We start from the raw sequence: 72,089 nt of genomic DNA on the forward strand, positions 1-72,089 counted from the left end.
TCACCTCTCTCGTGTTCCCATCTGTCGGTCCTTCCCTCTGTTGGTCTATGTCTCTGAAGGGCTGTGACTACTATTTAACATGATTATCTAGAAAGAGTCTTGGCTCAAGTGAGAGCCCCCGCTCCACTCTTCAGCCCTTGAGACCCCGGGCAAGTCCCGGAACCCCTCTCAGCTTTGATTTCACCAAGTGTCTTCCGCACAACAAGTCAGGGGCACAAGGACTAATCAGACCCAGGCCTGCCCCTGGGGAAGGCACAGCCTTCTGCCTCATCTCTGCTCCCTTCTCCCAGCAGTGACAGTCACAAACACAACGCCGTGTTGGTGCCGGGCAGCCCCACGCCGAGGTGCTCCTGGACAGTGCTGCATCCTCCTTGCCAGGGGTGGGGGTGGGGCTGGGGCTGCTACCTTCTGATTGGCTCTTCTTGACCTTGCCTTGCTCTGTACCCATTGCTTTCTCTGAGTCATTGACGCCGTCCTTCAACCTTGAAGTCTGAGCACAGCATTCCTGTGCTTAAAGCCATGCGTGGCCTCTCCTCAGTCACAGAGATGCAATCAGAACCGGCAGAGAGGCCCGCGAGGCTCGGGGGACCCTGCGGGGGACAGCTGCCTGTAGACGCTTCTCTGTTCAAGGGACTACCTGTGGGCAGGTGGCCCCTGCTCCCCAGCTTCCTTACAAAACCGGATGCTCACTTCTTAAAAAAAAAACAAAAAAACAAAAAAACAAACTAGAATTCTGTTCGGTTTTGTATTTAGGAAATCGTGCGCTCCATGTTTGTGCAGATTCTGAATCATGGCCATGAAACCCGTGGGCCTGCCGCCCAGCTTGGCCAGTGATGTGGCCAGCACCTGCCCGCCCCGCTGGCTGCTCCCACACCTGCTACCACCTTCAGCTTCAGCTGCATTCACTCCCTTGCAGGACTCTCCCCGCTCCTATCCGTCTCCTGAATCCCAGCGCTCCCCCCGCAGAGCCCAGTCCAGGTCAAATGTCCCATTCCCTAGTCTGAGAAAATTTGCTTCTGCCCCATGAGGGACCGGTTTCCAGGCTGCCCGGGCTATGCGCGTTCCCCTCTGCAGTCACCCTGCTCTGGCTGTTTGCAGGCCCTTTCCCCGGTCGGTCCTCCCACCACCTTCTCCGAAGCTGATGTCTTCCGTTGCTTCCTCTGTCTCCAAATAAAGGAACTGAGAGCTGCCAAGTTTCTCACAATGCACCTGCTGGCCTCCTGCCCCTGAGCTCCATGGAAGGGCCTCTCTGCTCCTTTCCATGCTGCTCCCTAGACCCCAACCCTCCTGCTTGGGTGAGGCCTGCCTCCCTCCTCTCCCACACCACCAAATTCTCCTTCTCATATGTAGGCAGAATCACAGAGAGAGGTGAGAGGAGAAAGGAGAGGAGAGAGAGGAGAGAGGAGAGAGAGAGAGGGGAGAGGGAAGAGAGACAGAGGGGAGAGGGGAGAGGGGAGAGGGGAGAGAGAGAGAGAGAGAGAGAGAGAGAGAGAGAGAGAGAGATTTCTGTCTACTGGTTCACTCCCGCAATATGGGCTAGGCCAAAGCAACCCCATGCAGGTCTCCCATGTGGGTGCAGGGATGCAGGCATTTGGCCATCTTTCGCTGCTTTCCCAGGTGCATTAGCAGGGAGTCGGGTTGGAAGTGGAGCAGCTGAGACTCAGACTGGCACTCACACGGGATCTTGATGTCATGGGCAGTAGCTTAATCTGCTGTGCCACAACACCAGCCCCTTCCTTACTGTTGTAAAATCTCTGCTCTGTCTGTAGCTCTGCCCCTTTATCAGTCCTGATGCTATTGATACGTCCTCTTTTATTTTTATTCTCAAATATGCTTTCCAGAAAATTGCTATTCCAAAGATTAAAAACTGGCTTTTAAAAAATATTCTGTTTCCGGATAAGCACCTGGCTCCTGCCTTCGGATCAGCACGGTGCGCCGGCCACAGTGTGCCGGCCGCGGCGGCCATTGGAGGGTGAACCAACGGCAAAGGAAGACCTTTCTTTCTGTCCCTCTCTCTTTCAATGTCCACTCCGCCTGTCAAAAAATATTCTGTTTCCTCATTATTTTCTATTAAATAATCTCTACGCCTATTACTCTTACTTTCTTTTTTCCTCTTTGCCGTTTTTCTAACATCTGTGATTGGACATTTGGCTCCTTACATTGATAGCTATTATTAATTGTGTATAAATGGCAACATACTGAATGCATCCCCCCTCCACTTTTATTTTTAGAAGCCAGAGTTATTGAAGTATACTTTCCAAGCAGTAAAATTCATTTTTTTCCCAAGCTCACAATGCACTGAGCTTCGACAAGTCCGTGGCCCTGGAGCCACAACCCTGGCAAGACCTGGAGCACTTCTGTCACCCACAAAGCTCCCTCATTGTCCTCTGGAGCCATGCCTTCCCCTACCCCCACCCCGGCACCCGCTGATCGATTTTCCCCCTGAACTTTGCCTTTCCCAGGATGCCATATAAATGCAGACTGAGAGTGTCGTCATTTGGTGTCTGATTCCTTCATTTACTGTATTGGTGACCCTTGGCCACATTCTGGTAAGTCCAGTGGTTCCTTCACACTGTGGGGAGTATTCCACGCGTGGCCTGCACCACCCATGTCCATTGCGTCATCTCTGATGGGCATTCGTGTTCTCTTACCTTCTGGCTGCTTGAGTATCATGCAGGCTGTGGGGAGCAATCCGGACTAGACTGAGTTACTGGAATTAAGACTTATTCTATGCATCTGCTCTCCCACAATATGGCGCTGGGAGAGGAGAAAACAGCTTCTACGCAGCTGCCTCCAGTTCAACCAATAAACTGTAGGACCTACTCCTGATTGGAGGAGAGCAGCGTACTCGGCGTGTGGGCAGCCGTTAGGATTGGCGGAGGAGGACTATAAAGGAGGAGAGAGACGGCATTCACCAGGAACATCTAAGGGGAACATCTAAGGGGAACACCTGTGCAGCCCCCGAGAGAGCCGGCCGGCGGTGTGCCGCTCCCCTGCGGAAGTGGGGAATGTGGCCAGGGGGAACTGCCCTTCCACGGAGGTGGAAGGGATGGTGGCCAACCCGGGAAGAACCAGCAGCAAGCCCGGGGAGGGCCGAGCAGACGAAGGAACAGCGCAGGGTCCTGTGTCGTTCCTCCACGAAGAGGGGGAGCGACATAATGGTGCCGTGACTCGGATATGAAGCCTAGGCAGGGTTTAGTGTCGTTCCTCCACGAAGAGGGGGAGCGACAGCAGGCATGTTTTTTCCCATTATCTTGGGTAAGTTTGCGGGAGTGGAACAGCTGTTGTCTGTTAAGTGTATGTTTAACTCTATAAGTAGCCGTCAAACTCTTCCCAAGTGGCCATGCCATTTGGCATTCCCCCCAGTAGAGAAGTGCCAGTTCCTTTGCCTTCTGGCCAGCATGTGGTATGGTCACTCTTTGACACTTCAGCCATTCTGCTGCGTGTCCCTTGGTATTTCATTGTCATTTTGTTTCATTTCTCTAACGACCAATGACATTGTGTGCTGTTGTGTACTCTGGACTTGTGTACTGTTCATACATCTTTTTTGGTAAAGTGTTTAAATCTTTTGTAAAATGGCATTGTTAGTCTTGCAGAGTGATAAATATTCTTTAAATATTCTAGAGGGGTCCTTCATCACATGCATGTTTTGAAAAGGTTTTCTCACAGTGTGTGGTTTGATTTTTCATTTTCTAAAACAGTCTTTCAAAATATGGAAGCTTTTAATTGGAAAAAAATTTACTGATTTATTTGAGAGGCAGTGATAAACACACACACACACACACACGCACATAGACACATTCAAAGAGAGGGAGAAAGAGATCCCACCCATTGGTTAACTACCCAAATGCCCACAATGGCTTGTGACTGGAGCCAAAGCCAGGAGCCTGGAACTTGATCCATATCCTTGTCTCTCATGTGGATGGTAGGAGCCCAACGACTTTTTTGAGCCATCACTGCCTCCCAGGGTTCGCATTAGCAGGAAGCTGAAGTCAGGAGTTGTTTTAAGCCACTAAGTTTGTGGCCATTTGGTACAGATGCCAAAGGCAACTAGTAGGGTTTCATTCCCATTTAGGCAGAATTTTGATTTTAATGGGAAGGAGACAGGGATTTGTGAATTAACAAGGAAGGAAGGCCATGGCCAATCCCCAGGAGGCAGCCTTGTCCTGATGGCTGGGAGCTATCCTCAGAGCACCCTGTGTCCAACTGCTACCGCACTTTAGTAAATAATAAGATGAAACCCACACACTAGCTGCTGGGTGTAGGATGATGAATCACTCCTGAGCCAGCCTGGCTGCTGCATATTTGGGGTTAGGACAATAGGGCTCCAGTGGGGGAGGTTCCTTTTTCCTTAGTCCCACACCTGGGGCTGTAAGGCCTTCCTGACCACAACCACAATGGAAAAGCAGCTCTGGTGTGTCCTAGCCAGAGGCCCTTGTCAACTCACTGTGCCTCCCAGGTCTTAATTTCCTCCCAGGAAAGGAAGCTGGGGTGGTGGCACCGCTTACTCATGGGGCGCGAGCATGTGTCAGTACCCAGTTACCTGATGGGGGCTGCAGATCCGTAGGCTCGTACCCAGCTTTCTCCCAGTCTTGGTGCAGGAACCACTATGATCTGGGCTTTAACACCCTGCCTGGTGTTAAACCCTCTGATGGCCAGAGTGGGTGGTGCTAGATTTGGCCAATGGCCCACCCTCGGCTCTCTACCCCTTTCCCCCACATTCATCCTCTTGGGACCAAGCTCCTAATGTCCCTAAGGAAAAGCAAGCCCCTGCACCTCACCTGTCTTCCTTAGCGCCAGATGTCCTTGCCTGCCCTTTATGAGTAAATAGCCAAAGGAGTTCACCAAATTGAGGCAGTGGTGTGGCTGGCCCTGCAAGGTGCTAACCACCATCATTTGCTTCTCCAGTAGATGAATCCTTGAAGGCCAGTCTTGTCCAGAGAGGTGTGTGTAGGGGGATTCCAGGTCTGGGGCATTTAACTCCCCACTACAACTGAAACCAATCTGCCCACCATAAAAATTCTCTAAAGGGCCGGTGCCGTGGCTCAATAGGCTAATCCTCCACCTGCGGCGCCGGCACCCCGGGTTCTAGTCCCGGTTGGGGTGCCAGATTCTGTCCGGTTGCTCCTCTTCCAGTCCAGCTCTCTGCTGTGGCCCAGGAGTGCAGTGGAGGATGGCCCAAGTGCTTGGGCCCTGCACCCGCATGGGAGACCAGGAGGAAGCACCTGGCTCCTGGCTTCGGATTGGCGCAGTGCATTGGTCGTAGTGGTCACTTGGAGGATGAACCAACGGAAAGAAGACCTTTCTCTCTGTCTCTCTTTCTCACTGTCTAACTCTGCCTGTCAAAAAACAAGTTCTCTAAAGAAGAATATGGGTGCTGGTTCAAGTCTTGGCTGCTCTACTTGCAATCCAGCTCCCTGCTGATACATCTGGGAAGGCAGTAGAGGATGGCCCAGTGCTTAGGTCCCTGCATCCCATGTGGGAAACCCAGATGGGGCTCGGGGCTCCTGGCTCCTGGCTTAAGTCTGGCCCAGCCCTGACAGTTGCTGCCATTTGGGGAATGAATCAGGGAATGGAAGATCTCTGTCTCTGTCTCTTCCTCTCTTTCTTTCTAACTCTGCCTTTCAAATAAATAAAATAAATCTTAAAAAAAAAAAAGAGCATGACATTGCTGACCAATCAAAAGAAGTCCCGAGCACCACTGACCCCGCCAGAAACTTGCTGATGAGCTGAACATGCACTTTTCAGCTGCAATTTCTTTCCTCCCTCTCCCTCTCTCCCTCCCTCTCTCTCTCCTTTCTTCCTTCCTTCCTTCCTTCTTGATTTATTTATTTATTTATTTATTTATTTTATTTTATTTTATTTTATTTGGAAGCCAGAGTTACACACACACACACACACACGCACACACACACACACAGGGAGAGAGAGAGAGAGAAAGAGAGAGAGATCTCTTCCATCTGCTGGTTTACTACCAAGATGGCCGCAATGGCCAGAGCTGTGCGAACTGAAGCCAGGAGCCAGAAACTTATTCCAGATCTCCCACGTGGGTGCAGCGGCCCAAGACTTGGGCCATCTTCTACTGCTTTCCCAGGCCATAGCAGAGAACTGGATTGGAAGTGGAGCAGCCTGAACTTGAACCGATGCCCATATGGGATGCCGGCACCGCAGGTGCTGGCTTTACCCACTACGCCACAGCGCCGGCCCCAGCACAATTTCAATCCATAAAAACCTTCCCGCCTAACTTCTTAGGGCACCCAGGAATTAGGCAGTAACTGCCCAGCTCCTTGCTCTCTGGTCAGCAATAAACACCTACCGTCTTCACCACCCCGATGTCAGTGATCTGCTTTCCATGCATTCCATAAATGGACCCAGCTCATCAGAGTCATGGCCTCTACTGAAAGGTTAGACAGAACTGCGTCCAGCATACACTGAAGTGCTAACCGCCGATGTGACTGTATTTGGAAATAGGGACTTTAAAGAGGGAATTAAGGTTAATGCAGTCCTAGCGTGGGGTCCTAATCCATGCTGACTGGTGTCCTTAGAAGAAGAGGAAGCGCTGTGGCATATCAAGTAGAGCTGCCACCTGCGGTGCCGGCATCCCATATGGGTGCCGGTTCAAGTCTTGGATGCTCCACTTCCCATCCAGCTCCTGGCTTCGGATTGGTGCAGCTCCGGCTGATGCGGCCAATTGGGGAGTGAACCAGCGGATGGAAGATCTCTCTCTCTCTCTCCTTCTCTCTCTGTAACTCTGACTTTCAAATAAATAAATTAATTAAAAAAAAAAAAAAGAAGAAGAGGAAGAGATACCAGGGAAAACCCCAGGCGAGGACACAGCAAGAAATGGCCATCTACAAGCCAGAGACCCTACCAGACACCAACCTTACTGGCACCTGCAGCTTGAGCTTCCAACATCCAAAATTGAAGTAAGTAAAAAATCAGCATTCGTGGACTAAACTGCCTGGTCTTTGGTTCTGTGATGGCACTCAAGGCTGAAAGGTTGTGCAGTAAGCCTGGACCCCAAGGGACCCCAGGCCTGGACTTTCTCGAGCGGCAGGGAGTTTAAATCCCCTGGGAACTTTCCAAGCCACAGATTGACAGATTTTTTTCCCCCAGACTTGCTGAGATCCCTGGAGGAAGCCATGAAAGGTGTCCACGCTGGGTCAGAAGGACACGGCAAAGTCTGGTTTCAGAAGGAGCATCCTGGACAGAGTGTGAGCCTAACCCAGGGACAGGGATGACTGCCAGGAGCTCAGTTCCCCCTATCCAGGTCCATCTGGGTGTAGCCCAAGCTGGAACTGGGGTTGTCACAGAGGGCATTGGTGGGAGGGGCTATTCTGAGGGAGAGGCACTGAGCTTGGGGTACAACTTCACCTCTGCTGCTTAATTCTTGCAGGAACTTGTGCGATGTCCTAAATTTTACAGGTGACCTCGCTTGTAAAAAGAGGATTAAAATGTCTCTTCAATGCGATTGTCAGGAGCGTTGATTGAAGGAATATATTTATTTTATTTGAAAAATTTTAATTTACTTCTTTTATTTATTGGACACACACACACACACACGTCTCATCTGCTTGTTCACTTCCCGAATGCCCTCAGTGGCCAGGGCTGGGCCAGGCTGAAGCTGGGAGCCAGGAACTCAATCCAGGTCTCCCACGTGGGTGGCAGGGACCCACGTGCTACAGCCATCACCTGCTTCCCCCGGGGGGTGCTGGGAATGAAGTTGGAACTGAAACGCAGGCACTCTGATATGGACTGTGGGCATCCCACGCAGTATTTTACCACTGAAATTGTACTTGAGCGAGTGCTAACAGAGGAGCGCCATTGCCGGCGGTGGAGAGCAGGCTCATGCCCTAAAGAACTCTTGACCCCGAAGCCCAAAGCAACAGGGTTTCTAAAGGCAGAAACCACAAAATCGGGAGGGGGAATACATACTTGCTAGGATCAGAGGAGAAAATATGGTTACTGGGGTCAAGCTAACCTAAAGCCTGTGCAAAACTAATATCAATTATAATCATAACAATACCAGTTACAATCTTAACAATCTCAATTATAATCTTGACATTAATCCAGGTATTGGCCTAAATCATATGGAGGACACGGACAAGTTACAGTCTTATTATTAACCCGGGTGCAGCCCATCTGTTTTTAAGCTTGAGCGATCATGCTGGGGAGTTTCTATGCTTTGCCAAGTGTGATGTAGGGGACTGCTATTGTCTGAGTGCTTTAGATCATAGTTTCAGAACGGAATCTCACAGTGGTGTGTGGGGGGGGATGCTTTCTCAAGATGGAGTCTCAGGTACTCCAAAATGGAGTCCCTACCATCAAGGTGGTACTTCAAAATGCCAGCCCCAAAGAAAGTCTATTTAAAGGGTGCACTGCAGTGCCTGTCTGGAAGCTACCACCCCCATGAAACACTTTTATGTGGAATCATGTAGATACCATGAGGGCCTGTATCTTTTTTTTTTTTTTTTTTTTTTTTTGCATCTAGGAATAGTGAGCCCAGGCACCAGAGTGGAGATGACACAGACAGACAAAGTACATACATTGCCCCTCTGCACTGTCGCCTTCCAGTTGCTGCAAACCACTTAGCACCGCCACCTTTTCTAGGGAGCCTGGGGCTGGGACTGAACCCTTCTCGCTGCAGCATTTTGGAAAGCCATTGCTACGCAATCAGAAGAGAGTTGGGGTCAGCAGCCAACCCAGAGCTAGACTGGCTGTGCTGATGTCCAGTGTCTTGCTTCCAGGTCCTTCTGTGTCACAGGGTGGCAAAAAGCCTGGAACCTCCATTGTCCCCCACATTTACTTCTCAGCTACCTTCCAGTTTAGTCTTACCGGTGGGAAGCCCTAGCAGGAGACAGGCAGACAGGGCGAATAGAGACTCCACCTTTTTTTTTTTGAACCTGCTGTTGCTGTCACTGTAACTGGACTCCTGTGCTTCTCCCAGGCTGTAGGTTCCAGTGACATCTCATTGCTCCCAGGGTGTCCAGGGGATGGAGGGCACCTTGTTTTTTTGTTTTTTGTTTGTTTGTTTGTTTGTTTTTTGACAGGCAGAGTGGACAGTGAGAGAGAGAGAGAGAGAAAGGTCTTCCTTTTGCTGTTGGTTCACCCTCCAATGGCCGCCGTGGCCTGTGCTGATCCCATGGCAGGGGCCAGGTACTTATCCTGGTCTCCCTTGGGGTGCAGGGCCCAAGCACTTGGGCCATCCTCCACTGCACTCCCTGGCGATAGCAGAGAGCTGGCCTGGAAGAGGGGCTACCAGGACAGAATCCGGCGCCCTGACCGGGACTAGAACCCGGTGTGCCGGCGCCGTAAGGTGGAGGATTAGCCTACTGAGCCTCGGCGCCGGCGGGCACCTTGTTTGTTGTGGGGTCAGAGGTTCCTGCAGTAGCAGCAGAAGCAGTCTCTGCCCCACCTGTGGGCTCTGGGACTCACCATTGCTGGTTTGCTTTTCCAGTTCTCAGGGGCTTTACAACTTCCCATGGTCTCTGAATAACTTCAGCATCTCCTTTTCTTTTTTTTTTTTTTAAGATTTTATTTATTATTTGAAAGTCATAAATAAAGAGAGAGACAGGGATGGAAAGGGAGGAAGAGAGAGGGAGGGAGATCTTCCATCCACTGGTTCACTCCTCAACTGGCCACAATGGCCAGGGCTGGGCCAGGCCAAAGTCAGGAGCCAGGAGCTTCTTCCAGGTCTCCCACGCAGGTGCAGGGGCCCAAGGACTTGGGCCATCCTCCACTGCTTTCCCAGGCCATAGCAGAGAGCTAGATCGGAAGTAGAACAGCCAGAACTCGAACTGGCACCCATACGGGATGCCTGTGTTTCAGGTGGAGACTTAACCTTCTACGCCACAGTGCCAGCCCCAGCCTCTCCTTTCCTAATTCCCCAGCTTGCCAATGAACTTGCTGCTGTTTCCATTATTGAGTTCCCATTGTTTGGAATACCTAGTGTCTGTTACGTGAGTGGACACTCAGTGATGTAAGCAGTGTAACCATGGACTTGGCGGGTAGGCAGAATCGCGTGTAGCCATGGCCTCTGCCACGCACCTGCAGTAACAACGGTGCCCGCAAGGCAAAGGCTCAGATGAGACAGAGTCTATTTGTCTTCCGTATTCCTGTCTGAGTTCCCTCCGTTTCCACAAGCTAATCCGAGAGCCAGGTTCCTTCTGCTTTGCTTCTTCCCTATCTCCTTAGGCACTGTTCTCAGTTGTGTGGTCCAATCTGGATGCCAGCCCCGTGGTGGGGATGGTGGTGGTGGGGGGTGAGAGAGGACCCAGATCCCTCTGCAAGGGTGGCCTCCCTCCCTCCCTCCCTCCCTCCCTCCTTCCCTCTGACAGCCACAAGTCCAGCACTCAGAGTGAGCAAAGAGACAGTGTCTGCTTCAGTGTGCTGACTCATCAGCCCTCCGTAGCCACCTTGCTGGTGCAGTTACGGGCTGCTTGCAAGTGGGAGTGCAGGACAGGGAAATCGTACCCTGTGAGCAGTGGATGGCTTTCCCCATCCATCACTGTGGACCAGATCCTGAAAGGGGAACCTGTCACTGCGTTCAGAGGCCTCCCGTTCCTGTGTGGCCTGGAAACCGGGGAGGGGGGAATCTGGCCTCTGGGGTGACTTACAGTAAGCTGTCACAGCCAGCAGGGATGGCGGGGCCGGGGCGGCGGGGGGAGTGTTGGGGGGACACTGGTTGCCATGGCGGTCGATTTGGGCTCCTTTCTTGCTTTCAAAGGAAGCTGGGGCTGCCCAGGAAAATGAAGGGGCCTCCTTCCTGGAAGGTTGGGGGCCTTTGTTCCCTGCCCCGCCCCCTCTAACCGCCCTCCCCAGGCCCCTCAAAGAAAGCACAGGACCTCATTATGCGGCTTCTGTCTTTCAGGTTGTAATTTGGATAACAAAGGAGAGGCCCCAGATGGATGGGAGCCATCGCATCTCTTGGGATCCTGGCCCGAGCATGAACTTGTGTCTCTGCTATGCTTGGTTTGAAGAAGAGTAAGCTCCCAAGGTCAAGGCTGAGTCCACCCCTGGGGGCCACGCAGCTCTCTCTGGTGGGACTCACTTTAGCAAACAACTACCTAATTTTCTCTTTCTCTCTCTCTCACCCTCCCTACCCCCTCCTCCCTTCCCTCTAATCCTTTCTCTCCCTCCCCCTCCAGCTCCCTCCCTATCTCCTTCTTCCTCTCCCTCCCTCCTTCCTCCCAGCCTCCCTAAACATCCCCTAAGCAGTTCTGCCTCCAAGCTGAACCCTGCTCTGGCTGTGGTTACAGAAGTATTTAAATAGGACAGGGCCCAGACAAACTGCTCATGGCCTGGACCGCAGGAGGCAGCTGTGAGTGCTCTGAATGACACAGTCATTTCGCTGGCTGCTGGGAGAGTTCTGAGTGTGAAGGGCCAAGCGTAGCTGGGGTCCGGTCCCAGGAGCCCATGAATCTCTGGGTCTGGACAGGAGGGTCTCTGGGGGCGAGTGCAGGGTTCCCAGGAAGTAGAGTGAGAGCTCTAGGAGGTTCTGGTAAAGGAGGGTTTGGAATGAGGCTGGGATGTGGCAAGCTCCAGCTCCTAGACGCTGCTGGCTCCGCAGAAGGCCTCATGGTTCTAGGGAGCCACTGATGACTTTTGAGCAGAGGAGGAGAGCCGTGGTCAGGTTGGTGGCCACATGGATGAGGGAGTGAGAAGATCAGACTGGGAGTCCAGGGGCCAGCTGGACGGGCTGACGAAGGGTGCTTGGGTGCCAGGAGGGACGGAGTGTGTTCCCGCTCTGTTTGCACCCAGAAAGAAACACCCATTTCTACACCTTTGTCACTTCAATAATTTTACAGAGGCGAAATTGTAGTATGTGGTTTTGGGATTGGGGGCTGAGGGTCCCCCACGTGTGGCACACGTCAGTACTTTGCTCCTTTTGACTATGGCTTAGAGTCTCACGGTCTGGGTGGAGCGCTTTGTTTAACTTTTACCCACTGAACAACAACTGGGTTGCTTCTAGTTGTTGCCTATGATGAATGAAGCTGATGAACGTTTGTGGGCAGGTTTTTGAGTGAATGTAAGCTTCCATTTCTGACACCTGAGTGTGCAATCATCACACTGCTTGCTCGGGTTGCTTTCTCATGACACTCCCACCTGCAGTGCACCTATGATTTGGCCTCTTCCCTGTAACCGGTGTTCTGATAGGCTTAGAGTGATATCTCTTTGTAGTTTTAACTGGCGTTTTCCAACAGTTAGGGATACCGAACATCTTTCCACATGCTGGTTGGTCATCTCTAAACCCTCGTTAGTGAAATCTTTGTTCAGGTCCTTGCCTATGTTCTAAATGGATTGTTTGATTTTGTACTGTTGAGTTCTGTGAATTCTTTGTAGATTCTGAATCTTAGTCCTTGTCAGATAGGTGTGCTGAAATATTTTCTACCAGCGTGTAACTTATTTGTTTTATCTCAATACGCTTTTTTTTTTTTTTTTTTTTTTTACAGGCAGAGTGGACAGTGAGAGAGAGAGACAGAGAGAAAGGTCTTCCTTTGCCACTGGTTCACCCTCCAATGGCTGCAGCGGCCAGTGCACCGTGCTGATCCGATGGCAGGATCCAGGTACTTCTCCTGGTCTCCCATGGGGTGTAGGGCCCAAGCACTTGGGCCATCCTCCACTGCACTCCCTGGCCACAGCAGAGAGCTGGCCTGGAAGAGGGGCAACCGGGACAGAATCTGGCACCCCAACTGGGACTAGAACCCGGTGTGCCAGCGCTGCAAGGCGGAGGATTAGCCTAGTGAGCCGCGGTGCCAGCCCAAATAGGCTCTTTCTTACAGCAAGCATTTTTAATTTTAATGAGATGCAATTTGTCAATTTTTTATTTTGTGGGTCAAGCTTTTTGGTGTCAAGTTTGAGATTGTTTTCTGCATCCCTGGATCCCAAAGATTTTCTTCTTCTTCTTTTTTTTTTAAATATTTTATTTATTTATTTGAGGGGTAGAGTTATAGACAAAGAGATGGAGAGACAGACAGAAAGATCTTGCATCCTCTGGTTCACTCCCCAAATGGCCATAATGGCCAGAGCTGAGTCTATGCAAAGCCAGGAACCAGTAGCTTCTTCCTGGTCTCCCACATGGGTGCAGGGGCCCAAGGACTTGGGCATCTTTTGCTTTCCCAGATCATAGCAGAGAGCTGCAGCAGAAGTGGAGCAGCTGGTACTGGAACTGGTGCCTATATGGGATGCCGGTGCCGCCGGTGGAGGCTTAGCCTACTATGCCACAGCACTGGCCCCGATTTTCTTCTATTTTTTTTTAAAGTTCTATAGTTTTATATTTTGCATGCAAAACTCCCCATTCCAATTTGAGTTAACTTTTGTGGCAGGTTTACAATTTGAGTGGAGCCTTTCAATTTTTAAATTTTGCTTCTGCATGACTAATTGTTTCTTAAAATTTTCCTTGATTGACTGGCTTTTGCACCTTTGTAAAAACTCAATTGGGCATACTTGCGTGGGTTTATTTTGGGGTTCGCTATTGCATTCAACTGTCCTGTGTCTATTCCTGCAACAACACTGCATGGTCCTGGTTGTTGGGATTAGACAGTAAGTTCTGCAATGAGATACATGGATTCCTTGCACTTTATTCTTTTTTTCAAAGCGCTTTATTTTTTATTTCCACTTTTACATAATGAAGTTGCTACAAAGATCTGTAAAAATCTTGCTGGTATTTTGATAGGAATTGCATGACACCTGCATGTCAGTTTTGGAAGAAGAACATGTGTATCATACTGAGACATCAGCACAGGAAAGTAGTATGGCTCGCTGTTGATTCAGATCTTTAATTTCTTTCATCAGCACTTCGCATTTTTCAGCACAAAGCAGCTCTATGTGTTTTGTTAGGTTCATATGATTTTCTTCTTTAGTCTGTTAAAGCAATGGGCTATTTGGATTGATTTTTTTTTAAAAAGATGTATTTATTTGTTTATTTGAAAATCAGAGTTAGAGAGAGAGAGAGAGAGAGAGAGAGGTCTTCCATCCACTGGTTCACTCCCCAGTTGGCTGCAATGGCTGGAGCTGTGCTGATCTGAAGCCAGGAATCAGGAGTTTCTTCAGGGTGCAGAGGCCCAAGGACTTGGGCCATCTTCCACTGCTTTCCTAGGCCATAGCAGAGAAGTGGAGATCAGAAGTGGAGCAGCTGGGACTAGAACCGGCACCCATATGGGATGCTGGCGCTTTAGGCCAGGGCGTTAACCCGCTATGCCACAGCACTGGCCCCTGGATTGATTTTAAAGCTGAATTCATTTTGCATCCTTGGAATACACCTCACTTGTGTCATGTTATGTAAATGGATATATTTTTGGCTCCCATATATAAGGGAGTAGGCCAGAGTTTTTTCACGTCATTGAATTCCATTTGCTAATATTTTGTTAGACTTTTATGCCTATATTTATGAAGGATATCAGCCTGTAGTTTCCTTCCTTCCTTCCTTCCTTCCTTCCTTCCTTCCTTCCTTCCTTTCTTTCTTTCTTTCTTTCGATGCTATCTTTACCTGGTGTTATTACTAAGGTAATATCAATTTCATAAATGAATTAAAACATATTTCCTTTTTTTTCCAGAAAACATGCAGAATTGTTATTCTTTTAGTATTTAGTAGACAATGGTTAAGAATGTTGTATTACCATAGTTTTAATGATCTGTGATTACTTTTTTTTTAAAGATTTTTATTTATTTATTTGAAAGCCATAGTTACACAGAGAGAGAAGGTGAGGCAGAGAGAGAGAGAGAGAGAGAGAGAGAGAGAGAGAGGTCTTCCATCTGCTGGTTCACTCCCCAAATGGCCGCAATGGCTGGAGCTACGCTGATCCGAAGCCAGGAGCCTGGAGCTTCCTCTGGGTCTCCCATGCAAGTGCAGGGGCCCAAGGACTTGGGCCATCTTCTACTGCTTTCCCAGGCCACAGCAGAGAGCTGGATTGGAAGAGGAGCAGCCAGGACTAGAACTGGTGCCCATATGGGATGCCAGCGCGGCAGGCAGAGGATCAACCTACTGTGCCACAGCGCCAGCCTCGATCTGTGATTACTTTAACATTTACTGTATTTGGGTGAATTGTTCATTTTTCTGTTCAATTATTGTTGATAGCTGTTATCTAAATTCCCACTGAACTAAGGTCTTTCTGTTTTTGCTTGTTAAACTTCTCATTTGGTGCAGTATTAAGCCTTTTTTACTGTAATGTAAATTAAAATGTCATTATTATTATTTCAAAACCTGAAAAGAGATGGAAAGAAAGGGAGAAGGTAGGAGGGAGGGAGGGTACCGGGGTGGGGGGGAGGGAGGGAAAAGGGGAATATCATTATATTCTTAGAATTGTGTCGACATGAACCATATTGAATCTGTTAAAAACTAATTAAAAATTAAAATTGAAAAAAGATTTTGAAAAACATTAAAAAAATTGTCAAAATTCTCCAGTAAAAATCTATGGGTCTGAAGATTTCTTAGGGGTATTAAAAAATTATGAATTCAACTTCCTTAAAGGTTAGTGGCCTCTCAAATGATCTTCAGCTTGTGTGAGTTACAGTAGTTTGTACCTTTTGAGGGATTTACCTATTGCCTCTAAGCTGCCACATGTAAGTGGATCGAGTTCTTTGTGATATTCTCCTACCTTGCTGTCTTCCAGATCTTTAGCGATGGCTCCTGTTCCTTTCTTAATATGAGTAATTTGTGTCTTCTCTGTTTTTTCTTACTAGAAGATGGTCAATTTTACTGAATTTTTTTTCGTAGAGCCAGGTTTTGTTTCTCTATTGGTTTTCTGTTTTCAGCTTCACTGGGTTCTGCGCATGTCTTTACTATTTGCTGCCCTTGTTATTCTGATGATATTGTAGTCAGAGAAGACACAGGATTTCAGTCCTCAGAATTTATTCAGGTTTCTTTTATGATCCAAGAGATGGTCTATAGCAGAACATGCTAATGGATGTTTGAAAAGAGCATATATCCTGGTGTGGTTCACTGGGTGTCTCTACATATTTGGGTCAGATCTTTCTGATTGATATGTTGCTCTATTCCTTGTTCTGTTAAACGCTGGGAGATGGTGTTGAAGTCTCTAACTTGTTTAACTTTCCATTTAGTTTGTCATTTTTTACTTCACGTATTTTGCAACTGGTATCATTTGATATAGAGGATTCTTTCATCTTCTTTGTTGATTGACCGCTTAATCGTTCAGTTCTGGGCTGGCGCTGTGGCACAGTAGGCTGAAGCCTCTGTCTGTGGCATCCACATCCCAGCTGTTTCTTTTCTGATCCAGCTCTCTGCTATGACCTGGGAAAGCAGTAGAAGATGGCCCAAGTGTTTGGGCCCCTGCACCCATGTGGGAGACCTGGAAGAAGCTCCTGGCTCCTGGCTTCTGGCTTCGGATCGGCCCACCTCCGGCCATTGTTGCCATTTGGGGAGTGAACCAAGGGATGGAAGACCTTTCTCTCTGTCTCTCCCTCTCTCTCTCTGTAGCTCTACCTCTCAAATAAATAAATACAATCTTTAAAAAATATAGTCATGCAAAATCCTTCTGAGTCTCTGCTAATTCTCTTTACTATGAAGTTTACTTAACCTTATTGAGATTGTTATTCATGCTTTCTTTTGTGTACTGCTTGCATTTTTAATATTTTTATTATTTTATTTTATTTTATTTTTTTTTTTTTTTTGACAGGCAGAGTGGACAGTGAGAGAGAGAGACAGAGAGAAAGGTCTTCCTTTGCCGTTGGATCACCCTCCAATGGCCGCCGCTGCAGCCGGCGCACCACGCTGATCCGAAGCCAGGAGCCAGGATCCAGGTGCTTTTCCTGGTCTCCCATGGGGTGCAGGGCCCAAGCACCTGGGCCATCCTCCACTGCACTCCCTGGCCATAGCAGAGAGCTGGCCTGGAAGAGGGGCAACCGGGACAGAATCCGGTGCCCCAACCGGGACTAGAACCCGGTGTGCCGGCGCCGCAAGGTGGAGGATTAGCCTATTGAGCCACGGCGCCGGCTCAATATTTTTATTATTTTAATATCAACTACTTTATATCATTATAATTGAAAATGCATATTAAAAACTATGCATGGATTTCTAGTAGTTTTTGCACAATGTAAGCTTGTCTTTTATTTCCATTTCTCTATGAATTTTTGAAGTACCCTCATAGGTTAGGATGTAATTCCAAATTTTAGTTTTTGTTTTATTTGTTATCTCTATTTTTTTCATGTCTTTATTTTCTTTTTCCTTGTGGATGCTGGAACAGGTTTTAGAATTTCAATCTGACTCATCTGTAATGTGTTTGAGTACATATCTTTGGGTGTTTTTTTTAGTGGTTCCTCTGTGTGCTACATTCTCTATACACAATGTATCACACACCACTATTTTCCAAATTTTATCAGTTTCAATAAAGCGTAGGCAACTACTTCCTTAGATCCTTTTACCTTTCCAGGTTTGTAGCACAATGGTCTGATATTTTGGTGACAAAATCTTATTCTTTCATCTGAGAGGGTCTGAATTTCCCCTTCATCTGAAAGGTACTTTCTCTAGAGGTAGGATTGTTTTTTTCTTTCCTTTCAGCACTTGAAAAATGTGCTACTTCCGCCACAGTTTCTGATGAGAAATCTGTTTTTGCCTTTCAGGTGAGGTTTAATTCTTTTCTGGCTGCATTCGTGAGGTTGTCTCCACCTCCATCCTTCAGTGGTTTTACTACACTATGTTTTGAGGTTGAGTTTAATCCGAAGGGAATTCTCTCAACTCCTTAGATCCCTCTTTTGCCTAATTTGGGAAAATTTCAGCCATTGTTTCTTCAAATATCTCTTCAGTCTCATTCTCCTTCTTCTTTTGGAATTCCAAACACATGAATGTTAGATCATGTGGCTATTTTTTTTTTTTTAAAGTTTGTGTTTTCTCCATTGTTCTGATTGAGCACTTGCTATTATTATTGTACCCTCAGGGTCACTAACTGTTTTTTTTTTTTTTTTAATTTTGTTGAAGATTTATTTATTTATTTGAAAGTCAGAGTTACACAGAGAGAGAGGGAGAGAGAGAGAGAGAGAGAGAGAGAGAGTGACCTTCTATCTGCTGGTTCACTACCAAGATGGCCTCAATGGCTGGAGTTGTGCTGATCTGAAGCCAGGAGCCAGGAACTTCCACTGGGTCTTCCACGTGGGTACAGGGGCCCAAGGACTTGGGCCATCTTCTACTGCTTTCCCAGGCCATAGCAGAGAGCTGGATTGGAAGTGAAGCAGCCGGGTCTCGAACCTGCACCCATATGGGATGCCGGCACTTCAGGCCAGGGCGTTAACCCGCTGCGCCACAGTGACGGCCCCGGGTTCACTAACTCTTTTTCTGAATGATGCCATGGTGCCCAGGTACTGAGTTTTCTGTTTGGGGCATTATATTTTTCAGTTTCAGATCTTTTCTTTCTTTTATTTCTTTTCTTTATTTCTTTTCTTTCTTTTATTATAATTAAAATTACTTAATAATTTTTAGCATTTTGCCACATTCACTTCATATACAGATACTGCATTACATATACATATATACTATATTTCTTAGTAAACAGGGATATAATATCACAAAATGTTGGATTCATGACAGTGATCATAGCATGGGAAAAAGTATATTGTCATGTACATGGTATAAAAAGAATTATTTATTTGAAAGGCAGAGTCACACACACACACACACACAGAAATCTTTTTTTTTAGTTTTTTGTTTTTTTTGACAGGCAGAGTGGACAGTGAGAGAGAGAGAGACAGAGAGAAAGGTCTTCCTTTTGCCGTTGGTTCACCCTCCAATGGCCGCTGCGGTTGGTGCGCTGTGGCCGGTGCACCGTGCTGATCCGATGGCAAGAGCCAGGTGCTTATCCTGGTCTCCCATGGGGTGCAGAGCCCAAGTACTTGGGCCATCCTCCACTGCACTCCCTGGCCACAGCAGAGAGCTGGCCTGGAAGAGGGGCAACAGGGACAGAATCCGGCGCCCCGACTGGGACTAGAACCCGGTGTGCCGGCACCGCAAGGCAGAGGATTAGCCTAGTGAGCCACGGCGCCGGCCCACACAGAAATCTTTCATTCACTTGTTCACTCCCCAAATGGCTGCAGCATCTGGGGCCTGACCAGATTGAAGACAGGAACCACAGTGATCCCTGTTAAATATAACAGTAGGAACAAGAGACTTGTAGGAACAAGCTGACTTGCCCCAAATGGTGGAGTTAGAAACATACTAGAGGATTCCAATTCAATCCCATCAAGTTTGCATGTACCAATGCCATCTCACTAGTCCAAGTGATCAATTTCTGTTCACAATTGATCACAATGATAGGTCTAAGAGTCAAAGGGATCACACAAACAAGACTAGTGTCTGCGAATACTAACTGATAGAATAAAAAAGGGAGCGAACAATCCAACATGGGAAGCAAGATACACAGCAGACCCATAGAATGGCAGATGTCCTAAACAGCACTCTGGCCTCAGAATCGGCCCTTAAAGCACTTGGATCTGGCTGAAGAGCCCATGAGAGTATTTCAGGCATGGAAAGCCAAGACACTCTGGAAAAAAAAAAAAAAAAAAAAAAAAAACCACACACACCTAAATGAAAGATCTCTGCGAGTGAGATCCCAGTGGAAAGAATGGGGCCATCAAAGAAGGAGGTACCTTTCTCTGAAGGGAGGAGAGAACTTCCACTTTGACTATGACCTTGTCCAAATAAGATCGAAGTCAGCGACCTCAAGAGGCTTCCATAGCCTTGGAAACTGATGACTAGAGCCTACGGAGATTTCTGACGCCATAAACAAGAGTGTCAAATTGTTAAGTCAACAATAGAAGTCACTGTGTACTTACTCCTTATGTGGGATCTCTGTCCTTAATGTGTTGTCCAGTGTGAATTAATGCTATAACTAGCACTGAAACAGTATTTTACACTTTATGTTCTGTGTGGGTGCAAACTGTTGAAATCTTTACTTAATATATACTAAACTGATCTTCTGTATATAAAGATAATTGAAAATGAATCTTGATGTGAATGGAATGGGAGAGGGAGCGGGAGATGGGAGGGTTGTGGGTGGGAGGGAAGTTATTGGGGGGAAAGCCATTGTAATCCATAAGCTGTACTTTGGAAAATTATATTTACTAAATAAAAGTTAAAAAAAAAAGGCAAGAACCAGGAACTCTTTCCACATCTCCCATGTGAGTGGCAGGGGCTCAAGCATCTGGGCCCTCTACTGTTGCCTCCCCAGGTTATTATCAGGAGCTGGATGGGATTCCAACATGGGATGCCAGTATCCCAAGTGGTGGCTTACCCTGTGTCATGACATCGGCCCTTGGAAAATACTTGACCATTATTTCTTCAAATATTTTTTTTTCTGCCCTACAGCTGTGGGGTACTCAGAGTTTTTCTCTTTCTACTTTTTCCTTTTGTATTTGTTTGTTTCATTTATATTGGCCTATCTTCAAGTTACTGAGGTTTTTTTTTTACTCATCTTCATGGATACTATTTATTGAATCCACTAAGCTGATTTTCAACGTTGCCGTCATGTTTTTCAGTCCTATTTGGTTCTTATCATTTACATATCTCTGCTGAAGTTCCCCCTTTGACCAGACAAGCAGTCAAATTTCATTACTGTTGCTCAATGCCCAAGGCAGCCTAACTGTACAAAGAAAAGAAGTCTCTGGCTCACGGTTGCAGAAGCTGATGGTTCAAGATCAGCCGGGTCTCGAACCTGCGCCCATATGGGATGCCAGCACTTCAGGGCAGGGCGTTAAGGTCAGGAAGGCTGTTGGTTTGGCCTCCGGTTCTTGCTGGCAGAATCTCCAGATGGTGCACAGCATCACGTGGTGGAGGACAGAGCTTGTGTGTCTGTGTCTCCCCTGTAAAGCCACCAGGATTGATCATGGGGATTCACCCTTAGGACCTAACCCAATCTAATCACCCCTGAAGGCCCCCCAAACACCCTGCTTGGATTAGGTTCCCCCTTCTTCAGTGCCATTAACATAGGGTTTTGGGGACCAAACAGTTGAGTTCAGGCCACAGTAGTGCCTATTCCACTTGAGGTCCTTTTTTTTTAACTTTTATTTAATGAATATAAATTTACAAAGTACAGCTTATGGATTACAATGGCTCCCCCCCACCATAACTTCCCTCCCACCCGCAACCCTCCCCTTTCCTGCTCCCTCTCCCCTTCCATTCACATCAAGATTCATTTTCAATTATCTTTATATACAGAAGATCAGTTTAGTATATATTAAGTAAAGATTTCAACAGTTTGCACCAACATAGAAACACAAAGTGTAAAATACTGTTTGAGTACTAGTTATAGCATTAATTCACATTGGACAACACATTAAGGACAGAGATCCTACATGAGGAGTAAGTGCACAGTGACTCCTGTTGTTGACTTAACAAATTGACACTCTTGTTTATGGCATCAGTAATCACCCTAGGCTCTTGTCATGAGTTGCCAAGGCTATGGAAGCCTTTTGAGTTCACCAGCTCTGATCATATTTAGACAAGGTCATAGTCAAAGTGGAAGTTCTCTCCTCCCTTCAGAGAAAGGTACCTCCTTCTTTGATGGCCCCATTCTTTCCACTGGGATCTCACTCACAGAGATCTTTCAATTAGGTCATTTTTTTTTTTTTTTTCCCAGAGTGTCTTGGCTTTCCATGCCTGAAATACTCTCATGGGCTCTTCAGCCAGATCCAAGTGCTTTAAGGGCCGATTCTGAGGCCAGAGTGCTGTTTAGGACATCTGCCATTCTATGAGTCTGCTGTGTATCCTGCTTCCCATGTTGGATCGTTCTCTCCCTTTTTTGTTCTATCGGTTAGTATTTGCAGACACTAGTCTTGTTTATGTGATCCCTTTGACTCTTAGTCCTATCATTGTGATCAATTGTGAACAGAAATTGATCACTTGGACTAGTGAGATGGCATTGGTACATGCAATCTTGATGGGATTGAATTGGAATCCCCTGGTATGTTTCTAATATACCAGGTTTGGGGCAAGTCAGCTTGAGCATGTCTCAAATTGTACATCTCCTCCCTCCCTTATTCCCACTCTTTTATTTAACAGGGATCACTTTTCAGTTAAGTTTCAACACTTAAGAATAACTGTGTATTAATTACAGTATTCAACCAAAAGTATTAAGTAGAACAAACAAAAAAAAATACTAGGAGTGATAAAGTATTAAGTTGTTCATCAACAGTCAGGGCAAGGGCTGATCAAGTCACCGTTTCTCATAGTGTCCATTTCACTTCAACATGTTTCCTTTTTGGTGCTCAGTTGGTTGTCACTGATCAAGGAGAACATATGATATCTGTCCCTTTATGACTGGCTTATTTCACTCAGCATAATGTTTTCCAGATTCCTCCATTTTGTTGCAAATGACGGGGTTTCATTGTTTTTGACTGCTGTATAGTGTTCTGTAGAGTACATATTCCATAATTTCTTTATCCAGTCTACTGTTGATGGGCCTTTAGGTTGATTCCAGGTCTTAGCTATTGTGAATTGAGCTGCAGTAAACATTAAGGTGCAGACCGCTTTTTTTGTTTGCCAATTTAATTTCCTTTGGGTAAATCCCAAGGAGTGAGATAGCTGGGTTGTATGGTAGGGTTATATTCAGGTTTCTGAGGAATCTCCAGACTGACTTCCATAGTGGCTTGACCAGTTTGCATTCCCACCAACAGTGGGTTAGTGTCCCTTTTCCCCCACATCCTCGCCAGCATCTGTTGTTGGTAGATTTCTGAATTTGAGCCATTCTAACCAGGGTGAGGTGAAACCTCATTGTGGTTTTGATTTGCATTTCCCTGATGGCTAGTGATCTTGAGCATTTTTTCATGTGCCTGTTGGCCATTTGAGGTCCTTTTTTTAAAGATTTTTTATTTTTTAAAATTCACTTGAAAGGCAGAGTTAGAGAGAGGAAAACAGACACACACACACATACACATGCTGTGAAAGAGAGAGAGAGAGAGAGAGAGAGAGAGAGAGATCTGCTGGTTCACTTCCCAAATGGCTGCAATGGCCAAGGCTGGACCAGACTGAAGCCAGGGGCCCTGAATGTCTTCCAAGTCCCCCACATGGGCGCGGGGGGCCAAGGACTTAGGCCATCCTCTACTGCTTTCCCAGGTGCATTAGTTGGGAGCTGGATCGGAAGTGGAGTAGCCAGGACTCAAACTGGTGACCATATGGAATGCTGGAGTCACTGGCAGAGGCTTAAGCTGCTAAGCCACAGTATGGGCCCTGACTTGAGTGTTTAACATAATAATTATAGTTGCTTTTAACATCTTCTCTGTTAGTGTCAACATCTATGTCATATTGAAATCTGGTCAAGTGGACAATGTTTTCCCACTTTTTCCTTTGTGTGTCTTGTACTTTTTGTGGGAAAGGCAGGCATCTTTTTAAGGACATGAAAAACTGATATGACTAGGGATAATGCTTAGAAATGAGTACTCTCGGCCAGTGTCATGGCTCACTAGACTAATCCTCCGCCTGCGGCGCTGGTAATCCGAATTCTAGTCCCAGTTAGGGCACTGGTTCTGTCCTGGTTGCTCCTCTTCCAGTCCAGCTCTCTGCTGTGGCCTGGGAAGGCAGTGAAGGATGGCCCCAGTCCTTGGGCCCTGCACCCACATGGGAGACCAGGAGGAAGCACCTGGCTCCGGCCATAGCAGCCATTTGGGGGGTGAACCAATGGAAGGAAAACCTTTCTCTCTCTCTCTCACTGTCTAACTCTGCCTGTCAAAAAAAAAAAAAAAAAAAAAAGAAAAAAAAAGAAAAAGAAAAAAAGAAAGAAATGAGTACTCTTTATGGCTAAAACTTTAATAGAAGGTCTTGAGTCAATTTAGACATAAATTGAGCTGCATTTGGGTTTCATTGTTGCAATTGGCAATCTGGGCACTACATGAGCTTCAGGTTCTTCTAGTGTAACCTTGTGTGTAGGATAGTTTTCAAGTGGGCACGATCTCAACTTTTTAGCAATTCATTAAACTTTTTGAATGAATTTTTTTCACCCTTTTGTACGTGTCAGCTTCAAGTAAGCAAGCGCTCATGTCCTGTCCCTCCTTTGAGGTGTTCCAATTTCTTTAGACTTTGGGTTACTAGTCCTGCAACCTCAGCTGCCTGAGTCTTTCAAGAAAAGTTGTGATTTTGAAAATATCCAGGGCTGTTCGAGTGCAAGGTGAGAGCAATGCTCTTTCCAGCTTTATTTATCCCCGAGAGGAGACCGAGCTCCCCTGAAGTTCATTCTAAGTCTCTGACCTCTCTTTTATGGCCTGCTCAATCTCATGCAATTTTTGTAACCTCTATGAGGCCCTCATCTATTAAAGGCAAATGGAAACATTTATCTCGTAGGGTTGTTGTGCAGGATTAAATTAAAGATTAAAACCGTACAGCTACAGCGCCTGCCAGGAAAGAGTTTGCTTTAATTCTCCCTTGCTTCCTGATACTTAATGAAGTGGATCAAGGAGGTTTTGCAAATGGGATTTCTTCTAAATTACATTTGTGCCTGCTCATCAGTACACGCCGTGTGACCTCGTTTTCCCGTCATCATCAGATGATGCATCCTCAGTGTGCATCCTCCTCCTCCATTTGCAGATAATTTTTCAGCAGGCAGGGCTCTGTCACCAGGTTGGGATGGAGACATCCCCATCTGATGTTGTGCTTTGCTGGATCGTGCACCACGTGCCGAGACAGCCCTTCCCTTCCCAGATGCTCTGAGGGCTCTCAGGGGCTTGTCTCTCGGAGCTGGAAGCGCGCACTGTTTGGTCCCTGTGGAACTCTTGAAATCAGACTTGCTCATCTGATCCTTCGTGCCGTGGGCGTTAGTCGTTGTTTGTGACATTGATGAAATAACTGAATCCAGGCTCTTATAAAGAAAATAAGCTTTTTTATCTCACATCTTGGGAGGCTAAAGTCCAAGATCCATCCGGGGACCCCAGGGAGTCAGCCTCTGGTGAGGGCCCCTTGGCTGGGCCACATCATCAAGGCACTGTGTGTGTGAGGAGGGGAGAAGGGGCTGGACAGTGGGAGGGGCCAGTCTTTCCATCCCTTAAATGTCCCACCACCCCTTAACATTACCACATGTGGGACCAAGCTTCCAACACGTGAGCCCTTGGCGAAAAACGCATTCGAACATCAGCACCGTGGCTTCCTCCCCTGTCTTCTTGGCTCCAGGTAAAGCACCCTTCCCCCATCCCCCTTTTAAAAGCATTCCTTTATGGGACAGCACATCCCAGCCCGCCGCTCACATTGCGCTGAGGTGGGACCCCGTGAACCAAGCGCAGTGCTCCAGGGGAGGGCTCATCAGTGCTGCGTCTACCAAGACCCTTCATCTATGGTGCCGGACACTCGCCTTGCAGCCTGCAGCCCGGATTTGTGCACATAGCCTTATGGGAGTCAAGGTTGCTGCTGACTCCTGGACGTGAGGACATGAGGCTGCGGACTGAATGTGTCTCGTGTTGGATGGCAGCCCTGAGTGCCACTGAGTGCGGTTTGTCCTCACCAGGTGCTGTCCTAAGTGGATTTAGCCTCATTCTCCAGCACATTGCGATCACCTGGGACCATGATCCCACCCTCCGCAGCTTCTTGACATCTGTGGGTCCCACAAGCTCTGCTGACTCATTCATTCTCTAGCACAGGCCAGGTCCAGAGAGAGCCGGGGCTGCAGCTCAGGGTCCCCCTCGACCACCCACTGTGGGTCTGAGGAAGCCTGGCCCTGGCCACAGCTCTTGCTTAGCCTGGTCACAGCCAGCACTTTTGGTTTACACTCCCGCTGTCTTCCTCACCTTGTGCTGCTCCCGAGGGTTTTCATATCAATATCAGCCTCTTCTTTTTTTTTTTTTTTTTTTTTTTTGACAGGCAGAGTGGACAGTGAGAGAGAGAGACAGAGAGAGAAAGGTCTTCCTTTTTGCCGCTGGTTCACCCTCCAATGGCCGCCGCTGCAGCCGGCGCACCGCGCTGATCCTGGCAGGAGCCAGGATCCAGGTGCTTTTCCTGGTCTCCCATGGGGTGCAGGGCCCAAGCACCTGGGCCATCCTCCACTGCACTCCCTGGCCATAGCAGAGAGCTGGCCTGGAAGAGGGGCAACCGGGACAGAATCCGGCGCCCCGACCGGGACTAGAACCCGGTGTGCCGGCGCCGCAAGGTGGAGGATTAGCCTATTGAGCCACGGCGCCGGCCCAATATCAGCCTCTTCTGAGACTCACGTGGTTCTCTGTCCAGGTCCTCCAGCTCCACTTTGTCAAAGGGAACCTTCCACAAGACTCTGACTGAGTTTTCCTCATGGCTCCTCTTCTGAGTTCATTGCTCCTCTGGAGTTTGAAATTCAGCTTTCACTCCTCTCTGTTATCTACTCCAGCCCCCAGTCACATCCCATTTCATCTCCACATAGTTCTTTTTTAAAAAAATATTTGTGTATTTATTTGAAAGGCAGAGTTAAGAGAGAGAGATAGGAGTCCGAGATCTTCCATCTGCTGGTTTGCTCCCTAAATGGCCACAACAGCCACGGGGTTGGGCCAGGCCAAAGCCTGGAACTTCATCTGGGTCTCCCATGTGGCTTTCAGTGGCCCAAGCACTTCGGCTATTGTCTGCTGCCTCCCCAAGAGCATTACCAAGGAGCTGGAATGGGCAGAGCAGCAGGGACCTGACCACAGACAAAAGAAGTCCCAAGAAAACCTGTTCTTTCTATCTAAAGGACCAGAGAGCCATGGCCTAGCACGACAGGAGACTCTTAGGCTACAGCCTTCTACTCCTGAACTACCACATAAAAAACCGCACCTGCTACTTCCTAGCAAGCCCAGATCTGGAACCTCAACAGCAGTAATGAGAGGGCTCCTCCCTCACCCTCATCCCTGGGATGTCAGCAGAGCAGTGGAGTCTGACCTTGGACCTCCACCTGGTGACAGTGAGGTAGCAGTCCCATTTCACCCCTGGCTCAGTGTCACAGCAGGCTTGTGAACTTCCATAGCCTTACAGTAAAATATTAAAATGTCCAGGATACAAATAAAAAAAGCCATTGTTCATACTAAGAACGAGATATTTGAATGAGAAATGAAATCAACAGCTGCCAACATGGAGAAGACAAAGGCATTGAAATTATCAGGCAATTGTGTTTAAAGATGATGTATAAAATGCTTTGACAAGAAACTACAAGAATGCTTGAAACAAGTGGAAAAAAGAAAGAGGAGACACAAAGAAACAAATGAAAATTTTAGAGCTGAAAATATAATAACTGAAATAAAAATACAATAACTGAAGAATTTCTAGAAATGTCAGTGGATGGGCTCAGCAGCAGAATGGACTGTGCAGAAGAGCTAGTGATTGTGAAACTGAACAAGGAGTTGCCCAGGCCATTAAACAGAACACAACAGACTGAAAAAGAAAATGAACAATAATTCAGGATCTGTTAGACTTCAACACATGATCTAACATTTGTGTCACCAGTGTTCCAGAAAGAAAAGAGAAAACAATTCCCCAATTTGGCAAAAGATATAAGCCTAGAACTTCGAGAAGTTAAGCAAAATTCAGAGTAAACCTGAAGAAATACATGCCATGTCATATTAGAATAAAATTTCCAAGAAACAAAGGCAAAGAAAAGAACCTTTAGAGCAGCAAGAGAGAAGCAATACCTTATTTACAGGGGAAAAACATTTAGGATGGCAGCAGATTTATCATGAGGCGGAATTGACATAACATGCATAAGTGCTGTCAACACAAACTTCTGTCTCCAGTGAAAGTAACTCCAGGAAAGAGAAGGCACCAAAACATTGTCAGATAAAGGGAAACCAAGAGGAGTTTTCACCAGCAAACCACCTTAAAAGAGTGGTGAAAGGGAGTCATCTAAACATAAATAGAACAATGTAAGAAGGAATGTAGAACATCAGGAGAGGAGAAAGAACAACAGAAAGTGGAAAAATGCAAGTAAATATCAGCTTGTTCTTCATGTTTCAATTCCTAAACTGTGTTTGATGGTTGGAGCAAAATCATAACTCTCTCTGATTTAATTCTTACAGCACATAGAGTAAACACTTAGGGCAATTATATTACTAATAGGGGGAGTTAAAGGAAGTTAAATGAAGGTAACATTTCCACAATACACTCAAATTACTAAATTATCAATGTCAGTAGCCTGCAACTATTAGGTACATATAATTTAAAACCTAAAACAAATGCTAAATATACACATTCAAGATGCCAGTTAAAACAAGATGGAATTCTAAAAAAAGATAGTTGGCCCATAGGAAATCATGATAAAGGAAACAACAAATGAAGTAAAGAGGAAAGAAACAGAGAACAAATATTAAACCACCAAACCATAATAAGTACATTAAATGTAAATTGTCTAAATACATTAAGAGATAGAGTTTGCCACAGTGGATTTAACCACAACTCAAGTATATGTATGTTGTTGACTAGAAAGTGACTTCAAATATCATGAGAGGGCCGGTGCTGTGGCTTAACAGGTAAAGCCACCTCCTGCAGTGCCAGCATCTCATAAGGGTGCCGGCTGCTCTACTCTCTGCTATGGCCTGGGAAAGCAGTGGAAGATGGCTCAAGTCCTTGGGCCCCTGCACCCACATGGGAGACCTGGAAGAAGCTCCTGGATTCTGGCTTCGGATTGGTGCATCTCCAGCAGTTGCAGCCAACTGGGGAGTGAACCAGAGGATGGAAGACCTCTCTCTCTCTCTCTTTCTCTCTCTGTCTCTCTCTCTCCATGTAACTCTTTCAAATAAATAAATAAGTAAATAAATAAATCTTCAAATAGCATGAGATAGGTAGGTTGAAAGTACAAGGATGGAACAAATATGTCATGTAAACTTTAACCACACACAAAAAAACAACAACTCATAAAAGAGCATTCATATAAAATCAAGTCAATTTTAAGGCAAAGAGAATTACTGGAGACAGAGAAAGACGCTGAATAATGACCAAAGGGTCTACCCATCAAAAAGCCATAGCAAGACTAAATGTGGGTACACTAACCAGCAGATCTAAAAGACTCAAAAACGAAAGAACTGCAAAAATAAAAATAGACAAATCCTCAACATAGTTGGAGACTTCAACACACTTCTCTCAATGATTGGTAGAACATCAGTAAGAAGGTTTCCATAATTAAGAGACTGTAGTTGAAATTTATAGAGCATCTCACCCAATATCAGCAGAATATACATTCTTTTCAAGTTCTTATGGAACATTTACAGGATAGACCATATCCTGGGACACAAAACAAAACTTAACATATTTCAAAGAATTGTCATCATCGTCAAACTAGAAATGAACACCAGAAAGACAACAAGAAAACCCTAAAAACTTGAAAACTGAACAAAAACCACTTATAGATCAACCATGGATCAAAGGCAATTTAAAATACATTGAATTGGATGAAAATTAAATTACAATAAATTAAAATTCATGGAACAAAGATAAATGGTGCTGAGGGGGAACATATACCACTAAATATTCACATTAGAAAAAGAGAAATGATTCCACTTAATATTCTACATTCTCACCTTAAGAAACTAGAAAAACAAGAGCAAAATAAACCCAAAGCAATCATAAATAAGGGAATAATACACATCAGAGCAGAGATCAATAAAACTGAAAACAGCAAAGCAATAGGGCAAATTAGAGTAAAAAAACCTCTTTGGCAAGTTGAATACAATGGACATAAATCTGACTACTTAGGAGACACGGACCTATTCCTCCAAGTACAAATTCTGACAACTCATCTAGTATAAGGTAAACATTTTGACTAACTCTATAAATAAATCTTCATTTATTTGAAAGGCAGAGATACAGAGTAAAAAGCAGAGGGAGAGAGAGAGAGAAAGAGAGAGAGAGAGAGATATTTTCCATCTGCTGGTTCACTCCCCAAATGGCTACAAAGCCTGGGGCTGGGCTAGGTCGAAGCCAGGAGCCAGGAGCTTCATCTGGGTCTCCCATATGGGTATGGGGCCCAAGCCCTTGGGTCGTCTTCCACTGCTTTCCCAGGCAGATTAGCAGGGAGCTGGATCAGAAGTAGAGCAGCTGAAACTAGAACCAGTGCCCATATGGGTTGCCAGCATTGCTAGCAGAAGTTTTGGCCCTTATGCCACAGTGTTGGTTCTGAAGAAATAAATTTTTGATTTAAAATATAGTCCAAGAAAACATACAGATCTGGATGATTCACTGGGTGATTCCACTGAACATTTCCAGAAGAATTAACCCTAATTCTACCAATCTTTCAGAAAATAAAAGGGAAATAAATAATTCACATTCACTTTATGAGATTAGTTTATGTTGGTTCTAAAGCTAGACAAAAAGAGCAACACAAACAAACAAATGAACTAAAGTCAAATATCACTCATGACTGTAAATGCAATGTGTTTTTATAAAACATTGGTAAATAAAATTCAGCAATATATTACAAAATTATACATCATACCCAATTGGGCTATATTCCAGGGGTGAAAGTCTGGTTTGATATTTGGAATGTAACTCATCATGTTAATATATTAAGGAGGATAAATCTCAGGATAGCAATTGATGCATAAAAGTTGACAAATTCAAGTCACATTAATGATAAAGTCTATTACAAAACTGAGAGTAGAGTGGAAACTTCCTAAATTGACAAAGGACATCTACAGACACCTACAGCTGATACAATATTCATAGTGGAAGACTGGAATATTTCCTCTAAAGATTGGAATCAAAGCAAGGAAGCTTGTTCTCATTATTCTTCTCTGACATGATACTGAAACTCTCTGCCAGGGCAATTTGGCAAGAAAGGAATTAAAAAGGCATGGAGGTCAGGAAAGAAGAAACAAATCAGTCTGTACATGCATATGACATGACAGGCTAAGTGGAAAAGTCGCCAAGGAATTTACCAAAAGCCTTCTAGAACTAATACATAGAAGTAGCAAGGTTGCAGGGTATGAAGCAAATGTATTATATTTCTATATACTAGCAATGCTCATGGGGAAATTAAAATTAAAAATATAATACTATTTATAATTATTCAAAAAAACCAAAATACTCAGATATGATGAAGAAGGATAAGACTTGTACAATGCTGAAAATCATAAAACTGAAGAAAGAAATAAAAGAAGAAAAACCAAAGTGGAGAGTTATACTGCTTTCATGGTTTGGAGAACTCAGCATTGTTATAATATCAATTTCATCTAAAATCATAGATTTAACAATACACATCAAAATTCTGAGATTCATATAGAAATGTAGAGGAACAATTTGTAGATGGGTTAAATAATTTTGAGAAAGAAGAATAAAATAAGAGGAATCTGATTTTAAGACTTATCATACAAAAAAGATATATTACAATAATCACAATAATCAAGGCAATGCTACTTTAAGACAAGGTTGTATTGGTAGAGAGATAAACACATCAATGGAACAAAATGAAGAACCCAGAATGTTCCATGCAAGTAGACTCAATAGATTTTGGGGGGTGGGGTGGGGTCAGCTTAATTTAGATATAATTTACATATAATAAAAATTAATCAATTTTAAGTGTTCAATTCAATGTTTTATATTGTGTATATGGTTTATATAATGACCACACCAGTGAAAATAGTTAACGTTTCATCATGCCAAAGTTTCTCTAGGCCCCTTTGCAATCACTACCCTTCATTCCTGGTACCTGGTAACTGTTTTCCATTACCACAAATTTTCTGTTTCTAGAGTTTTTTATGCATAGAACCATGCAGTGGTATAATCTTTATGTCCACTTTTTTTGTACTTTGCATACTATTTTTGAAATTCCCTCACATTGTTATACTATGCTATTCCATGGAACAAGGACAGTCTTTTCAACAAATGGTGCTGGACAAATTGGACAGTGATAGGCAGAAAAAAGAAAAAAAAATAACTCAGAATGGAACAGTAATTAAATGTAAAATATAAAACCTGTAGGAGAGAATAACAGAGTAGAAAACCTTTGGGACCTTGACTTGGTAAGAGCTGTTAGACATGACACACAATGCATGATTAATAAAAAAGAGAGAGAGAGATTACTAGGTGGCATCAATGTTTGCTCTGTGACAAGTCCCTGTTAAGGTGAACAAAAGGACAAGAAACAGACTGAGAAATTATAATAGCAGCTCATTTATCTCACAAAGGATTCATATCTAGAACACTTAATAAGTTCTGAAATCATAAATTAAGCAAATAAACAACCCACCAAGAAAAACAATGAAGGATTTGAAAAAAGTTTTTCACCAAAGATGAAGATGGCCAATAAATACAAGAAAAGGTGTTTAGCATTATTAGGCACTAAGAAATATGTTTTAAGATCATCATGAGATCTTGTTCTTCATCTAGTTAATTTCTCATTACGTTGTGCTATTGGAATAGCTTAAATAAGAAAAGAAATGACAATACTAAATTCTGATGAAGATAAGAAAAGTACATGTTTCGTAATTGCTGGATGGAATGTAAACTGGTACAGCCATTCTAGAAATAGTATGTCAATTTTTTTCTTTTAAAGACTTATTTATTTGAAAAGCAGAGTTGTTTAGAGTGAGGGAGAGATGGAGAGAGACAGAGATCTCCCACGCTCTGGTTCACTCTCCAGATGGCCACAACGGTTGGAGCTGTGCCAATCCGAAGCCAGGAGCCAGGAGCTTCTTCCGGGTCTCCCATGTGGGTGGCGAGGACTCAAGCACTTGGGCCATCTTCTGCTGCTTTCCACGGCCATTAGCAGGGAGCTGGATTGGAAGTGGAGCAGCCGGCACTCAAACCAGTGCTCACAGGGGATGCTGGTGTCCCAGGTAGCAGCCTAACCCACTTTGCCACGGTGCCTGTCCAATGGCAGCTTCTTTAAAAAAAAAAAAAAAAACAAAAACTCATATGATTTGCCCAGCAATCATGTTGGGCATTTATTCCAGATGAATAAAACGATCGTGCAGAATGTTCCCAGCAGCTTTATTTGTGATGGCCAAGAACCGGAACTAAGTGATGCTTCCTGCAGTCGGGGAGTCTGGAGCCACGTAAGGGTACACCTGTGCCGTGCAACCGATTCCGCGGTGCTGGGGAATTAACTGTGGATACCGTCCAGAGCTTCCACTGAGCTTAAGGACATTTGCCTGACTGAAGCACGTCAATCTCACAGGGCACATACTGGGTGACCCCGTTTAAGGTGACACTAACATTAACAAGATCAACATTCTCAAAATGATAAAACTAGGGCCAGACCTCGGCCTGATGGCATCCCATATTGGAGTGCCGGCATTGGATACCCGCCCCCGACTTCCTTCGGATTCCAGCTCCCTGCTGATGCAGCCCCTGTGAGGCAGCGGTGAAGATCCATGTAACTGGGTTCCTGCCGTGCGCATGGCAGACCCGGGTTGAGTTCCAGTCTCCCCGTTTCACCTGAAGCTCCCAGTGGGCTGGCAATTGTGTGCATTTGGGGAGCGAACTTTCACTTTCTTATTTCCCTCTCTCTGTCTCATCCTCTCAAATGAATTAAATACCCCTCCGCCCTCCCCCCCCAAATGCTCTTTCTAACTATGTAGTGAGAACATTAAGAACATTTTAAGAAATAAAATTATAGAGGTTGACATCAGATTCCTTGTTGCCAGGGTTCAGGGATGTTGGGGGGTGGGGTGGGTGTGACTATGAAGGTTGTCTCTCCAGGGAGGTCTGGGGGCTGTGGAGAAGCTCTGTGCCTTGACTGTGGTGAGTGTTCCCTGAATCTGTGTGGGGGACACAATCTGTGTGGGGACCTCACACACAGTGCCAGTGTCCTGGGGTTGATAGCGTACCATCGTGTGTAAAAGGTAACTGCAGTGGAAGACTGAGCCAAAGGTGTGGAGGCCCTCTTTTCCCTGTGTTTTAGACTTCCTGTGGATCTGTAATTATTTTACATATAAAATGTGTAAGAAGCAAAAAATAGGGGGGGGCAGTGCTGTGGTATAGCAGTAAAGCCGCCACCTGCAGTGCCAGCATCCCATGTGGCGTCGGTTCAAGTCCCGGCTGCTCCACTTCTGATCCAGCTTTCTGCTATGGCCTGGGAAAGCAGTAGAAGATGGCCTAAATCCTTGGGCCCCTGCACCTGCGTGGAGACCCAGAAGAAGCTCCTGGCTTTGGATTGGCACAGCTCCAGCCACTGCGGCCATTTGGGGAGTGAACCAGCAGATGGAAAACCTCTCTGCCTCTGTCTCTGCCTCTGTAACTCCGCCTTTCAAACAAATAAATCAATCTTAAGGAAAAAAAAAAAGAAGAAAAGAAAGAAAGAAAGAAAGAAAGAAAGAAAGAAAGAAAGAAAGAAAGAAAGAAAGAAAAGAAACAGATACCGTGTGTGAAACATCTGGAATTTCTCCCTCAGCGCTGCTAACTGGGGTGGGAGAAAGCCAGAAAAAGGAAATTCACAATGACTTGGTGTTTTCTTTTAGTTGGAGGCATTTGAAAAACATTTCAAGGTCACCTGGGCTTGCATTTGCAGATAAAACACACAGGTGTTAGGGGGGCAGCTGTAGGGGTTCTGGGGGTATCAGGGAGGGGGCTGCAATGGCTGGAGCTGTGCTGATCTGAAGCCAGGAGCCAAGAGCTTCTTCCAGGTCTCCCACATGGGTACAGGGGCCCAAGGACTTGTGCCATCTTCCACTGCTTTCCCAGGCCATAGCAGAGAGCTGGATAGGAAGTGGAACAGCGGGGACTCAAACTGGGGTCCAAACAGGATGCTGGCACTGCAGGCAGCATCTTTACCTGCTATGCCACAGTGCTGGCCCCTGCAGATTCAATTTAATAAAAAGGTATTATTCATTCCAAGGTATCTTTTAACAACATGTAAATAGACACTTTCAAAGTTTTTTCCCCAGGTTTTAAAAATAACCTTTATCTAAGAAGATTTATTTATTTATTTATTTGAAAGACAGTATGAAAGAGAGAGAGAGAGAGAGAGAAAGAGAAATCTTCCAAGTGCTGGCTCAGTCTCCAAATGTCTGTAACATCCAGGGCCGGGGAAAAGCTGAAGCTGGGAACCAGGAACTCTGTCCGGGTCTCCCACATGGGGAGCAGGAGCCCAACCACTTGGGTCATCATCTGCTGCCTTCCTGGGCACATTAACAGGCAGCTGGGCTGGCGCCGCGGCTCACTAGGCTAATCCTCCGCCTTGCGGCGCCGGCACACCGGGTTCTAGTCACGGTCGGGGCACAGGATTCTATCCCGGTTGCCCCTCTTCCAGGCCAGCTCTCTGCTGTGGCCAGGGAGTGCAGTGGAGGATGGCCCAAGTGCTTGGGCCCTGCACCCGCATGGGAGACCAGGAGAAGCACCTGGCTCTTGGCTTAGGATCATCGCGGTGCGCCGGCCGCGGCAGCCATTGGAGGGTGAACCAACGGCAAAGGAAGATCTTTCTCTCTGTCTCTCTCTCTCTCACTATCCACTCTGCCTGTAAAACAAAACAAAACAAAACCCACAACAAACAAAAAACAAAACAAAACAAAAAAACAGGCAGCTGGACTGGAAGTGGAGTAGTTGGGACTCGAACCGTCACTTGATGTGGTATTCCCATGTTGTAAATGGTCGCTTAACCTGCTACACCAGGCCCTCAAAATAACCTTCATTTTTTTGAAAGATTTATTTATTTATTTGAAAGTCAGAGTTACACAGAAAGAGAAGGAGAGGCAGACAGAGAGAGAGGTCTTCTATCCGATGGTTCACCCCCCAGTTGGCCACAGTGGACAGAGCTGTGCCAATCCAAAGCCAAGAGCTGAGGCTTTTTCTGAGTCTCCCATGTGAGTGCAGGGGCCCGAGGACTTGGGCCATCTTCTACTTTCCCAGGCCACAGCAGAGAGCTGGATTGGAAGTGGAGCAGCGGGGACTCGAACCTGCACCTATATGGAATGCTGGCACTGCAGGCAGTGGCTTTACCTGTTACTCCACAGCGCCGGCCCCCATAACCTTTATTTTTTAAAAAGTTAATATATATGTGTGTGACATAGCCTTCCAGGGCCAGTGTGTAGCATACACCACATCCCACTGTATGAGATCACACAGTTCACGTCATGCTTTTCCACACGCCATCTGTGTGGATAGAACTTTACTAGTGCATTCTTGGTTATCTCAATGTTTTTCTAAAAATAGAGTTGCAGGAGTGGGTGATTAAGCCTAGTGGTTGAGACATCTGCATTCCGCGTCGGAGTGCCTGGGGTCCATTCATTTTCTGGCTCCTGACCCCAATTTTTTGCTGATGCAGGCCCTGGGAGGCAACGGTGATGGATCAAGTAGAGAAATTCCTGCCACCTGCCTGAAAGACCAGGGTTGAAGTTTTTTGTGACCCTGTCTGTCTGTTGTGGGCCTTTAGGGGATGAATGTATGGAAGAGAGCTCTGTTTCTCTCTCTCTCTCTCTCTCTCTCTCCTTCTCCAATAAATAAAGAAAAAAAGTAAAAACATTTAAAAACGAGTTACACACAAACATGCTAAATATCTCCATTTCTATCTGTTTATATCACATGCCTTGCAAAATTTAACAGTGAATAGATAGGGCTGGTGCTGTGGCGTAGTGGGTAAAGTTACTGCTTGTAGTGCTGGCATCCCCTATGGACGCCGAGTCCCACCAGCACCACTTCCCATCCAGCTCTCTGCTATGGCCTGGGAAAGCAGTAGAAGATGGCCCAAGTCCTTGGGCCCCTGCACCTGTGTAGGAGACCTGGAAGAAGCTTTTGGCTCCTGGCTTTGGATCGGTGCAACTCTGTCCATTATGGCCAATTGGGGAGTGATCCAGCAGATGGAAGATTGATCTCTCTCTCTCTCTCTCTCTCTCTGCCTCTCCTTCTCTCTCTGTGTAACTCTTACTTTCAAATAAATAAAATCTTTTTTAAAAAAAGTGAATAGAAAGTGATTAGGTTACAACACAGCTGAAATGGAGTTGAAGGGAGTGCACCAGGCTTTTAAGGAGCTTCATGCACTAAATTCTGCAAAACGTGGTGCCAAGTCATTCTACCAAACATTGGCCACTATCACAACTCACTTCAAAGAGATTTGAGGTACAACACCTACAGTGAGTTCATGTTCAATCTATCATGAGGTGTAACAGAGGGAGGGGGTCCCTGACTGAGGCTGGGGGAAGCTTCCTGGAGCCCATGGTTGTCAGTGTCAGACGTGGTGGTCCCCTGAGAGCCCACCTCCTGCTGGTCAGGCGCTGGGTCATGTGCCCTGGTAGGTGGGCTGGGGTCTCCGACGCAGTTCTATCCACGAAATGCAGAGGCGTGTCTTCTGTGAAATTAGGCTGGTGTTCTCCCCTCACCTTGCCTTCCGGGCTGTGGCAAAGGAAGCTGCCCTTTCGGAGCTGCTTGTGTGGGAAGGAGATGGAGGAAACCTGCAAGAGACCAAGCAGCCAATGAGCACCAAAGCAGGGCAGTGGGCAGTGAGCTGTGAAGCAGCCCCTCTGCCCTCTTGCCTTGAGATGTCAGCAGCCCTGGACTGTGAGAGACACAGAGTCAGCTGGGCCCGGCCCGCATTCCTGACCCAGGGGATCTGAGATGCTCAGTGTGGGCTGCCGTGAGCACCCAAGCTTTGCAGCAATAGCACATCACTGACACAAGTGTAGGCCTTAACACGCTTACATAATTGAACTTAGCACTTCCAAAGTTCACAAGAGCTGTGTACTGCCCAAAAGTTGTTTGTGTGTGGAAACAAACTTATCTTGCAATCCCATTTCCCACGAAGGCTTTGAAGTGCCCTGGTGTCCACACGGGACTCATCTTGTGGGTCCTGTCTGTCTTGGGGGCCTTGGCTCTGTGTAGAGGGAGCACAGCCTATGCCAAAACTGGACGCTGAGAGAGAGAGAGAGAGAGAGAGAGAGAGAGAGAGAGACTCCATTGAAAGGCATTTAGACAAACTGCAGAACAGAGTGAGGGGAGGGAGGTGAGTGGTGGGTGCTTTGGAAGTGTCTCTGTACGCGTGGGTATCCTGGGATGTTTGTAGTTCCCTTGACATCAGACACAGTAGGGCAGCACCAGTGAACAGGGACAAGGCGTACTGCTTACTCTCATGGAATATTCTAGAAGTGAGTGCCACTAAGCTCTAGGAATTCAGGGATTGGGGTGATGGGAGAACTAGACAATGAAGTGACAGCTCTTGGAAGAAAAATAACACCATTTATCTTTCAGGTCTCCAGTGGTGCGTGGTGAGGGAGGACTCTCAAAATGAAGAGGAAAGACTTGGGTGTGTGAGCAGGACAATGGCTGTGTGTAGATCATAGCTAACCACACACCCTTGAAAGAGAGGAGTGTGCACCGTGATAGCACCATTCACACACTCAGTCGTTCCACAAACAGCCGTGATGTGCCTCTGTGGGAAAGCACCACATAGACTTGGGGATACACAATTGAACAGAGCACGCTGATTTCTGTCTTCACAAATATATCACTCCAGTATGGACAAGAGACGACACAAAGACTTCAGTCAACAGTTAACATTTTAATTTTGAAAATCATTAGGAAAGGAAAAAAAAAATCAGGACTTGTGCTTGGTCGGCGCTTCCACATGGAATTGTCAGGGAGGCAGAAACTGGCGGCAGCACAGACCTACCACCCCCTGCCCCCGGTTACCGTGCACCCTACTTTGCAATGTGGACCCTCACCCTCAGAGGTTTTCTGGAACCCTACTATCAGGGCTCTTGAGTGCAGGCAAAAGAAACTGGTTGGCTGTTATGAGCAGGAAAGGGCTTGGTTTCAAAGCCGTGGGAGGGCAGAACAACCACCAGAAAGGCTGCAGAACCAGGTTGGGCAGGTAGGTAAAGGATGCCGGAGGCCAGGGCATCAGCACCACAGCAAGACCTCTACCCTCCCACCCCCCCGCCCCCAGCAGCCCGCTGAAGAGCACACCCTGGAAGCCGAGTGCTGCTGCAGCCTGCCCGCCCAGCAGCCATCCAGCCCTCACACGAGCACAGCCCGTGGGCCTTGGCTCCAGTCAGAGTCAGCTCCTGATGGGCCAAGGTGGCTGGGAATCAGTCAGCTGAGTCCCTATCCCTAATCCTGCATCTGGAGGCACACTGGGCCTCTCTGCCAGCCACAGAAGTAAGGGGGTTAGATGCACGGGGAGCAGCCACAGTCCCCACAGCTACGTTTTCACTCCAGGGAAGTTTGTGGCTGGGCGGAGGCAGGAGCAGGTGGTGTGTACGGCTCCAGTGTGTGTGGCTCCAGGGTCACACATGGAGGATAGGAGTTGGGCAGGATGCTCAGTGGGGAGACCTGTTAATTTGCATTCTAAAGTACACTCACTGCCTACATTGACATGCAGAAATAGTTCACCTAGCGAATTAAAGTCTTTTACAACATCATGGTGATTCACTGATTCACTGATTATGTAGTGAGAAATGCACTGGCACGCTGTGAGAGCCCGCATTTCCGGAGGGTGCGTTGACAGTGTGTATCCTAGAGCCTTGAATATAAAGCCCTTGACTTGGGCTTTCTGTGCCTGGGAACATAGCCTAAGGAAATAATCAGGCATGAGGACAGAGAAGACCTGCAGGCGACACGAGGCAAATTTGGCTCAGGCAGAACTCAGGCATCTGGTGGAGCAATCTGACCCAGTGAGCTCAGGCCAGACTCACTTCCGTTGCCTCCCGGGGTAGGCGGGGGTTTCCGGAATCTCTTCGTGCAGGGCTCCTCCAAGTCACCAGGGTCTGTCGCCAGGTTCACACTTCTCAGCATCACTTCCTGTGTTTGATTGAAGTCAGGGCTAGATTTCTTCTAGTTGAGAGCAGTTTCCAGGGTGCAGCAGAGAGCAAGCATCTGTGTTCCAGCCATTTAAATGGGAAAGTTCCCCAGTGCTCTGAGATGGGACCAAACCCTGCCTCAGTGGGCCCTGGGCTGGGGGTGTGCCTCCAGGCCTGGGAGAAGCCCCATCAGGGAAAGAGTACAACTCCTAATAAAAATTGGGGCTGCCAGAGAAAGAATTCTGGGGGGTTAAATGAAAATGTAGAAAGACAAGGAAGAGAACACACTTAGTATTTTTGGTAGAAACTCTGTTTGATACAGAGTTGATTGACTTTTGTTTTTCACTTTATATCTTGCTGCACAATCAGAAAAATAACTACTTTTTCAAACTCATGTCAAATCAAGGCAGGCCGTTGAGATTCCAGTTAAGATGTGTCTGTCCCAGAGTGGAGTTCCTGGGTTCCATATCCAGCTCCAGTTCTTGACTGTAGCTTCTTGTCCAATGCAGTCCTTGGGAGGCAGCAAGGCATGACTCCAGGGATTGAGTTTCTGTCACCCACTTTCAAGGCTTGGACTGAGTTCTGGGCTCCTAGTTTCAACCTGGCACCGTCTTGACTATCACAGGCATTTGAGGAGTGAACCAGTAAAAGGAGCTCTGTCTGTCTGGCCCTCTGCCTCTCAGATAAAAATAAAAACAGCCATGCCTAAGCAATAAGGATTGTGGTATGCTGGACACCTCCGTAGTAACTCAGTTAGGGGCCCCCGTATCTCACTTTTCCAAGCTTGGGCCAGCTAAAGTATGGTATTTTCATACCTGGGTCCACAGCGGTCACCCTTGTCAGGACTGGGACTTGCGTTTGTTTTGTGACCAAGGGAAAGGCTCCTTTGTGTATCTGTGGGATGGTGACCCCCTTGTGACCTGGAGAAAGCCAGCCCATGGCCACAGCCAGCACAAGGAGGCACACACGGGGAGAGCAGAGGAGACAGAGACGACTTAGCTGGGCTGGGATCCACCCTCCCACAGCCCTTCCCACTAAGAGACAGTAGATCTTTCATTCAATCCGTGTAAACTGCATCTCCTATTAATGAAATGGATGTAAGTATTCATTTGGGGTCTAGAATCACCTTTAATGCATTTGAGAGCAAATTGGCATGAGATGGAGATTGGGGGAGAAGGGGGCTTTAGGGAGAATTTGCCAGCAGGCGAAGGGGCAGCATGCCCCAGGAAGCCCTTCTGCCTGCCACCCTCGTCCCCCCGCCCCCTGTTAGTCCCTCTGGGTAGAGGCAGCCCTACTGGGAAAGGAGGAGGCAAGGGCTGTGGTCCCACATGGATCCAGGCCATGACACTACGTAGTTTTGGAATCTATACAAGGACCTCAACTCCTCCTTGTCTCAGTGTTCTGATTTCCCAAAGGGTGAGGTTGAAATTGGAATGAAGCACAACCAAAGCAACTGGCAGTGTAGGAAGCAGAGCTCCATAGCCCTGCCTCTGTGCACCAGGCAGGTCCAGGGGAGCCACCTCTGGCTGGGTCATACCCACCTCCAGGCAGGGGCCAGGTTCAGTGTTGAAAAACTGAGTTGAGGGGCCAGCGCTGTGGCGTAGCTGGTAAAGCTGCTGCCTGCAGTGCCGGCATCCCATATGGGCACCAGTTCGAGTCCTGCCTGCTCCACTTCTGATCCAGCTCTCTGCTATGGCCTGGGAAAGCAGTAGAAGATGGCCCAAGTCCTTGGGCCCCTGTACCCATGTGGGAGACCCAGAGGAAGCTCCTGGCTCCTGGCTACAGATCAGCCCAGCTCCAGCTGTTGTGGCCATTTAGGGAGTGACCAGTGGATGGAAGACCTCTCTCTCTCTCTCTGCCTCTCCAATCTCTGTGTAACTCCGACTTCCGAGTAAATAAATAAACCTTTGAAAAAAAACTGAATTGAAGAGAACGTGGAAGGCCTGGTTAGCCAGGTGCTCTCCCAGGAGAGCGCTCCCACAGGCATGGTAGCACCTGCTGTAAAACCCGAGACAGTGCCGGGAAGGGGAGAGGTCCTGACAGCAACACTTCAGTGGCTTTTCCAGCCCACGCCCAGCTCCAAACACGCTGGCTGATTTGCTGGCTCTGCTGTCTCTGGACCAGTCTCTGGCCCTGGGGAGGGAGTATTCACTGCTGCAGCCCCAGCCCTGGCAGAGTGCCTAGGGCAGATCTTATCAGCGGAGCTCTGCAGCCCCTTCTCAGACCCTGTCCCCTGCACGTGAGGCAGACCAGATGGATGCCCAGGGAGGCCTGGGTGTACCGCTGTGCATCTGGGTGCTCCTGCCCCGATGCACTCCTCAGATGGCTGCTGAGAGCAGTGCCTTCTCTTCACCCAGAACATCCTGTGGGGGGTGGATTGGGTTTGTATTTCAATCTGACCATAAAACCACACATTAGGAAAGGTAGCTCATCAATTAGTTCTAATTAATTATGAACAGAATGTGTCTCCAGCTGGGGAATGTGGTTTTGTTTCCCGTTGGCTATAAATAGAAAACTTGAGTGACTGCATAGAAATAAGACATCTAGGTGAGAGGGAACTGGAGCAAGTGGTTACAATGAGTGTGAAGTGGCCACTGGAACGCGGCGACCACTTCCCGCAGACTCGGAAGTAGCCTCCTTAATACTAAGCATGGCCCTGGGACAAGGAGGCCTGGGGAAGCAGAGATGTCCCGGGTCACAGCCTGCTCTTTTCCACTCCCTTCATTTTCATGGGGCTTTCAATTAAGGGCCTCCCCATCAAAGCTCCTTGGTGACAGCACAGCCCTGCGAGGGACCAGCATGGGACTAGCATGGGACTGAGTGGACATCACAGGACTCTGTGCCCCATATGGTCCTGGCCAGGGAGCTGTTGCTACTACGAGGGAGTAATGACTGGCTTAGGGCCCTGCCCAGGGCAGAGAGATTTCTGGGGACTCTCTGGGAAAGTAGACCTTGTGGGCAGTCATCACCTCCTCCATGGTCGTCTTGTCTGTCGAAGAGAAGTGACATTTTCACAGTTAAGCTTTTCATTACATTTGGCTCACCCCTGTGTGGTGTCTGTAGTGTGTAGGCTGCTGTGTTGGGGTGGGCATCCAGCATCGGGGGACCATGGCACACAGGGTTAGCAGATGTGGTGTCAGTGGTGTCGAGTAGCCCTGGGCTGGAGGTTAACGGACCAGAGCTGCTCTCCTCTACTGCCCGATGGTGAGAGCTTGGTCAAGGCACTCAGCCCTCCAGACTTCTGCCCATCTGTGAATGGAGATGTGAAAGCCAGCCTGTCAGGGTGACTGTGAAGACTCCATCTGGGTCTCTCATATGGATGCAGGGGCCCATCACTTGGTCCATCCTCTGCTGCTTTCCTAGGTGCATTAATGGGGTGCTGAATAAGAAGAGGAGCAGCTGGGATTGGAGCCAGCACTCTGATGTGGGATGCCTCCACTGTCCTAGTCAGCTTCTCATCACTGTAGCCGAGTACCTGGCACAGGCTGCTCATGAAGGAAGGGAGGCTTACTCTGGCTCCTGTTTTGGAGGCTCACAGTCCAAGATTAGATGGCCCCGTTGGCCTCGCATCTGATGGAGGCAATGGCTGGCAGAATGCAGGTGGAGGAAGCATCACATGGTGGCCCAGGAAGCAGAGAGAGACAGGCTCCAACTTGGCTTTTACAACCCAGCCTGCTGTGAGAACTACCTTCCTAAGGCATAACTCCATAGGCCCAAGGACCTTTTACTTCCTGCGTACCACAAGGGATTAAACCTCTATCCTCTTTAGTACCATTAGCCTGTGATGGGGAGTTAAGTTTTTGCATGTATTGGGAAGCCAAGTTATGTTCAACCCTAGCACTTGATCTGTTCTTCCTGGTGGCCAGCGCCCCCATCTGCCAACTCCCACTCAACTCATCAGTGTACAGACATGATCACTGCAGAAGAGGCAGCTCTTGGCACAGCAGTTAAGCCATGGCCTGCAATGCCAGAATTCTATAAGGCGCTGATTCGTGTCCTGGCTGCTCCACTTCTGATCCAGCTCCCTGCTAATGTGTCTGGGAAAGTAGTGGAGGATGGCTCAAATCCTTGGGCCCCTGCACCCACATGGGAGACTCAGAGGAAACTCCTGGCTTCCAGCTTTGGATTGGCTCAACCCTGGCCGTTATGGCCATTTGAGCAGTGAAACAGTGGATGGAAGACCTCTCTCTCTCTCTCTCTCTCTCTCTGAAACTCTACCTTCCACCAAACATCCCAGACACTGTTGTCTCACTCCCGGAACAGGGGACCTGACAGCTGAGCCCTGGATGCATTCTGAGATGCTCCTGGTTTTCTCTCTCCCTACATAACGTCTGTGTGCTAAGCATGTAGAGAGGACCCCGAAATAGCCTTTGTAGAATCAAATCTGCTCTCTATCAGCTGTGTGACTTTGAGCACCTTAGTGATCTTCTCCGTGCCTCCCTTTTCTTGTTTGAAACATGGAGACACTACTGCCCACTCTAAATACCTTCCAGGGTAATTCTGAGCAGAGAATAAGGGTGTGCATCTGCCATCAGTTTGTCAGCCTGTTTCACTTTCAGAAAGCAAACAGTAGAGATTTCTAATCTGCTAGGAGGGGTACAGTCATGCGTTGTGGTGTCTCTCTTGCTTTCTGTTACAAGCATGGTTAAGTCTGAAGTCCGCGTGGGAGCTGGCTTGATCACAGGATGAGACTCTTGATCTTCTCTAGACTTGTCTTTTCCCATGGGGATTAATTCCAGGAGCACCCACTCATGGCGAGCATGAAGAATAGCTCAGCTCCCCGAATACCCTGGATTAAGGTTATCTCTGTAGAATGAATGAGCTCTAATGTTCTATAGCACAGTTGGGTAACTGTGATTGACAACCGTTAATTGTATATTTCAAAACATACAGCTAATATAGAGGATTTGGGGTGTTCCCAACACAATGAAATCATAAATGTTCTAGGTCATGGCTATGCCAATCACCCTAATCTGATCACTAGATAGATCTGATCATTATATAGATGTATTGACATCATATACAGTATTCACGTCAATTAACCATAAAAGCTTAGCTTTGTCGATCCACAGAGGGCTCTCTCTTCACTCAGTCTCTAAGTTAGGGTCTTGTTAAAGATTCCCTGTCTTCCCACCAAGGCTTTGCCTACCGAGGCATCATCTGTCACTTTCCACGTGAGGTGGCCCGAGAGCCGGGTGGCAGCCCATGAAAGCACATGGCCCAGAGTTCTCCGATCCCTGAGAACTCCCTCCTTTCCCAGCATGACCCCGCTCTTGAGGACAATGCTGCACAACCGGCAAGACAATGAACATTCCTGCTGGTAAACAGATGACGGTGCACAGTGAAAGATGTTCCCAGCCCTGCGTTCCGAATGCGGTATTTATGGACTCAAGTTGTTACCGGGATATTTATAGACTGAATGCAAATGTAAAACATATGGTGCGCTCTTCCAGAAATACGCTTTCAATTAAGCTGTGCACAGTGCTCAGACTCGCTGCTCTTTCCTCCAAAGATGCTCTCCAGCACATTTGTAGGGAGCGTCACTCTGAATTGCAGAAAACGGGGTGAACGAGGGTCTCTTGAGGGCTCTGTCTCTGGATGAAAGCCTGCTTCTCTCTCTTTGATGGACATCGCCCTGCCCCATCCTCAGGGAACTCTTTAGGGAAATGTGTGGTTGCATTTTTTCCTTCTCTTCCTGTTCTTTGACACGTGGTTCTCACTGTGTGGGATGTGGCTAGAAATTCCAAGAAGGGAGTTAAGAATAATCTGGAAGACAGCCTCTTGTATCTCTTACCATCTTTGGGTTGTGCAGATCTGGGAGCTGCCAGTACCAGGATGTGCTGTGCAGTGGGCCCCAAGCTATCAATGCCCCTGGCAAAGCAGAATCTCCATCTAGAAAACACCTCATGGGAGCAGGTATCTGGAACCAGTGCCCCACGGAAGGCACCGCAGGTCTTGGGACTGTCTGCACAGACAGCACGCAGGTTTGTGCTGGGTCAGCGTGATGCAGTAGAAATCGATGTTTGTAGACTCTGCACCAAGCAGAGCCAGGATGCGCAAACCCAAGCCAGCCCATGATAGTACAGAGGCGAGGGAGTGCTTATTTTATAGAACAGTTTCTTTAGACCAGCTGATTTTGGAAATATGCATGGGCTTTCATTTTTAGAGGGTAATAATCCAAGCTCTCTAGATTCTGGAGAGATGGAGGAATATAAATTAGTACAGGCCTTTTGGAAAGTAAATTGTGTCAAGCATCAAGAAATTGCTCACATTCTAGCATAAGCATTTCCATTTCTAGTCATCTTTCCACACAAATCATTTAAATATGGACATGGTTATATGCCAAGGGTATTATTGGCATTACTGGGGTGTGTGTGTGTAAGAACAGACAATAAAGATACTGTACAAATACTTAGCATCAGAGAAATAATTCAGTGAACTTTCCAATAGCCATTGGAAGACTATTATGTAACAATTAAAATTCAGCTTATTTGAAATTACATACAAGTGGGACTTTAGGATAAACTCCTGTTTTTAAAAGCAAGCTGTAGGGATGGGTTTCTGGCACGGTGGTTTGGTCACTGCCTGGCATGCTCACATCCCATATTATACTGTCTAGGTCCAAGCAAAGGCTCCACTTCCAATTCCAGTTTCCTGCTAATGCACACCCTGGGAGGTGGCAGGTTATGGCGCAAGTACTTGTGTCCCTGCTACCTTTGAGTTTCCAGCTCCCAGCTGGAGTTTGGCCCAGCCCTGCTATTGTGGGCATGTGGGGAGTGAACCAGCGAATGAAAAATCTCTCTGTGTCTGCTTGTCTCTCTCCCTCTCTGCTTTTCAAATAAATAAAATATATACATTTAAAAAATCAAGATGCAAAATTAAATCTAAAAGAGCACAAGTACAAAGGCATAAAAAACCTATCTTATTTTACATAAGGAAATTACATGGGGAAAATATTCTCGCTTAGTACTAATGAATATTATAAAATTTAAAAAATATATTATTTTTCAACTAGTAAGCTGGCATATGCTTACGAAACAACAATAAAAAATGTTGGTTTTGAAGGGATACAATAGGACACTATTTTTGTTGTTTGCTTCATTTAGATTTTTTAAAAATATTTATTTTATTTATTTGAAAGGCAGAGTAAAAGACACACACACACACACACACACACAGAGAGAGAGAGAGAGAGAGAGGGAGGGAGGGAGAGATCGACCATCCACTGATTTACTACCCAAATGTCTGCAACAGCCAGGCTGACACCAAGGGGCCTAGAACTCTATCCAGGTCTCCTATATAGGTGGCAGGGTCTTGGGCCATCTTCTGCTGCTTTCCCAGGTGCATTAGCAAGGAGCTGAAGCAGCCAGGACTTAAATAAGCACTCTGATATGCTGGCGTCTCTATGAGAAGGCTTAACTCTCTGTGCCAAAACACCAGTGCAGATTTAGATTATTTCTAATAAAGAATTCTTACTTTCACAGCTTAACTGTTGTCTTTATACACATTATATCTGAATAATTTCAAACATATTAAGACAAATTGGTTCACTGATGTACTTCCAACAGAGAGATACTGCAGAATAGTTTAAAAATCTTCCACATGTGAATGGATCAATAATTGGACAGTTGGCCTCTCCATGCCTATCTCATTTCCAAAAGAAAGTTTTATAATTCATGACCATATCATTTATTCACTTAAATTGTACAATTTAAAAGGTTGAAGTGTATTCATACAGTCGTGTAACTGTCATCACAATCAATATTAGCACATTTATATCCATTCAAAGAGGAATATCATAGAAAACCATGAAGGAAACATCAGATTTTAATAATGCTATGATCTGTGGTCCTGATAGACATAGACAGAGAACATTCCATCCATAAAACACAACATAAAACACATTTTTCTAGGGGCTGGTATTGTGATAATAGTGGGTTAAGTTGTTGCCTGTGATGCTGGCATCCCATATGAGTGCTGGTTGGAGTCCTGGCTGCTCCAGTTCCAGCTCTCTGCTATGGCCTGGGAAATCAGCAGAAGATGGTCCAAGTCCTTGGGTCCCTGCACCCATGTGGGAGAACCGGATGAAGCGCCTGGCTCCTGGCTTCAGCATGGCCCAACCCTGGCTGTTGTGGCCATTTGGAAAGTGAACTAGTGAATAGAAGATCTCTCTCTCTCTCTCTCTCTCTCTCTCTCTGTATCTCCCCTTTTCTCTCTGTAACTCTGCCTTTCAAATAAATGAAAATAAATCTTAAAAAAACACCAAAACAACAACAAAAATATTTTTCTCAAGTTCACATAGAACATTCTCCAGAATAGATCATGTATTAGCCCACAAAAGAAGTCTTAAGTTTAAGAATATTAAAATCACATCAGGAACCTTTTTTGATTATAATGATATACTAAAAATTAATAACATGAAGAGCATTAGAAAATCCATAACATATGAGAATTAAATAACACTCCTGAACAGTGGGTGGGTCAAAGGTGAAATATCAAGAAGGAAATCAAATGTCTCCTGATAAAAGCAAAACTGGCAACCCAACATGCTAAAACTTGTGAGATGCAGCAGAAGCATTTCCAAGAAAGAAGTGTAGTGATAAATGCCTACATTAAAAATAAAAAAGATTTTATATCTTATTTTATACCAAGGTTTATGACTCAAAGAACCAGAAAAAAAAGGAACAATCCTAGCTCATAGTTAGAAGAAAGAAAGAATAAAGTTTAGAGCAGAAATGGAGATTAGAAAGCCAACTGCAATGATCAATGATGCTAATCATTGGTTGTTCTGAGAGATAAAATTGACAAATTCTAGCTAGTCTAATCAAGAAAAAGGAAAAGACAAAAAAGAAGAGACATTACACTTGGTGTCACAGAAATACATAGAATCATAACAGACTTCTGTAAACAATTGTATACCAACAAACTGGATAGCCTAGAACCAATGAGGAAGCTCCTAGAAACACAAAATCTCTCACAACTGTATCATGAAGATACAAAGGCCTCTCAACAATGAAAAGTCCAGGGAGAGAGCGCTTCATGGGTGCATTCTACCAAGTACTTAAGGAAGAATTAATGCCAAGCCTTCCCAAAGTCTCCCAAAATATTCAAGAATGGAGAACACTTTTCAGCTCATTTTATGAGACCAGCATTATCCTCATACCAAATCCAGGTACTACAAAGAAATTACAGGTCAAGAACCTTAATGAACACACATGTAAAAATCCTGAAAAATATACTAGCAAACTGAATTCAATATCATACTAAAATCATGCATCATACATCATGATCAATGGCATTTTCTCCTGGGATGCAAGAATGGTTCAATATATAGAAATGTCTCAAAATATAGAAACCAATAAACATGATGCATGATATGTTAAATTTGAAGGATAAAATCATATAATCATCTCAGTAGATACAGAAAAGTCACTTGACAAAATTTAACATAATTTAATGATAAAAACCCTCAAAAATTCGCTCCAAACAAAATATAGCTCAACATAATACAGGCTGTATATAACAAAGTTGCAGCTAACAACATACTTAACTAGAAGAGCTTTTATGCTAAGATCAGGAATGAGGGTAGGATACTCATTCTCTCCACTATTATTTCATAGAGTACTGGAAGTTGTAGCCAGAGCAATTAGGAAAGAGGAAGAAATAAAAGACATCCAATTTGTAAAGGAAAAAGTAAAATAGACTCTATTTGCAGACAATGTGATATCTTAAACAGAAAATCATAAACAGTCTACAAAAAAACCTGTTAGAACCAATAATGAATTCAGTGAAGCTGCAAGCTGCAAAATCAACACTAAAAGATTGGGTGCATTTTTAGATACTAACAAGAACCTATCTAAAAAAGGAATTAAGAAAACCATCCCATTTATAATAGCATCAACAAGAAGAAAATACTTAGGGATAAAATTAAAGCAGCAAGATGAAAAGATTTGTACACTAGACACTATAAGACATTGAAGAAAGAGATTAAAGTAGACCCAAATAAATGGAAAGACACTGATGAGAACTAATATTTGTATTTATTTATTTATTTTTAAAGATTTATTTTATTTATTTGAAAGATAGAGTTACAGCGAAAGGTAGAGACGGAGAGAGAGAGAGAGGTCTTCCATCCGCTGGTTCTCTCCCTAGATGGCCGCAATGGCCAGAGCTGCACCTATCCGAAGCCAGGAGCTTCTTCCGGATCTCCCACGCGGTTGCAGGGGCCCAAGGACTTGGGCCACCTTCCACTGCTTTCCCAGGCCATAGTGGAGAGCTGGATTGGAAGAGGAGCAGCCGGGACTCGAACCGGCGCCCATATGGGTTGCCGGTGCTTCAGGCCAGGGCTTTAACCCACTGTGCCACAGTGCTGGCCCCAGAACCAATATTTTTAGATATTTATACTACCCAAAGAAATCTACAAATTCAATGTAATCCCTATCAAAATTCCAACATTATTTTTCATGGAAATTAAAAAAAAAATCTTAAAAGTTCTCATAGAACCACAAAAGATTCCTAATACCCAAAGTGATCTTCAGAAAGAATAAATACTATATTTTGTGATTTAAAACATTGCAGGGGCCAGCGCTGTGGCTTAGTGGGTAAAGCTGCTGCCTGCAGTGCCGGCATCACACATGGGCGCCAGTTCAAGTCGGGGCTGCTCCACTTCTGATACAGCTCTCTGCTATGGCCTGGGAAAGCAGTAAAAGATGGCCCAAGTCCTTGGGCACCTGCACCTGTGTGGGAGACCCAGATGAAGCTCCTGGCTTTGGATCAGCACAGCTCCAGTTGTTGCAGCCAATTGGAGAGTGATGGAAGACCTCTCTCTCTCTCTCTCTCTCTCTCTCTCTCTCTCTCTCTCTCTCCCTCTCCCTCTCCCTCTCCCTCTCCTCTCTTTGTGTAACTCTAACTGAGAGTTACATATAAATAAATAAATCTTTTAAAAAATTGCAAAGTTTTAGTAGTGAAAACGATGTAGTACTGGCATGAAAGCAGACACATAGACCAATGGAATAGAATAGACAGCCCAGAAATAAACCAGGCAGATACAGTCCACCGTTCTGGCAAGAGCACCAAGAATATAGAATGACAAAGGTATGGTGTCTTCAATTAATGCCACAGGAAAATTGGATATTTACATGTAAATGTTAAATCTGATTCTCATCTCACACCATACACAAAAATTAACTCAAAAAGGATTAAAGAATTAAATGGTGAGGTCTCCAATAGCACAGGTAATAAAAGCAAAAATAAATAAGTGGAACAGTATCAACCAAATAGCTTCTACATGGCAAAGAAAATAATAAACTGAAAAGGCAGCCTACAGATTGGGCACCATCCTCACTTTACATTTATAGTGCTGGATAGGGATGAAGCTTCTGGTCTGGTGAGAATTTCTGACCACATGAAAACATGGTGGATGGCATCATGGCAGGCACGAGAGACAGAGAGAGAGACAGAGAGGGAGAGGGAGAGAGAGAGAGAGAGAGAGAGAGCGAGAGAGAGAGAGAGAGAGAGATATGTGTCACATGATGTGACAGGGGGCAAGAGAAATTCAGGAAAGAATCTAGGATCTCTTAAAGTGTCAGCTATTGGGGAAAGAGTTTGGCATAACAGTGAAGATGCCAAAGGCAACGTCCATGTCAAAGTGTCTGGGTTTGAGTCCTGGCTCCACTCCCAAAGCCAGCTTGCTGCTAACATACACCCTGGAGGCAGCAGGTGATGGCTCAAGTAACTGGGTCCCTGCCTCCATGTGGGAGACCTGGTTTGGGTTCTTGGCTGCTAGATTTAGCCTGGTTCTGCCTCAGTTTTGGGCATTTGGGGAGTGAACCAGCAGATGGTAAACTCTGTCTCTGTTTCTCTGCTTTCCAAATAAATAAAGCAAGCCACCAGCACCACAAAATCCTTGCTTTCACGGGAATGAGAAAGCATTCCTTGAGTAAAGTATTAAACCTTGTGAGGGTGTTTCCCATGATCTAATTATCTCTCTCTGGACCACCTCTGAATGGTTCTACTGCTCTCAATATTGCCACACTGAGGGTTGAGCTCCAGGAACATGAACCTTCACATCCACATTATAGCAAAATGAATCTTTTCTAATATCACACTTCCATTTCTTTTCTAGTATCACACTTTCATTTCTTTAATGATTTTTTTAAACTGTGGCTTGTCCTAGGACTTAACATATATATCTTTTTTTAAAAATTATTTTTTATTTTTTAAAAGATTTATTTATTTGAAATTCAGAGTCACAGAGAAAGGGAGGAGAGGGAGAGGAAGGGGAAAGAGAGGGATAGAGAGAGAGAGAGAAGGAGAGAGAGAGAGATCTTCCATCCACTGGTTCACTACCCAAATTGTTGCAATAGCCGAGGCTGGGCGAGGCTGAGGCCAGGAGCCAGGAGCTTCATCTGGGTCTCCCACATGGGTGCAAGGGCCCTAGCACTTGGGCCATTTTTTGATGCTTTCTCAGGTGTATCAGTAGGGAGCTGGATTGGAAGTCGAGCAGTTGGATCTTGAACTGGTGCCCATATGGGACACTGGTATCACAGGCAAGGCCTTACCCATTATGCCCCAACATATACATCTTAACATATCAGAATTCAGTCCAGTTTTATACAAGCTAATTAAAATGATATACAAAGATGTTGACTCCTCTATAAATCTGTTCTTTCTTTTCTCCTTGTGTTTTATTATTATATGTTAAAAACCACAAAATACAAGTTTATTACTTTAACTAATTTTGCTTTTTAAAAAATCTGGGAGAAGGAAGAACATTTATTTGTAGATTTTTTAATGATATGCCTCTTCTCTGTCACTTGTGGTGCTCTTTCTTTCTGTGATTTGAGTGACTACATGGGGTCATGTCCTTGCTCCAAAAGAGCCTTACTCCTCTCCTTTATTTTCAGATAGAAATAGCATTTACATATGTTGCAGAGTGAACAATCCAGTTGTAAGCCTACTTCTTATATAATTACTCTTTATGTCATTTAGAAGAAGAGAGAAGAAACATGCATTCACACTTTATTTTATAGTGATGTTATTTAACATTGCTCTTTGTTGTATGTATGCATTTGTGTCACCATCTGGGTCACCTGCTTTCAGTTAGGGAACTTTCCTTTAGTACTGTTTGTTTGTAAATGCCTTTACTTCAACTTCACTCTGAGAGAGAGAGAGAGAGTTTTGCTGGTTATAGCATTCTTGTTAGACCATTTTTGGCAGATTTTTTTTTTACTTTTATCGTATCAAGTGTATTATCCCACTACTTTCTGACTTCCATTATTCTTGGTGATAAGTCAGTTGTTCATCTTTTAATCCCTCTTTAAGTGATAAATAAATTTTTGTGTTGCTCTTTTCAAGATTTTCTATTGATCTTTCAACATTTTGACTATAATGTGTCTGGGTATGGATCACCTTTTTTTTTTTTTATCTACTTGAAGTCCTCTGAATTTCTTGGATATGTCAATTAATATTATCCTTCTAATTTAGGAAGTTTTTAACTGTAATTTCCTAAAATATTCTGCCTTTTCCTATTTTTTTATCTCTGTTTCTCCCTACCATATATGTTGCCATGCATAATGTCACATATTTCTTCATTTATTACTTGTTACCTGCATTAGTTTTTCCCCTGTTTTTGAGACTGCATAATTTTAATTGGTTGTTTTTCAAGTTTGCAGATTCTGTCTTCTGTCAATTAAAACATACATTTGAGTTCTTGTAGTGAAATTTTCATTTCTTATGTTTTTCAACTTCAGAGTTTCTTTCTTGCCTTTTTAAATGTGCAGTTTAATACAGTTCTCTTTATGGACACTCTCTAAGGGACAAAGTGCTTTCACTAAACTTTCCTTTACTTCTTGGATCACTTCTTTTAGCTCTTTGGGATTGTTTGTCATAGGGTCTTTGAAGTCTTTGTTAAACAGGACATCTCAGCTCTCTCATAGGCAGTTTCTGTTGCTGGACTTCTTTTCAGTATATGGCTATACTTTCTTGTTTTTTTTGGGGGGGGGCATATTTGCAACGTTTTGTTGAAAATTGGACGTTCAATAGTGATTCTGGATACAGAGCTCCTCCTAACTCCATGAAGTTTTGGAGATTTTTTCATATAGTTTGTGTCTTGGACGGATTATTTCCCCTGAAGGGTGAAGACTGTGATGTCACTGAGTGCCCAGTTTTGACCATACACAAATCACCTTGAGATGACAGTGTGGTTAGCAGGGGTCTTTTCCTTGATCTGTCTTCTAATCTCTGTGGCAACCACACCAAGCTGTTAGGGTCAAATATCTGTCCTATTTTTTTCAGTAATACTTCTTGACGTAACTGACTCACAGGCATTTCAAATTAAGTTTTGGATCCTTTTAAGAGTTTTTTTTTTTTTTTTTTTGACAGGTAGAGTTAGACAGTGAGAGAGAGAGAGACAGAGAGAAAGGTTTTCCTTCCGTTGGTTCACTCCCCAAATGGCTGCCACAGCCAGTGCTGCGCTGATCTGAAGCCAGGAGCCAGGTGCTTCCTCTTGGTCTCCCATGTGGGTGCAGGGCCCAAGCACTTGGGCCATCCTCCACTGCCCTCCTGGGCCACAGCAGAGAGCTGGACTGGAAGAGGAGCAACCAGGACTAGAACCCGGTGCCCATATGGGATGCTGGTGCCGCAGGTGGAGGATTAACCAAGTGAGCCACAGCACCAGCCCCTTAAGACTTTTGAGTCATTATTCCAGAACTAGAGGCAGGGACTGAAACACTTGTCTCAGAGTGACATTTTGCTTTCCATTCAGAGAGCTGTGTGGGGACATAGCTCCTGGTTTTCTAGGCTTGTGTCTTCTGCAGAGCATGGCATCTCTGCCCTACACATGAACTGGCATGAGGGAAACTGGGACCCTCCTCACCTGAGACAGCTTCCTCACTACAAACAGGGTACTTGTTGGGGAAGAAGACCCCTGGTTTCTTGGATGCACTGGACTTGAATTTGAGTTCTGTGACATAGAGCTGGTAGGGACGAGAGGTGCCAATGGACTGTTTCTTTCAAGGAGATACTATAGCCCTGAGCTAAGCACTGTGGGGAGAAGGAACCCTGTGTTTTGACCATATTTACCTAGAGTGGAGCTCTGTCAGCCTGGGCTGGGGAGGGGAAAAGGAGAGAGAAGCCTGTGGCTCAAGTGTCATAGGTTTTTGCTGTGCTTACCAAGGTTTAGTAAATTTTCTTGATTGAATATTTCTTCATTTGCTATACACCCTCAGATCAAGTCTTAGTGACTTACACATTTTTCAAATAATTTTTAAAACCAAGTGCTTTGCTGGGGAGTGGATCCACATAATTTCAAGAGATATATCTCTGTGGCTAGTAATTTTAAACTCTGTTGGTAAGATTTTACAATGAAGTGTGACAATCAGTGTCTTCAATGAAATTCATGTCTTTCAACTCAGTGATTATACTTCTAGGAATTTATGTAAAGAAGGAAATGTAAGGATTTACAAATAAAATTGTTAAGATAACTTTATTAAGAGAAACATGAAACAACTTAAAGATAGCCATAGTAAAAGTGGCCAGATATATTTTGATACTTCTCTTGCAGCTACAAATCTTAACTCTCATTATCTAGGGTGCAAAAACAACAAAAGATGTTACAATATTTTTAGTCCAGTTTTTAAATTTTGATATTCATACAAATAACAAAAATATCTTATATTCTTAGAATTGTATCTACAACTACATTACATTTGTTCTCTTTATATAAAAAATAAAAAGCCTTATATGTAAAAAATGAATAAAAATTTTAAACAATGGAAAAAATAAAATAGAAAAAAATTATTATCTTGATCAGTTTTAAGTGTTTTCAGTTCAGTAGTGTTAAGTCGATTTCTGAACTCATCATCTTGCAATACTGAAACCTAAAATTCGTGAGTCAGTAATCCCCCAGTCCCTTCTGTCCGCAGCCCCTGACAGCCACCATCTGACTTTCAGTCTCTATGACTTTGGCCATTCTACGTGGAATGACACAGTATTCATCTTTCTGTGGTTGGCATTTTCACTTAGTGTAATGCTTTCAAGATTTTTCCATGCTGCAGAAGTCAGAATTCCTCTCCTTTCTGAGGCTGAACAATATCCTACGGTGTGTGTAGTGCACCTTATATTTGTCCACTCATATGTTGAAGACATTTGGGTTGTCTGCAGCTTTTGGCTGTTATGAACAAGGCTGCTCTGAACATTGCAGCACACGTACTTTTTGAGGCCCTTTTTTCAATGGTTTGGGGCTGGATCTCCAAGTCGGGAGGCCAAGGCTCATGGTAACCCTAACTGTGATGTTTTGTGGACCTACCAAACTGCTTTCCATGTAGTGACTGTATCAGGAACACGCAAGGAGTCCAGTGATTCCCTAACCTCACTAACATGCATTTTCTGAAAGTGAAGTGGAACCTCACCCACATTTGTTTGATTTGCATTTCCCTAGGGACTAGTGAGGTTCCGCATTTCTCCATGTCCTGGTCAACCGGTTATCTATCATCTTTGGAGAGGTGTTGATTCACCTTTGAATAGTTTTGTTGTTGCTTTTGGGTTTTGTGAGCTTTTAATATATTTTGGATACTAATCCGTGATTTGGAAACGTGTTATCCAGTTTCACAGGTTATCCTGTAACTCTGGGGATAGTGGCTTTTGATGTAAAAATACTTTTAATTTTCGAGAAGTTCAATTTTTCTGTTTTTCCTTTTATTACCAGGAGCTTTGAAGTCCTATCCAAGAAGTCATGGCCAAGTTCAATGTCACGAAGCATCTGCTCCATGTTCTTGTCTAAGTGTTTGATGGCTTTAGAGATTGTATTCAGGTCTTTGCTCCATTCTGAGTTCATTTTCATATGTGGTGTTAGGTAAGGGTTCAGCTTCATTCTCTTGTGTGTGGCTATCCAGTTTTCTTGGCAAGAGTTTGATTCTTTTCTGTTTTTTTTCCCCGGATCAATCCAGCTAAGATGTGTCAATGTTGCTGATCTTTTCACACACAACTTTTGGTTTCACCGATTTTCTCTATTGTTTCCTGTTTTGTCTTTTGTTTATCTTTACTCTGAGGGTATCACGGACCTTTATTTGCCTTCACTGAAATTCAGATCTACTCAGCACTTTTCCTGCCTAAGAGGCCGGAATTTGTTTATTTTTTATTTTTTTAAACAATGACCCAGACATCAGGGTCTTTTATTTATTTATTGACAGGTAGAGTTATAGACACACACACACACACAGAGAGAGAGAGAGAGAGAGAGAGAGAGAGAGAGAAAGGTTTTCCTTCCGTTGGTTCACTCCCCAAATGGCCACTATGGCTGGCTCTGTGTCGATCCGAAGCCAGGAGCCAGCTGCTTCTCCTGGTCTCCCACATGGGTGTAGGTGCCCAAGCACTTGGGCCATCCTCCACTGCCCTCCTGGGCCACAGCAGAGAGCTGGACTGGAAGAGGAGTAGCCGGGACTAGAACCTGGCACTCACATGGGATGCCAGCACCGCAGGCGGAGGATTAACCAAGTGAGCCAGGGCACCGGCCCCAGAGACTGGAATTCAATCTGACTTTCTTGGGGTGCCCTCCAGGTTGTTTGGTGCAATCAAGAAAACCATGTACTACGTGTGTGTCAGTGCCCACAGTTGGGGGCTGCCTGCAATTGTAGGGAACAGGGGCTTTATTTGTGAGCTAGGTACTCTGTACTTAGAGTCCAGCCTGTTGAGGACAGCATAGGTCGTATCCACAAGTTTGCACATTTCTAGGACCTGCTGTCTCCTGCTCCAGCTTCAAGCTGGGGGAATCTCTCCTTCTCACCTTACACACACAGATACACAAACACACACAGGCACACACACACACCCCCCACAGAGTCACTAGAGTTATTTGTGACAGCGATTGGCCAACGTTGACTCCCACCATGGCCATCAGAGCAAGCTGAAACCAGACTGCTTGTGCAGAGCTGGCGTGTGAGATGTATCCTGTCTGCCCACACCTCCGGGCAGCCTATGATTGTAAACTGGATGTGTCCCAGAGCCTACCTCCCCCAAGGCAGCAAGAGATATTGAGCTGGAGCTGAGTTCATGTAGGTCTTCCAAATGCCAACACTTACGTGGAGGTGCACACACTCAGCATTATCACAGCCTTTTATTCCCTCTCTCCTCTCCCTCCCTCTATATCTTTATTGTATTTAAATCTGTGATTAATCTTGGTGAAGCAAGTGAGGCAGGGTTCCAACTTTATTTCAAGAAAAATGTTTAAATGATTTCCCTGTAGCTCTTAATTTGAAATTCTATAGTCATCATACTCATAGAGTACATACTTTTCTATTTTTTGGTCTCTTTATTATGTCACATTGTTCTCAAAACCATGTTGCACTGGTACTTTCTGTCATGGTTGGGATATGGCTTGCCCCCTAGAGTCTCATGTGCTGGAAGCTTCACTCCGGCTGGTGCTTCTGAGGATGGGGTCGAGCCACTCAAGTCTCTCAAACACGGTCTCTCCATCGAGCGTGCCACCAGGCATGTGCACTACTTTTGTTGTGTGGTTCTAGGCACTGTGCGATGCACATGCACCCCTGGCATTAGCCAGTTACCCTGAAATCAGAGCCCTGGGTTCTGCAGGGATCATTTTCATCAATTGCTGAGTAAATCTGGCCTGGCCTTGCCCATGCAGCAGCAGGCCGCCTGGTACTGCTGCAGGTGGAAGGTGTCGAGCTGCCTCCCTACAGCTGCGGGTGATAGCTGTGGGGGGCCACCTGTTCTGCCTGTGCGTGGGGTTTGGAACCTCGGGATGCTTTTACACCAGCCGCAGCATGTAAATGCAGGATGTGGGGGTAGCAGGGTGCCAGCCCCCACCACTGCCACATGTCCTTCTGACCCTGGAATCTCTAGCCAAAGATAGTTTGTGGAATGTCCACACCCTGTCTTTGATTCACTCATTCAGAATTTCCATGCCAGAATACAGGCTGATCCATCCCATGGTATGCAGGGGTCTTGAACAAGTCCACAGGAAATGCATATTATGAAACAGCTAGGCATGGATTTTAAAAATTTTTGCTCCAAAATAAAATTATCTTTTAATTTTAATTTTAAATGTTAAAAATTGAATTTTTTTGCGAGAGAGAGAGAAAGGGGGAGACAGAGAGAGAGAGAGAGAGAGAGAGAGAGAATCCCCAAATATCCACAATAGACTAGGTTGATGCCAGGAGCCAGGAACTTAATCCAAACCTCCCCTGTGGGTAGCAGGGACTCATCTAATTGAGCCGTCACCCTGTGCCTCCCAGGATACACGTTAGTAAGAACGTGGAATCAGCAGCAGAGTTGAGAGTCAAATCCAGTCCTCCAATAGAGAACGCAGGTGTCGTAAGCAGTCTCTTACTTGCTGGCCCAAATGCCACCCTTCAACCCTTAAACTTACTTTTTAATTCCATTTCCCATGACTTTTTGGAGGGTCTTTTACTGCTGGCCTTGGGGAGTCACTGTCCAGAGGGGGCGCCAGAGAGTCAACTGCGTGCCGTTCTGGGTCCTGATTGCTGTCCAGGAGCTGGGAAGCTTCCTGGGGTCCGAGGCGCTGCTGAGACTTGAGAGTCCCTGGTCAAGGGGACCTGTGGGGTGGGTGGGGGAGGGCGCTCAGAGATGGGAACAGGGCCCTGGGGAAGTCCTGGTGCTGTTGAGCTGGGGCTGGTGGAGCGGGGAGAAGTCAGCGAGATCAGCGGTGGGGAAGGCAGCGCTCAGGGAGCCGGGCTTCTCTGCAGGGCTCCTGGGCTCGAAGGCGGGAGGCCCCCTAGGAGGCCCGTGCTCCCAGCCTCTTGCCACCCAGCTGGGCTTGCTGCTGCCTCCTGCCTGCCCCTCTGGGCTCACCGTGTGCTCTTGCCTATTTAATATCAATAGACATAAGTGATTTCTTATTGAATGTCATTTGCAAATCACTAGCTTGCTGCTCCAAACAGCACTTAATGTCAATTACTTTTTTTATACCAATTGAAAATCACTGGTTTGCAGTTCCCAGCCTCTCTTAATGCCAATTACTGCTCTGGGCGCCGCCGCTGTCACTCCGCGCTCGATTTTTTAAGCAGTAACTCGCGCTTGTGTTCCCATCTGGCTCCACTTCCTGGGGAGAGTGCCATCTTCTTGGATTCGTCTTCCTTCTCCCTTGCACACAAGAAGGAGGAGCTCTCTCACGGTGGCCCCGCCAGGGTAGGGGGCTTGGAGACCCCAGACGCCCAGGTCTGCCCTGTCACCACTCTGGCACCCCCTGGCACACTTGGCACACGAGGGAGATGCTGGTGTAACGCGCAACCCCGGGCACCCTGCTCTCCATGGCCAGCACCTCCATGCCCCTTCCCGTGGGCAGCTCACACCCTCCTACCCTGCAGAGGCAGAGGATGGAGATGGATTGATCCGTTCAGCCTGCACTCAGAGCTCCGGGAGTGGCAGGGGATGAGACACCGACCCTTATCTCTCACTGACATATGAATCTGGGCCACGTGCTTGCCCTCTGTCCTCCCTGGGGTATGCCCTGTGCGGGGGGTGGGGAGGGGAAGGTGTTGTTCACTTTTCCCTAGGTGGTCCTGAGGGTTAATCAGAGATGTGTATGAAGTATCTAGTCAGTTACCTGGCACCAAAGACGTGGTGCCTGTATGCTTTTAGGAAAGGCAAGCTTTGCGGTTATTATTACTATTTTTAAAGGATTTGTTAGAGAGAGTGACAGAGGGGAGAGAGAGAGAGAGAGAGAGAGAGAGAGAGAGACCTTCCACCTGCCGGATCTCTTCCTAAATGGCTGAAACAAATGGCTGTAACAGCCAGGTCTGGGCCAGGTTAAAGCCAGGAGCCCTGAACTCCATCTGGGTCTCCCACGTGGGTGCAGGGGCCCAGGGACTTGGGCCATCTTCCACTGCTTTCTTAGGCGCATCAGTAGGGGAGCTGAGCTGGAAGTGGAGCAGTCTGGACCTGAACTGACACTGATATGGGATGCTGGCAGCTTAACCTGCTGCTGCGCCACAGTGCGGTCATTACTACTGCTATTGTTCTCTGTTGGGGTGTGGGGCTTTTGCTGGGCTGGGGTGCTGGGAGGGCCTGGGGGAGCTTGGGCTGCCTGTGAGAGGGGCACAACAGTGAATGCAGCCTTGGAAACCCCAAATTAGCTGGGCTTTGGTGTTCACTGCACTGTCCTGGGAGTTGACAGAGGCGACCACAGGGAAGGGGGAAGTCTCTTCTCCGAGGAGTGTAGAGGCGGGTGGTGGAGGGGAAAGGAGGTGGTGATGGAGGAGGAGGGCACAAAGGGAGAGAAGAGAAGGGGAAAAACTGGGGAAGACAGGGTGTGGGAGGGGCCGGTGCTGTGGTGTAGTCAGTAAAACCGCTGCCTGCAATGCTGGCATCCTAAGTGGGTGCTGGTTCGAGTCCCAGATGCTCCATTTCCAATCCAGCTCTCTGCTATATCCTGGAAAAGCAGTAGAAGATGGCTCAAGCCCTTGGGCCCCTGAACCCGCATGAGAAGACCCGGAGGAAGCTCCTGGCTCCTGGCTTTGGATTGGAGCAGCTCCAACCATTGCAGCCAATTGGGGAGTGAATCAGCAGATGGAAGATTGATCTCTCTCTCTCTCTCTCTCACACACACACACACACTCTGCCTGTCCTCTCTCTGTGTAACTCTGACTTTCAAATAAAAAAATAAATCTTTAAAAAAAAAAAAAAGAAAAAAGACAGGGCGTGGGAAGAGCTGCAGGTGTTTTCCTTTATCTGAAATACTGCGGCATCCCAGCCAAGCTGTGTCTGTCAGCGTTGGCAGGCAGATGAATAATGATGAGTTTTGGGGACAAAGATCTAATTTTCATCCTCAGAGAGAGGTGACACATTGGGGACAATGACACAGTTGGAAACGCTGCAGTTTGATTCAGTGGAAATGTGTTGGCTATTATTAGCCCATGGTGGGCCTAGGTGTATGTGATGCGGATGCTGACCTGTGGGGCTGCCTTGGGCTGGTGGCTCCAGGGGCGTTTCCTGGTCTGAGGATCCTGGTGGCCAGCTGTTACTCTGGCTTGCACCCAGGCACCATGGCAGGCTTGAGGCTCACCCGGGATGACCAGGCAGAGGCACAGATGGGAGAAAGTGAACTTGCGTTGACCCCACCAAGTGCCGTGGCCTCATCTCATCCAACCATTGGAGCAACCAGCAGGACAGAGGAGACGGTGCCATTTGCAGAAGAGGAACCTGGCACTCAGAGAGGCTAGCACAGTGCTTCCCACATAGAGTCCTGTGGCAGCGCTGAGGCTCTGCCTCTAACGGGAGTCCCTGGGTGCGGATGCTGCTCCTGTGCAGCTCATACTGTGGGTAGCAGGGGCTTGGCTCCTCTGTCTGCCCCGAGCAGCTGCTGGGGTGGGGGGGCAGAGCCGGGAAGGATGAGCAGGTGACACTGGGAGAGCACTGTGAGCTTGGGCTTGTGGAAGCCCGTGTGCAGGACCCCGTTCAGTAATCTGGACAAATGCACACACCTCGCACAGGCAATGCCACCATCTGGAGCAGGAGCATTTGCGATGTTCTTTCCACCCTGGAACCCCTCCCAGCGGGCAGACCCATGGTCTGCCTGCTTCATTCCCTTGCCCCCTCTCCCAAGGCCATGCAGTTTCATTGATTGGCTCTCCTTTTCCTAGGGATGGCCACTGGGCTTGCTTCTCGTTTGGGCCTACATTGAATGCACCTGCTAGGAGGACCCGTGGGCAAGTATTCTGCTTTCAAGGCTCTTGGCTTAAAATCACTAGAAACGCACTTGCTAGTTGTGTGGCAGGTGAATACCGCGTCTTCCTCTGTGAATTCCTTCCCTCTCAAACTGTCCCACGTCTCACTCATTCATTCCCAAAGTGAACACACTGAGCAGCATCACCCACGCTTTGTCCAGACATAGCCACCTGGGAAAAAAGAGTTGTCAACAAAACCAGAACGCCCACCCTGCTGGAGGTGATTGAGGGGAAATAGAAAACAAACAAACAGGGGCCGGCGCTGTGGTATAGTGGGTGAAGGCACAGCCTGAGTGCCGGCATCCCATGTGGACACCGGTTCGAGTCCCAGCTGCTCCACTTCTGATCCAGCTCCCTGCTAATGGCCTGAGAAAGCAGTAGAAGATGGCCCAAGTGCTTGGGCCCCTGCACCCGCACGTGAGACCCTGAGGAAGCTCCTGGCTCCTGGCTTCGGATCGGCACAGCTCTGGCTGTTGCAGCCAATTGGGGAGTGAACCAGCAGATGGAAGACCTCTCTCTCTCTGCCTCTCCTCTCTCTGTGTAACTCTGACTTTCAAGTAAAATAAATAAATCTTTAAAAAAAAAGAAAGAAAATAAGCAAGCATGCCTACAGTACAGGCAGCAGGTACTCTCAAGGTTCACATGTGGAGTTTACTGTAACGTAGGAGAGGGGGACTCTGGGAAGGTGCTGCCTGAGCAGAGGCCTGACTGACAGAGGAGCTGTCCCACCCAGGGCAGGGGGCACAGGGGTGGATCTCAGGCCAAGGAACAACTGGAGCAGAGGCCCAGGGACAGAGCTGGTGTGTGTGTGTGTGTGGCGGAGCTCCATGTCCCTGGAGAGGAAAGGGGTGGCAGAGAGGCCCGGCCTCCTAGGAAGATGCAGGGCTGAGCTGGGCAGGGTCTGCATACTCCCCATTGTTCTGCTTCCTTTTGTCGTTGAGCACTTAATTCCTCTCTGCCTTGCTCACTGGACCTAAGCCTGGGTGGTCCCATTGTGTCCTCACAGCAGTCACTGTGCCCTGGCCCGGGAGAGGTTCCTGGGACATACAAGCTAAATAACTGAGTGTGTGAAGGCATCAATGAAAGGATCCACGGACCACCTGTTCTGTGTCCTGGGCAGCACTGGGAGGGAGACTACCACTGCAAGATGAAGGAAGAGGCAGCTCTTCCTGGCAATGAGCTTCCAAGCGCTGGGGGAGAGGGACAAGCAAGCGTTCCTTGTGCCAAAAGGCAACATTGTCACAGATTTCATAATCCAGCTAATTGGTTTCTTATTCATGATTCTAGAATCAAGGCAGCCTCCATTCTACAGGATGGAATGGGAGCTCCGTTGGGGAAATGGCCTAACGCTGATTTTTAAAGGTGGGAACAAAGAAACAACACTATAGCAGAAAAGCAGCTTGGCCGACATCAGGTCACTTCAGGTTAGTTTTTTGTAAGGGTTGTAGTGGAAGGGACTTCCTTACTGTGGTGACACTTGTAGACTGGAGTCTCCTGCTTTCGAGAAAATGTGGTCTCTGGGCTGGCGCTGTGGCTTAATGGGTAAAGCCATGCCTGTTATGCCATATAGGCGTCATTCAAGTCCCGGCTGCTCTACTTCTGATCCAGCTCTCTGCTATGGCCTGGGAAAGCAGTAGAAGATGGCCCAAGTCCTTGCGCCCCTGCACCCATGTGGGAGACCCGGAAGAAGCTCCTGGCTCCTGGCTTCCACCTGGCCCAGCCCTGGCAATTGAGGCCATCTGGTGAGTGGAAGAGTGGATGCAAGGTCTCTCTCTCTCTGTCTCTGTCTCTCTGTAACCTGACTTTTAAATAAATAAATGAATCTTTTTTAAAAAATAGAAAGAAAATCTGGTCTGTTTTTGGACCTATCTGGTTTCTTAAATGTTCAGTTTGATTATGTTATTTTTAGCATGAGGGACTTTCGTGTGTGTGTGTGTGTGTGTTTTAAAGATTTATTTTATTTATTTGAAAGTCAGAATGATAGAGAGAGGGGGTGAGACATACACACACAGAGAGAGAGAGAGAGAGAGAGAGAGAGAGAGAGAGGGAATTCCATCTGCTGGTTCACTTCCCACATGCCTGCAACAGCAAGGGATGGACCAGCCTTGGAACTCCATCTTGATCTCCCACATGGGCGCCAAGCACTTGGGCCATCTTCAGCTGCTGCTTTCCCAGGCACATTAGCAGTGAGCTGCATCGGATGTGGAGCAGCCGGGACTCGAACCAGCACTCCGGTATGGGATACCAGCATCACAGGCAGGGACTTGACCCACTGTGTTGCAAACTCCAGACCTACATTGTGTTTAGATCTGGTCTGTTGGGACATACTGCAGGAACTCAGTGCAAGACAATGGCCTCCCATCAATTCTTGCTGAACTAACACATGAAAGAAGAAAAACTAACTAAGCATGATGGTGGAGGGTGGACGGAGCACTTGTGGGCATGCCATAAGGAAGGAAGACTTTTGTCAGCACAGATGGTTGGTAGTGGATGAGGACATAGCTAGGAAAAGGAGGTGGGGGAGCCATTTAAGAAGAAGAAGCAGTTGGTGCAATTGCATGGATGCCTGGAAGAGCAACACAGTTTGATAAATTGCAAGATGTTCTACATGGTGTAGTTAAATGGATGGAGACGATGGCAATCTCAGCAGAGATCACTCAAGATGAGAACCAGGGAAGAAGTTTGCAAATGTGTCCCGACTGGGCTGGTGCTGTGGTGTAGTGAGCTAAGCTCCTGCCTGCAACACCGGCATCCTGTGTTGGAGCATTGGTTCAGTCTCCTCTGCTTCCAGTCCAACTCCCTGATAATGCACCTGGGAAAGCAACAGCAATGTGTTCTGACAGCCTGTGAAGGGTGTTTTAGGAAACGTGAGAGACATGATCAGATTCAGGTTTTAGCAAACCCTGTTTGACTCCCATTACACACCACAGCACATGCACCGGACTCCACTGCCTTTCAGATCCCTATTAAAACACCCATAAAATTACCTCTTAAATGTGCAAACCAACACTCGTTAGAAAGTTTACAATGAGAAAAGGATGTTGGTATAGAAAAGAGCAGCCAGAATTCTCATATGAGAATAATGGGGGTGTAATGTGGTCTAATTTGGAAACAGCAGGTGGTATCTGCCAACGCTGACTACTCGCTTAGAAGATAACTCAACAATTCCACTCCTAGGCATCGACTTCACATAGATGCTCACACATGTAGGGAATGTTACATCCATGTTGTTCACAAGAGCTCCCCCCCACACTGGAAACTGCCACATGTCCATCAAAAATGGACAAATGCATCATGGTACAGTCGTCAAATGGGGAACGGACTGTCTACCCTTACATGTGACATTACGGACGCACGCCACTGACACAGTGCTGAGCGGAGGAAGCTGGGTACAAAAGAGCACATACTGCGTACTGCATTTACATGAAGTTCAAAGGCAGGAAAACCCTCATCTGTGCTGTTAGAATCAGGAGTGTGGGTGTCACTGTGGGCAAAGGGATAGATGGACACCAGCAGGAAGACAAAGGGGGTCCTTATGTGCTGATCTGTGCTGCGGGTGCTGGCTGCAGGATTGTGTTCTGAACAATGATTGAAACCCACTCATGAAATATACAATTTTCCATCTATATATTATACTTCACTGAGAAATATTTTTTAAAGGAATAAACCTGAAAAGACAAAAAATAACAAAATTTGGGGAACTGGAAAGCAGATGGCGAGTGGCAATTGATGCAGCTCAGCTGAGAAAATGGATTTTTTCACTGGCAGATGTAAAAGCCAAAAAGCAACCTGATTTACACAGCAAAATCCCTGAGAGACTGAAAAATTTGCAGCATAAGGCACCTCTGGAAATGCATAAAATCAGGAGAAATGGCTGCACATATATTTAGGAGGCAGAGAGATGCCCAGGTCCCCTCCCCAAGTCCCTGTGATGAGGAGACTGTTCCTATTACTCTGGCAGGAAGCTGAGGTTTAGTCTTTGGAGAGGAGAAACGAGGGGAGTCTCTGGACTGGACACCAGGTTCTGCTGAGAGCAAGGTTGTGTGTGACGTGGACATCAAGGAACATGAGGAGATGTAGGACTGACTCCTACCGAGTATTACATTGACAGCCATGGCTTCTTATGGAAGCACACTCTCTGCCCAAGAAAATTAAAACCTGTAGGTATTGCTAGTGGGATTTCCTGAAGAATGTGCTGAGCCATACCCTTTATATGGAAGATATAAAGAACAAGCCTCTGACACAGGGACCCAGCCCGCCCCCACTCTTAATCAAGGGTCTCAGGATGTACAGGAGGCCAACATGAAATAGAAGAGGCAGAGACTGATTAAAAGAATCCAAAGAAATAGGAGCAAAACAAAGCTGAACCCAAAGAACACAGACCTTGCAGGGAGAATAAAACTTAACAAAAATGTGTCAAAGCATTGAACAATGTGTCAATTACCATAGGTGCAAGAAGAGATATTAAATCCAGGCAATAGGAGGAAAAGAACTCTATTTTCTTTTTTAAAGATTTATTTATTTTACTTGAAAGTCAGAGTTACACAGAGAGAAGGAGAGGCAGCGAGAGAGAGAGAGAGAGAGAGAGAGAGAGAGAGGTTTTCCATCTGCTGGTTCACTCTCCAGTTGGCTGCAATGGCCGGAGCTGCGTCAATCCAAAGTCAGGAACCAGGAGCTTCTTCTGGGTCTCCCACAGGGTTGCAGGGGCCCGAGGACCTGGGCCATCTTCTACTGCTTTCCCAGGCCGTAGCAGAGAGCTGGATCAGAAGGGGAGCAGCCGGGAACTGAACCGATGCCCATATTGGATGCTGGCACTGCAAGTGGCGGCTTTACCCGCTATCATAGCACCGGCCCCCAAAGAACTCTATTTGCAAAAATTTATGTATTTGAAAAACAAAATGAGATATCTCCCTTTTGCTGGTTCCCTTTCCAAATTCCTGTAACAACTGGGGATGGGCCAAGCTGAAGCCAGGAGCCAGGAACTCATCCAGGTCTCCCACATGGGTGGCAGGGACATAAGCATTTGAGTCGTCACCAGCTGCCTCTTGGGGTGTGCATCAGCAGTAAGCTGAAATCAAGAGTGGAGACAACTTGATCCCAGGCGCAGCAATTTGGGATGTGGATATCCCCAAAATGAGGCCTAACAGCTGTGCCAAAGGCTCACTTCAGGACGCTAATTTTAAAGGAGCTATACCTCAGCAGAGTTTGTAGAGGATAATCTAGAAAGATAAGGTTTTCTTGTGCCAAAAATTTTGAAATCCATACATGGTAAGGGTCTTTAAAAACTTAATGAAGGGCCCAGCATTGTAGCCTAGCACGTACAGCTACTGTGTGTGGTGCTGGCATCCCAAATGGGCACTAGTTGGTGTCTCAGATGTGCCACTTCCAATCCAGCTCCCTGCTAATGGCCTGGGAAGGCAGCAGAAGATGGCCCAAATGCCTGGGCCCCTGCCACCCACGTGGGAGACCTGGCTGAAGCTCTGGGCTCCTGGCTTTGACCTGGCATAGCCCTGGCCGTTGTGTCCATCTGGGGTGTGAATAGCTGGTGGAAGATCTCTCTGTGTGCCTCACTCTCTCTCTTTGTTACTGACTTGCAAATAAATAAATAAGTAAATATTTAAAAAAATAAAAAGTTCATAAAAATGTGGATGATGAGGAAACATTTTTACACCAAAATAAAGTTATCTTTTAATTCCATGTCTCTGAATGTTTTGAAGTGTTCTCATATGCAGAAAAAAAAAGCATTGTACATTAAAAAATCAGAATAAAATGAAAAAAAAAATAAAGGTGTTAGAAGGCAAAGTTGAGAACAGTTTTGAAGAAGTAAGGAAGATAGAAATTAGGAAACAAAGAAAAGCAATATAGATGATTAATGCTGGAAGTTCAAGGTAAGAATAACAGAATTTTCAAGAAGAATGGAGACCGGCGCCGTGGCTCACTAGGCTAATCCTCCAACTAGTGACGCCAGCACACCAGGTTCTAGTCCCGGTCAGGGCACTGGATTCTGTCCCAGTTGCCCCTCTTCCAGGCCAGCTCTCTGCTGTGGCCAGGGAGTGCAGTGGAGGATGGCCCAAGTGCTTGGGCCCTGCACCCCATGGGAGACCAGGAGAAGCACCTGGCTCCTGCCTTCGAATCAGCGCGGTGTGCCGGCTGCAGCGCGCCAGCCGTGGCGGCCATTGGAGGGTGAACCAACGGCAAAGGAAGACCTTTCTCTCTGTCTCTCTCACTATCACTCTGCCTGTCAAAAAAAAAAAAAAAAAATGGAGAAATCTAGGAGAGAACATCATGAAACAATTCCATAAATTTTCCTAAAGTTGAACGACATGCATTTCCAAATTGAAAAGGCCTGCAGAACTCAAGGGACAAATAAAAGAGATGGAAAACTTTTATATAGGTTAAAAAAAAATCCCTTAGTGTCATGCAAAGAATCAAGATCTAGAACGCATGAACAGTAGCGTAGGAAATCTGAATCCAGATAAACCATCCGTCCAAAGGGAGGATGGGATACACACATTAACCTGCTGTATCAGAGTGCCCTCTGGAAGCCATTGGAAGTTGTGTAAAGAGCTAAACCAAGAAAGATGGCGTCAACCCAGAGGCAGGCTCCCCAGAACAATGGTTAGGGAGGAGACTGGCGTTACAACCACACGGCAGGCCTGGGGAGCAACCACCCAGGATGCAGGACCCCTCTGCAGAGACTGGAAACCCTTTCCACTGACTCACTCCTGGAAAACGGAATCAAAAGAGGAGCAAGAAATGTTGAGGTCCCTGCACAGCTTTTTTTTTTTTTTTGACAGGCAGAGTGGACAGTGAGAGACAGAGAGACAGAGAGAAAGGTCTTCCTTTTGCTGTTGGTTCACCCCCCAATGGCTGCCGCGGCCGGAGCCGGCGCACCGCACTGATTCGAAGGCAGGAGCCAGGTGCTTCTCCTGGTCTCCCATGGGGTGCAGGGCCCAAGCACCTGGGCCATCCTCCACTGTACTCCTTGGCCACAGCAGAGAGCTGGCCTGGAAGAGGGGCAACCGGGACAAAATCTGGCGCCCCAACCGGGACTAGAACCCGGTGTGCCGGCGCCGCAAGGTGGAGGATTAGCCTAGTGAGCCGTGGCGCCGGCCTAGCTTTTTCATAATACGCGTGTCTTTCTTGAACTTTGTGACGGATCCTTGTGCTGTTGTTAACGTAAACACAGAGGGGAAAATAGCTCCTTCAAATGACTTTAAAACGGTGTCTGCTGAGTATCTCACTTCCCATGTTGGATCACTCTCCCCTTTATTTATTCTATCGGTTAGTGTTAGCAGGTACTAGACTTGCTTATGTGCTCCCTTTGACTCTTAGTCCTTTCATTATGATCAATTGCGAACTGAAATTGATCACTTGGACTAGTGAGATGGCATTGGTACATGCCACCTTGATGGGATTAAATTGGAGTCCCCTGGTATGTTTCTAACTCTACCATTTGGGGCAAGTCAGCTTGAGCATGTCCCAAATTATATATCTCTTCCCTCTCTTATTCCTACTCTTATGTTTAACAGGGATCACATTTCAGTTAAATTTCAACACTTAAGAATAACTGTGTATTAATTACAGAATTGAATCAGTCATCTTAAGTAGAACAGACAAAAAAAACTACTAAGAGGGATAATGTATTAAGTTGTTCATTAACAGTCAGGGCTATGCTGATCAAGTCACCGTTTCCCATAGTGTCCCTTTCACTTCAACAAGTTTCCATTTTGGTGTTCAGTCAGTTGTCACCGATCAGGGAGAACATATGGTATTTGTCCCTTTGGGACTGGCTTATTTCACTCAGCATGATGTGTTCCAGATTCCTCCATTTTGTTGCAAATGACTGGATTTCGTTGTTTCTTACTGCAGTATAGTATTCTAAAGAGTACATATCCCACAATTTCTTTATCCAGTCTACCGTTGATGGGCATTTAGGTTGGTTCCAGGTCTTAGCTATTGTGAATTGTGCTGCAATAAACATTAGGCTGCAGACTGCTTTTTTGTTTGCCAATTTAAATTCCTTTGGGTAAATTCCAAGGAGTGGGATGGCTGGGTCGAATGGTAGGGTTATCTTCAGGTTTCTGAGGAATCTCCAGACTGATTTCCATAGTGGCTTAACCAGTTTGCATTCCCACCAACAGTGGGTTAGTGTCCCTTTTTCCCCACATCCTCGCCAGCATCTGTTGTTAGTAGATTTCTGAATGTGAGCCATTCTAACCGGGGTGAGGTGGAACCTCATTGTGGTTTTGATTTGCATTTCTCTGATTGCTAATGACCTTGAACATTTTTTCATGTGCCTGTTGGCCATTTGGATTTCCTCTTTTGAAAAATGTCTAGTGAGGTCCTTGGCCCATCTCTTAATTGGGTTGTTGGTTTTGTTTTTGTGGAGTTTCTTGATCTCTTTGTAGATTCTGGTTATTAACCCTTTATCTGTTGCATAGTTTGCAAATATTTTTTCCCATTCTGACGGTTGTCTCTTCACTCTCCTGACTGTTTCTTTTGCAGTACAGAAACTTCTCAATTTGATGCAATCCCAATAGTTAATTTTGGCTTTGACTGCCTGTGCCTCCCGGGTCTTTTCCAGAAACTCTTTGCCTGTGCCAATATCTTGAAGGGTTTCTCCAATGTTCTCTAGTAACTTGATGGTGTCAGGTCGTAGATTTAGGTCTTTAATGGCAGATGCCCTAAATAGCACTCTGGCCTCAGAATCAGCCCTAAAGGCATTCAGATCTGGCTGAAAAGCTCATGAGAGTATTTCAGGCATGGAAAGCCAAGACACTCTGGCAAAAGATCTCTGTGAGTGAGATCTCAGTGGAAAGAACAGGTCTTCAAAGAAGGAGGTACCTTTCTCTGAAGGGAGGAGAGAACCTCCACTTTGACTATGACCTTGTCTAAACAAGATAAGAGTCGGAGAACTCAAGGGGCTTCCATAGCCTTGGAAACTCATGACTGGAGCATAGGGAGATTACTGATGCCATAGACAGGAGTGTCAATTGGTAAAGTCAACAACAGGAGTCACTGTGCACTTACTCCTCATGTAGGATCTCTGTCCTTAATGTGCTGTGCATTGAGATTTAATGCTATAACGAGTACTCAAACAATATATTTCACTTTGTGTCTCTATGGGGGTGCAAACTGTTGAAATCTTTACTTAATGCATACTAAACTGATCCTCTGTAAAAAAAAAAAAAAAAAAAAAAAGAAAAGAAACTATCAACTCCCAACTTGACTCTCACTGGGATTAAACATGACAATAGGTCTGATCTGATTTCATCATCATTAAAAAAAAATCATCTATTATTTTTCACTTTATGTTTCTGTGTGGGAGCAAACTGTTGAAATCCTTACTTAATGTATACTAAGCTGATCTTCTGTATATTAAGATAATCGAAAATGAATCTTGATGTGAATGGAAGGGGAGAGGGAGTGGGAAAGGGGAGGGTTGTGGGTGGGACGGTATGGGGGGGAAGCCATAGTAATCCATTATTCGTACTTTGGAAACGTATATTCATTAAATAAAAGTTAAAAAAAAAAAAAAAAACAAACAGGGTGTCAACCCTACATCCTTGGCGGGATACACTCCAAAGAACAACAGATGCATTATAACGAGCCATTCAGCCTGAGCTGGGGACCATTTTTTTTTTATTCTGCCCAGGTTATTTATATTTGGATATTTATAACAACATTCATGGGCCGTGCAAAATCATCAGCTCAAACAAGGGCCTGCTGTAGGTTTACTGAATTTCAAGTCCAGCTGCATCTTCAGCCAGCCTTCCCTCTGTGCACACCTCCTCGTGAGAACGCCAG

The sequence above is a fragment of the Oryctolagus cuniculus genome, chromosome 3 (genome assembly GCF_051225735.1).
Source record: "Oryctolagus cuniculus isolate XC-2025 breed Fujian yellow rabbit chromosome 3, ASM5122573v1, whole genome shotgun sequence".
NCBI lineage: Eukaryota > Metazoa > Chordata > Mammalia > Lagomorpha > Leporidae > Oryctolagus > Oryctolagus cuniculus.